Source organism: Dioscorea cayenensis, chromosome 5, assembly GCF_009730915.1.
Source record: "Dioscorea cayenensis subsp. rotundata cultivar TDr96_F1 chromosome 5, TDr96_F1_v2_PseudoChromosome.rev07_lg8_w22 25.fasta, whole genome shotgun sequence".
NCBI classification, from domain to species: domain Eukaryota; kingdom Viridiplantae; phylum Streptophyta; class Magnoliopsida; order Dioscoreales; family Dioscoreaceae; genus Dioscorea; species Dioscorea cayenensis.
Window position 1 is genome coordinate 12159396 of NC_052475.1, and position 72089 is coordinate 12231484.

General features: G+C 35.6%; 3 protein-coding genes, 1 non-coding gene and 1 pseudogene across 13 annotated transcripts; 1 reads left to right on the forward strand and 4 right to left on the reverse strand.

The window, feature by feature from the left end:
* Nucleotides 1-751: 751 nt before the first annotated feature.
* Nucleotides 752-1812, reverse strand: LOC120260354 (EG45-like domain containing protein). The gene is made up of 2 exons (XM_039267805.1): nt 1693-1812; nt 752-1040 (listed from the first exon to the last, which is right to left on the reverse strand). The coding sequence occupies exons 1-2, from the start codon at nt 1793-1795 to the stop codon at nt 754-756; spliced, it is 390 nt and encodes a 129-aa protein (XP_039123739.1). The 5' UTR covers nt 1796-1812; the 3' UTR covers nt 752-753.
* A 599-nt stretch (nt 1813-2411) lies between these two features.
* Nucleotides 2412-12943, reverse strand: LOC120261540 (tRNA-dihydrouridine(20) synthase [NAD(P)+]-like). 9 transcript variants are annotated; one of them, XM_039269466.1, is made up of 11 exons: nt 12749-12793; nt 10826-10931; nt 8749-8887; nt 8396-8504; nt 8171-8307; nt 6550-6686; nt 6089-6192; nt 5822-5949; nt 2995-3138; nt 2811-2827; nt 2412-2739 (listed from the first exon to the last, which is right to left on the reverse strand). In XM_039269466.1, exons 1-11 carry the CDS (start codon nt 12791-12793, stop codon nt 2699-2701), a joined length of 1107 nt encoding a protein of 368 aa, XP_039125400.1. In that variant the 3' UTR covers nt 2412-2698. The 9 variants fall into 9 exon arrangements, 7 of the variants coding, with proteins under 7 accessions (XP_039125400.1, XP_039125401.1, XP_039125399.1 ...); XM_039269467.1 differs by having other exon boundaries at nt 2811-2831; XR_005536618.1 differs by lacking the exon at nt 2412-2739 and adding an exon at nt 4639-4699 and having other exon boundaries at nt 2742-2831; nt 3094-3138.
* Nucleotides 12944-37121: 24178 nt separating this feature from the next.
* Nucleotides 37122-45480, forward strand: LOC120259987 (annotated as a pseudogene).
* A 6355-nt stretch (nt 45481-51835) lies between these two features.
* LOC120262596 lies at nt 51836-51942 on the reverse strand. The gene has a single exon (XR_005536861.1). It is a non-coding gene; the product is annotated as a small nucleolar RNA R71 (small nucleolar RNA).
* A 15501-nt stretch (nt 51943-67443) lies between these two features.
* LOC120262030 (NAC transcription factor 29-like) lies at nt 67444-69065 on the reverse strand. 2 transcript variants are annotated; one of them, XM_039270068.1, is made up of 3 exons: nt 68740-69065; nt 68224-68513; nt 67444-68095 (listed from the first exon to the last, which is right to left on the reverse strand). In XM_039270068.1, the coding sequence occupies exons 1-3, from the start codon at nt 68915-68917 to the stop codon at nt 67613-67615; spliced, it is 951 nt and encodes a 316-aa protein (XP_039126002.1). In that variant the 5' UTR covers nt 68918-69065; the 3' UTR covers nt 67444-67612. The 2 variants fall into 2 exon arrangements, with proteins under 2 accessions (XP_039126002.1, XP_039126001.1); XM_039270067.1 differs by having other exon boundaries at nt 68224-68582.
* Nucleotides 69066-72089: the final 3024 nt, after the last annotated feature.

The following is a 72089-nucleotide window of genomic DNA, read 5'->3' on the forward strand; positions in this document are numbered from 1 at the left end:
TGATCTAAGAGCTGTCACAGAAAGTAAGATGAGATTAGGGTAATGTTTTAGTGATCAAGAGCAAAGATTACGTTCAGCTTTTGAATAAGATATTAGAGTTTGCCTTGCAAACATCTCTTGTGGTCGTGGGCCCATGTACATCAACATGTAATCATAGTATTGATTTGACCTTTGCATTTTGGAGTCAACCATTTTGACAATTCCTTGTGATGTGCAGCAAACATCGACCAATCTCATGGAAACAAATTTCAAAGACAATGAAATGACTCATTGACATTCAAGAATTATGGCCGAGGGTCTAGTTTAAGAATTTAAAATGGATTGTTAAACTAAAACTTTTATAACATTGATGATTGGCTTCATGATAAAAAGTAGTGTTGGTGTAAAATTTCATTGTTAAATTCAAAATCTGTACAGTAATAATAACGAATTTTAGATTATGTGATACAGGTTTGCATTTCAAATCTAGTATCTGCGTGTTCAATTGCCAGTTTTGCGAGCACGCTCTTGACTGTATGTGTTTGTCCTATTTATAAAACAATTTATTAATTTATCTTAAGATTGTTAAAATAATATTTTAATATTAAACTTACATTTTTAATTAATTATAAAATATTTATTAATGTTAATGAGCTAAAATATTAATTAATTAGAATTAATGGACTGATTGATTTTTTTAAATATATATATATATATATATATATATTCTTTGCAAATTCAGATCAACATCATATATTACATGGAGTGGAAACATTATATTTGTGCATATTCAATGTTAATTTTGGTTCTTGGGAACTTAGAAACAAAGTTGAATGCGTTGTTAGACAAGAGGAGTGTGGCAGGGCAAGGGTTAGTCCTGCAGAGATCCACAACTTCAACAACAATGGAAGATTCTTTGCATGGTCTCTTGAGACCACTCAAACACCTGAGCCTGTATCGCCTCCCACACGCTGCTCCGTTGTCCCAAAGCCCACTACTCGCCGCCACAAAGAGACCACCTTCTGGGAGTTCATCCCTACTGTATCCTGGACATTTAGTTGCTGCAAATTATCGATAATTAAATACTATGTTAGAATTTAAATTTTCTAATAAAAAAATCATAAATCAAAAGAAAAGGTGATAACCATCCTCGAAACAAGAGAGTTAATATTTATTTTCTTCGGGGGCATGTTTTTATTTTTTAAAAATAAAAAAAAAATTATTGATTTAGAAGTATGTAAAAATTTAACAACTGAATATTAGCTAAAGATGATTCAAGTGGTAGAAGTTTGAATCTCTTAAGCAAATAATTTCAAATTTAAATTTTGTATATATAAAACATACTCATTGGAGGAGATCTATTCTTTTACAAGACTCTTAATATCTTCCACTAGATTGATTTAAGTCACTTTTTAACTCTTAAAATTCGATTGGTTTATATTTCATTTTAACTCCTAGACAACTCGTTGGTCATACATTAAAAAGAAAAACAAAAAATTACAATCAGTCCACTGTAGTTTATCCTAATTTTTCAGTTTTACTATGTTAGTTTTTAAAAGATTAAAAAAGAATTAACCTGTTTAATATAGTTTTATTCATTTAAAAAAATATTCTGAACATCAAGGATTTAAAAAATTAATAAAAGCCGATGATTTGAAAAAAAAAAAAAAAACTTTCCGTCAGTTACACAAGAAAGAAAGGAAAATAACTCACGGAGATATGGAGGATCATATGATGCTGCAGTGCCTACATCCCCATTAACTAAGATCAATGTAGTGGCGGACAACCAAATGAATAATAATGCTTCTACTTTCATTTTGGCAATATATATAAGGGGAGGAGGACTGCTGGGTTAGCATTGAAGGCCTTGTTACTAATTTATAGTAGTAAATGTGGCTGATAAATTACACCGCCACTTGTTAAATTTATTTCAGCAAGCACTCAAAATGCATATTTATTCTGCTGAATATTTTTTTATCTTATCAAATCAAGTGATCTCAGAGTTTTGGAGGTATACGGCAGTGTTATATGTGGATTTGGGAGTAGGATTTTATCTTTTTCCAAAAAGGAAAGATCCACCACTGCTTCACATCCAAATACTTGAAGTCGAAACCATAACTAGGAATGCTTCTCGTGGCCAGCTTTATGATTTGGTCAACTGCGCGTTTTCGTTTTCTTCATTTTGGTTTTTTTTTTTCTTTAATAAAAAGGTTTAACAACACATGCTAACAGGCAACCACATAATGTGAGTTTTAGATGGTTGATCCTAGTGTCCACATTTTGGATTAACGTGGTATTCAGAGCATGGCTAATATGGCCATTAGATAATCCACTTTATCTTTTAATTAATTAGTCTAGCACTTCACAGATATCGCATCACATGGCATACATCAATCATTTCAGCAAATTAGGAAGCACTAGAATCATTGATGTTGATACAAACTCTGTGAATTTCACACATGCACTTTGTGATTTAAGAAAATTAAGGGCAGATTCGGATGTACAAACAAAGTCCAATATTCCATATTTCCATCCAAAATCAGGACATGAGAAAGCCGCCCATTAAGTTTTCACACATAATACAAAAGCAGATGATTGAAAACCATCAATGCGGTGTAACTTGGAACACAACCACATAAACAATAACAGTATTGCGTCAACAGTATTTCGGAACAATAGCCTGAAGAATGATTCAACAACACACAGAAAGTGTGTACCACTAACACGATGTGATTAAAACACCAAAAAGCCGTCCAATGCCTGGAAAAGGAAGCCCATTGAAATAACCTCATCACGCATGATAATGCCCAACTGAGTTGTGAGAAACATACCATTGAAACTACGGGCTCTACCTGTCCATATAAGTAACAATAGCCATAAATATTGATTTTGTACAAACTCTGATCTGAGACGTATTTCTAATATTTATTATAATAAGCTAAAACTAGTATGCAGGTTGTTACGGTTGCTTAAAAAAAATTAAGGAAAACAAAAAGAAAGAAAATGATAGCTCACCTGCAGTCAAATATAGAACAGCGCAATGGCACATTAATTTGCTCAGTAGAAAAAATTATACAAATGGAGGAATGATACAAAAGGATTTGTGCCATATACAATGGAGGGCTATGAATTCTCAGTTGCTGGTCTGACTCGTCCAACCTGCAGTTAAAAAACATATCAGTAAAATTAGGGTTGCAATCGAGGCGAGCCAAGCTTTGTTATATCAAGCTCCGCTCTACATTATTTGACCTGAGCTTAAGATCGAGCTGAGCCTGTTTTGAGCTCTTTTCGAGCTCAAATCGCTAAGAAAATATCAAACTCAAGCTTAACTCGGTAGCTACAACATAAGGCTACAGTACATAATGTACAGTTGTTAGCTACAGTTATAGCTACATTAATTTTGTCACTGTGGCATAACTACAGTATCATGTGTTATATTATTGAGGATCTCACGAGCCTTAACGAGCCGAGCAATTTAAGACTTGAAGCTCGGATTGATTATCTACTCAAGCTTGAAAGTCGGGCGGAAAAAGGGGGAGAGCTCTCCGTTCCTGTTCTCCTGTAGCTGGATTCTCCGGAACCACAAGAATCCTTAGAATGGGATTCCAACTCAGCACCTTGATTGAGTATGTCGGGGCATTCAGCTAAAGACATTTGTCCAGCTTCAAATAGTAAACCTTTTTTGCTTTGTTTGATCGCAAAAGACCGCTGACCCTTACGACTATAAGCAAGAGGGGCTGGGCTGCTCGCCTTCATAGAAAGGCGACCGGAGCTTGAGAGAGAGTCCTCGAGCCAAGGGTTAGGAATGGGGTTCAAGGGGAAAGGTCATGCCCAATATACCTATAAAGATAAAGATTAAAAAAACTTCTTCCCCGGTCCACTCGGGAAGTTCGGACCGGAGGGGCAAAGTTCAGGCTCGGTTCGTTTGCTTAGGAAACGAGCTTTTTTTCGAATTGAGCTTCGAGCAGCTAGCAGGTGGCTTGGTTCATTTAGTAATATATCTGTTACTCCAAAATGTAATTAATAATTCTTCTTACATATAAAGTAAAGGTTTTCTAAAGCAAGTGCTTCTTAGGGTAAATTTTTTACTAGATCACTAAACTATGGCTTATTTTCACTTTGATCACCGAACTTCAATTTGTATCAATTTGGTCACTCAATTTTAATTTGATTTCACCGAGCAATAAATCAAGAATTTCAACTCCTAGTTGATTACATTGTTGTTTGAAAATCCGAATTAGTCCTCTCTATGACACATTATTAAGTCTATTGGAGGTGTCTATGTCATTGAAAAAGAACTACATCATTTATTTGGGGGCCGAAATCCTTTGATTTATTACCTATTGAAATCAAATTAAAGTTGAATAATCAAATTGATGCAAATTGAAGTTTGATGATCAAAATGAAAATGAGTCAAAGTTTAGTGACCTACTAAAAAATTTACCCGTGCTTCTTATGCCTCCTGTACGATCATATCATAGTGTACCCGAACAACCATCAAAGTAGATATTCATGCAATTTGTATATGAAGTAGCAATTAGGACATGAGTATGAAATCAAATAATATCAACACTATCAATTGGTTTAATGTACCTTGCCGGATTAATTTTCAAATGCAAAATGATTTATCAGATAAATCAATTTTTCTGAAAGGTTTACCTATTTTCAACTCCGGTTCATAGAGACCTGATGATAATAATCCTCTTCACCATATATTCGCCTAAAATTACAACATAAGTTAATTACTCAGACGGTCAACCAAAATGAGACTAATGGAAAGAATTAAACCAATATAACAAACCTGTAAAATTGCTATTAAGCACCACATGAAACCATATAATTCAGTAAAGGAAATAAAAAATTCGTAAGTCAGAACATAGAAAGGAAAATCAGGAAGTGCTCTCATGAGTTACCAGTCATTAATGATGTCGTAAAATGCATAGACCTCTCGCATCCAAACAAATAACCATGTGGAATTGCACACAACTAAAAAATATATTCAATGTAATAATACTAGCATCAAATCATTCATCATATATATATATATATATTTTTAATGTGATTTTAAAAAGTATTAAAATTTGCATTTGCTTTCCGATCATCTAATCAAATCTTCCTCATAACTTTCTTCAATGCCTAACCTAGAGCAACAGTAGCTACCCTCCTACAATTCCTCACTTGGAATTGTTAATATAGCCTTTTGCCTTCCCATATTTCTCAGCATATTGAAACAGCTCTTGGACAAAATTTTATGAGTTCTTAGTAAAAATAATCTTCCTAGTGGAAATCACAACTCAATATGATGTTTGAATGTCTTCTTAGTGTTTGAGATCCATTATAATCCAAGAGAATTTACACTAAGACTTCAGTTACTTCATGTTTATATCTCAGGCAGCTTCATGGTTCAAGATGGCAGAGATTTACTGCCACCGGTAATACATACCACCTTCCTCAGAAGATGATCACTTTTACCAATGCAGACAAAGTATGGCTGATGAACTTTGTCATTGTCTTGAAGTGTTTCATTCTCTTGTTCAATTTTCAGGACATGAAAGAGTTAGTCCACCTGCACCTAATGCATTACACCATGCTGTTTAAAAGAACAAGGTGGCAATAAAAATACATCTGAATCATCAACCTTAAAGTGCACTGTCAAGTGCACACATCCAAGGGTTGTGGTGCAAATGCACCAGGGAGAAGAAAGAATTTTCCCATGAAAACGCATACTTAAGAAGTAAAAACACTGACAATTAAATATCTAAAAAGAATTATTGTTAAATGAGATTAATTGATTATGCGCTGCACTCCAGGAATTGATATCAAAACCAAAGAAGAAACTTACGCCACATTTTCTGTATTCGCAGATTTAATCACTGCCTTTCCTTCTGGCAATTCTAGAGAAGAATAGTGTGCTATCATTTCCTTCAAAGTGTGTTTTGTGCTTTTCACATCATTGTCCCACAAGATGCACTATTAAATCACGGGTAAGCATAATTCCAATGGATGTTAGAAGCAATCAATAGTAGCAATGAAATAATAATATAGGAAAATTGATTGATATAGAAAGAAAAAACTGAAAAATACCAGAAAAAGGAAGTAGGGTACAGACCTGTCGTACATACTCTCTTTTGACATCCTCCCAGGATGACTTGCTAGGGGAAAAAATAGAAGCATTCCATAGCGCACCTCTAGCCACCATGACACATGTGGCTCCTGCGATATACTTCATTTAAACACCAGAACTACCTTTGCAAATAGGACAATAGTTGCAGACAAACTTATGGCATTCAGATTGTGTGGCCAAAGAGACTAGCAAAATGAAATATTGTGCAAAAAAACTACATTCATAGACCAAAGCCTACTTCAAGAACCATTGGCTATCAGGCAATTCAGCATGCCACTGAGAAGGATTAAGTGAACAGAAGATTAAATGCATTTCATAAATACAAATTATGGTATGCTTCACACAGCTGGTATGCTTGCATAATCTTTTATAATAAACATTTTATGATTGTTTTTGCATCATCAGGACAGAAGAACAAAGGTGAATAAGCAAGCACTTTTTACTACCTGTAGCACCTTTAATACGTTCAAAATCTTCATATTCAAAAACATCACCATTAGCTATAACAGGAATTGACAATGCTGCTACAACATCAGCAATCTCATCCCATTTTGCAGGATCTCTGGGCCTATCTGGAACCCTTCTGCAGTTTAAATAGCCACAATGACAAAAGATGTAAGTATTAACTACAAATATTAAAAGAAGAGATGGTCAACAAAATTGAAGCAGAAACTGGCTAAGCATGTTACAGAACATAGTAAACAAAATTAAGAAGGACAAGTGAAGAAAGTTTGTAAAGATCAGCAAATTTATATAGGTAATTGTTACTTGATGAAGCCATTGGAAGACTATTACGAGACCTAGGTAGCTCACAGATAAGAAAACTACCTTATTCATGCATGATTTAATTTGTAGGTACTTGTAGCAGTGCTGCAATATTTGCTGAATTTGAAATGACTTTCATGGGAAAAAAGACAAAAATGTAGTCAGAATGATGTCTGCAAGGCTTTTAATATGAGAAAGGTGACATACATTGGGCACAAAAGCTTCAGAAGCCAAGGATAATGGTTGAATTCCAATTAGATAAAGCAAGCAAAACTCGCCAAAAAATAAAATAAAAGATTAAAAAAAAAAAAATCTTCGCTGGGTTTAATAAAATGGATTTCTATCCTAGAAAGCAAGGTTGTCACAGGCGCAATGCGCATCTAGGCGCAAGGGGGTCCTGGGGCCTAGGCGCAAGGCGCAAGGTGCAGGCGCGCACCCGATTAACACTAGGCGCACTAGTTTCCACTAAAGAAAATTGAAAAATTAGAAATATTTGTACTAAGGATTAATTTGTATTAAAGTTTTAAAATGTTCTAAATATTAATATCATAAAAGACGAACAAACATTAGAAAAAAAAAATACATAATAACATGAAAAATAATCTTCAAATGTATAATACAAAATGCAATAATATGATATAATTCATGCATATAGTCCAAATCCTAACTTGTATAATAAAATCTAGATTTTAGTGACTATCATCAAAATCATCAAATCCATCATCATCCAACATCATCAATTTCCTCTTCAAATTTATCATTCTCTTCATCTAAATAGTGGATTGGCCCGAAGAGAAGAGATGAGGTCTTGATTCTACTTGGTTGGTTGTGTGTTAATCACCCTAATTTTAAACGGCTCTGATTGTATGTTGGCCTCTTTTATTTTTAATCATCAAAGATGTGTGGATAAGATTAAAAGTTAAACTAAATATTTTAAAATTAACTAAATAAATTTGTTGATGTTACAAAGGCGCGCCTAGGCCCACGCCTTGAGCCTTGTGCCTAGGCTCAAAGGCGCGCGCCTTTGTAACAGTGCCCACTTGACACCTATAAAGGCGCAATCTGTTGAGCCTTGAGCCTGAGGAGCCCGAGGCGCGCAACTATGCTAGAAAGTCCTTATTGAAAGAGTCATCATATAGCTGATATTATCCACTGTGACAACAGAAGCATCCTAAAAGCAATACAACCTAAACATCAGCTTAATGTTCTTGATTTGAGTTTATTTCTATTTGTTGTCTTAGCAAACTTCAAATGACAATGTTGCATCCATATCAATGAATAAGAAAAAAAATATTAGAATACCTTCCATGAACAGCCAGAGCAGAAACACCAGCCTTTTCAATTCGTCGAGCCAATTCAACTGTGACCTCTGACGACTTGAGTAGACGAATCTTGCATGTTATTGTGTTGTCTAGGTTCCGTTTCAATGTAGTGATTATCTGCAAAAAACGAATACATGCATAAAATAAATGAATCCAAAAATACCATCGTCAGAATTTATAAGTTCTAACAATAGATATGGTATACATCATGAATAAGTTCTGGTTTAGATAGCAAGGCAGCACCCATTCCTCCGCTAATCGAAAATGACTTCGGGCAGCCCATGTTAATATCTATGGCTGCTACATCTTTGGACCTAAAAGAAGACACATCTGAGCCCATGTTAGCACTTATAACACATCCCTTCATGTGCCTGAGAGGATTGTGTTTCAGGTAATTATGGTAAAACAATCTGCTTGATGACAAGTATGCTCTGATTAAAGTCCAGGTTGATCAACAAGCAAATTTGGTGATGCAAAGATATATAACTACATGACCAGCAAGGAATTTCTCTCATGGCACATCATATTTAATAGAATTATTTTTCACTATGAGCTTACACTAATTGTGCAGCAGTAAGTGCCCTCACAGCATTCGATGTACCCATTTGGAATACAACTCGATTCCTTTCTTCAGGGCATGTTCTAAAAACAACATTTTGTGTCCCTCTCTCAACAAAATCAGTGGTCCCAAGATATTCTGTAAGAAAACAAATTGAAACATTGATCTAAATGCAATATAACAAAATAAACTTAAAAGCTAAATTTACTAGAGAAAACATATGAATACATAAAATTACTCTAGTTGCAACTGTCACATGTTGAAGATTTTCAGAAAATTTAACAGCAGAATAAAGCCAATAATGCAGTAATGAAGGATGAAGGTCGCCAATTACTGCAGTACAGGTCCTATTAAAGAATGAGGATATGAAGTCAATAATGGTCTCAAAATACATGGACCAGAATATTATTAGATCACATTATCTTAGCACAATAAAATGAATACAAGACACCTGTACCAGAACTAACTTAAAGCTTGATGTTTATAATGTAGTTATTCTTGGTGGTTTGGGTCCATCCAAGTGAAGAAAAATCTATTCCAGAATTGTTGATGCATACCTATTGAGATTGGATAAGACTCAAACAGCTGTTCTGACAACAAGGGTGTTAATTTGATTGTATCAACAGCAGGGTAAAAAATGAGCTAAAATTTTAAGCTAAGAGTTTATATGAAAATAGTGAGTCTGAAACTGCTATGCTAAAAGTCCATTTTATTGGCTAAAAAACAGGGATGTGTTTCCACACAATAATAGAAAATTACACAAGTAGAATTGAGTTAAACTTGAGAAAAGAAAAGAACACATTTAAACAATGAGACTCTACCACCGAAATTCAGTACAACAAAACTCTGCAAATCATACAGGAAACAGTGTTATCATAATCCAAAAATTCAGATCTGTTACAATGACTAAAGACATTCCCAATTGGATGTGGTAAATAAATCGGACTCATGATAATCACAGTAAAAGGAATGTAGATTGAGATCAAGTAGAATCAAATCATGAACCATTCAAAGGATATAAATTAGGGGAAAGATATCCCTAACAATACACAGGAAGAGTAGTAATGCATTCACAAAACCTCAGAATAATATTTATAGCAGGGTACCAATACCCTCTAATCTCAGCCTACATTATAGATAACTTTAATTTAATATGAACCATCCAACTTATTAAAGACACATGACAAGCAATAAGCGCTAAGCAAAACATAAAACATAAACTGAATTAAATAACAAATTGACTAATTATACAAACTTCAATGATATTCCTGCATCTATTCCTGAGTTAGAAAACCTAACTCTCTTGGAATAACTTTTGCAATCTTGGTGTATGAGTTTCGGTCATCCTTTACCAGAAATCGCCTGTATGTGTTATCTCTCTGTGGGTTCACTCTTTTGGCATTTAAAGATACATCTTATAACTTATTTGGCTGAACCTTTGGTGTAGACTAAAATTAAGTACATAAAATAGAAGCATAATAATAGCAGCAAAGGAATAACAACCAATATCAGGTGAAATTGAATTCAGAACAAAATCAAAACTTTCACAGTTTGGGGAAAAAACCTCCAAAAAGAAAAGTAATAATATTTTCATAGACACTTCAAAGAAATTTACATTAGTGTCAATGCACCCTCTAAGCTCAGCCCTTTATTATCAATAACTCTAGTCTAATCTCAACCATCCAACTTATAAAAAAATGCATGACAATCACATTTCCACAAACAAGAGCTAAAACATAAACTGAATTAAAATAACTAATTGACTAATTAAACAATCAGTTATGATGCTCCTACGTCACCATTCCAAAAGATTGTGTTCAACTTTATAAATCACATACGGCATAACAGTGAAGCACAGTAAAACAAACAACTTATCTCTCTCACAAGCTACAAGCTATCTTCTTGCAATGCTAAATCAAAAGCATTGTCCTTGCAGAAATTGAAAATTATGAAACTGGATAGAGCAATGAAAATGCAAATTCATGATAAGTTTACATAGACCAAAAAGTAATGGAGTGCAAAATGGGGAATCAATATACAATACTTGATCTATGTACCAGCGTGCAAGTAAGGTACCATTAATGTGTCGATCACACTTGATCATTTTATGATCTATTATTTCTTCCCCATAAGTAATGTCTGCACCATATTGTGCAGCAAGTAATCTGAATGGTAAAGTGCCCTACATTCAGAAAGGAGGGAAAAACCTTTAGTCCCCAAAGCGGAAGGATTAAAACTAAAGTTTTAGGAAATGCAACCATAAAAGGGGGAAAAATGTGTTCTCTGAGGAGCACAAGGAATGCAAGGATTTAAATGAGGAAAACCCAAAATTTGCTTGTCGAATAATTTACCGTAGACATCTTTATAAAATTGTACATGGTTCCAACGAAAGATGTTCTTAAATAAAATGGCAAGAATATTAGCCAAAAATAAACCATATTATAATATTTATCATGGAAGGAAGATTGCATAAATACGTCATTAAGGGATAAGCAGTATTGAAATAAGAGAAGCAATCAAGCCATAGTTTCTTTGGTGATAGAAAAAAAAAAATCACCTAAGCAAAGTGATGAGTCAAACTTTCAGAATCCTACTATTTCTGAGCAATGTAAGATTGGTGAATTCAAGCTATAAATACTTTCCCTAACCCAACAAACTCAAGGACATAGGCAAAAAAACAAGTCACTAATTAAATGCTATCAGCACGTAACTCAAGTAATATGTTAATGCTAACTTCGGGCCTATTTTAACCATAATGGTTAAAAACCTCATCATATTTGATTTTTGTTACAAAAATAACTTCACCTAACATCCATGAAATGTCAACTCTTCCTTATCCACTGGCCACGGCTTCCAGATCAGTATAGTACATATGAGTAGGGTATTCAATTGGTCCATTCATTCAGTTTGGTTAAGATTCTTTGAAAAAAAATCGCTAACAAGGGATGGGAGGGAGGAAATGAGATTAGATAGAAGGTTAGAAGGTTGAACAATTGGCGTTTGGAGACGAAAATGGGTTATTGATTTAGATTTTCCTTTATTCACTTTCAGACTAAATTTAGGAATTCAGGAGACCATTTAAAGAGTAGACATATAGTAAAGAAGGCACTTAAATGGCCATGAGGTGAATAAGAGACCATATTTTTTTCCCATTTTTCCTTTTTACTTTGGAATCCACATGTGGGTTCAATAAGTTACATTATAAATCTATAAGTTATAAACCATAATTCTAATAGGTTCATTCAGTTAGTTCAGGTAGTAATCTTTCACAGACATACCTCAAAACCAAACCGAACAGAAATAAAATAATTAAGTGAATCAAATGGCCAAAGAAAAAAAATTGCCATCCACTCCAAACCCCTTCCCTTCCATGTTTTGTTCAATCACAACAAAATCACCTATCAACCATAAATTCTTTAAAATCATGATGGCAGCATAAATATAGGGGTGTATATGAAAAGAATCTAGAAGAAACCCTACACCAAGGAATGGTTCAAGGAGCTCGAAGTGCATCAAATAGTTAAAAAAAAAAACTTCAAAACAAGTGCGCTTGATAGATTAAAGCTAGAAAGATTACCAAGAAATTCTAATCAGAGGTTCTTACAAAAACAATTATAAATGTGAAAAAACATATATCAAAAAACTCAACAAATTTGGAAATAATTCTGGCAAAATAAAATGAGATAATCACAAATTCAAATTCCATACATATGTTCACTGACATCTGATCAACCATAATTTCATCCATGAAAATTTGAGAACCGCTATAAAATAACACTGTCAATTTACAATTCACAGACAGATTCCAAAATTATATCGAACATGAAGAGATGTTCTATAATTTCACTTTGAGACAAATTTCTCGTCAGATCAGAGAGGTATCTCCAAAATCAGTCATGCTCAAGATATATATCAGATTAGGAGAAAATTTACAAACAAGAAAGCTAAGCCCTAAGCCCTAAACGATTTCAACTGAGAAGAGGGGAGAATGTCACTGACCACTCGGACCATTGGGGCGAGGACGTGCTTATTCTTGTACTCCATGAGCTTCTCTCCTTTCTCCTCGGAATTGTGCTCAACGCCAATCGATTCTAACTATAACTATCGCTTCCGCCGGCGGTGGACGAGCTTAGGTTTCCGATAGTTTTGGTTTATTTTTCAAATAACAGATAATAGAATTAGAATTATTTTGAGGAAACCCCTAAAAAATTAATTAAACAAATAAAATAGAGGACCATATGATTTCGGTCAGCATCTCTGTAATATTTCAAATGACCAAGCGTTCAAAGGATGGGTAAAATGTCATGAATGCCCATTGGCCCCAACCGGCTGACTCCGGTTAAATGGTTAATGGGTTTTTATTTTATTTATTTATTTATTTATTTATTATTATTATTATTATTATTATTATTATTTAAACTTAAAAGGGCCACCTCCAGCAGGTGAGGGATGGTTGGATAAAAATCTTGTCCAAAGCAAACTCGCACTGTAACTAACCCACAAAGTCTTTTGCTCTGCAATAATTTTTTTTGGTTGAAAAATAAGTGTTCACCACATTATTCATCTTCATAACTAACTTGGTTCTCAACAAATAGACTCGCCACACTTGAAGGTAATGTATAAACAATAAGCATCTCCTTATCATGAGCAGAATATTTCTATTCCGCTTTCTTCAACTTCCAACTCTCGAAAGTGACGCGGTGTCGTTCCTACACCAACACCCACCCTACAACTATGTTTGATGCATCCATATGCACCTCAAACATTGTCGGATCATTCTTTGATGAGAACACTCCTTTTATACCCCTCTGTCAAAGGTGTGAAGATTTGATCAGTCGCATTAGCAAGCTTAGTCGTTCTTTCGAGTTGGTGATTCCCTAAATACAATTGTGGATGTGAATCTTCTTAAAGATGCTGGCTTTCATAGCGCAAGCATGGGGAGGAGCGCAACGAGTGTTAAGTTACCAGAAGCCTCATCTTTTGATGAAGTTCAGAATGCCAAGGCCTTAGAGAACTTTATATGGGACATAAACAATATTTTAAGGCAGCCAAGGTACCAGAAGGCGAGCAAGTCTCTTTGGTGGGCATGTATTTGACTGGTGATACTAAAACTTTGGTGGAGGACATACCAGGATGATGATGCTCGTGTTGGTCAAACTTGTTGGGATCTTATCACTCTAACAAGGGAATTATCATGCGAAAAATATATGTCAAAACGCAACGGATAACAAAACTTTTAATAGCAAGTAAACATGATAAAACCCTAGCGCATGCCAGAACTAGGATTAAATTCTAGATAAATAGATAATTAAAAGTTATACCTTTCTTTTGATGACGATTCTCAACGCACCCTTGTTTCCCCGAAATTGAAAGGAACTGCAAATCGCGACTTCCCTCTACTATCACATACACACGAACGCCTTTAGGAATCAAGCAAGTATGCTAGTACCTCAAGAAATAACACTTGTTTCTTGGTTCGAATAGCAAGCACCCGAGATTCAAGAGAAAAGGGCTTTAGGCGCGGCGGCGGCGGCGGCGGGTTCCAGCGGCGGGATTCGACGATGGTGGCCAAGGGAGAAGAGTGGGTGGCGGCTAGGGTCTCTCAATCACTCTATCTTTTTTTTTTCTCTCTTCTTTCTTAGTTCTCATATTAGGGTTAGACCATCTATTTATATTGGAAACCCAAAACCCTAATTTATGAAAAAACCCTTCACTCCTAATCAAATTAGAAATCTCTTCTTTACATGACCAATTAACCCATTTTAATTAACCAAATCGATTAGATTGGATCAAAACTTAATAAAACACAACCGGAATATGCTATTCGCTCCACCTAATTTAGGTTTTTCATCAAAACCCTAAATAGGTGGTCCAATAAGTAATAAATACTGAATCTTGATCCCGGTATTCTTAGGGTACGATCCTGTAGGTCCATTTAACATCAACAATGTGCTTAAAAAATTTTAACGCTCATAAATCATAATTATTCTCTAGCAAGATAATACAATTACCCAATATTAAATGAAGGTCAATTTTGAGAATTAACGAAACCTATTGCAACCTCATACAATCATTTGCCACTGAATATTTTAATTAGCATAAGGCATGGAGCTTGTCACCCTTATTTTAATGCTAATCAATTTCTTGATCTCTTAGTGAACTGACTAGATCAAGTAAATGATAACTCTTATAATTTCCTTTGGGCGTGGCCACGCACTACTCAATCTCACAAATCAAGTGGTCGGTGATATTCACTCTTTTTATAGAGAGGGACAATCCCTTCATTTCACTCATATCTCTCAGCATGAACCGCGACATGCCCAAACATACCCGTACTTGCCACTCAGTTACGAATGACGTTAGGCATAAGTTAAAGCATGTAAGGATCCATCCGAGATCCATAGTGATTTCAGGTTGAAGGATTCAAGTACAAGAATTGCTTGAGAAAAACACTTATGAATTTACAACCATGTAGTGTTCTCAAGAGCGGATCGATCCAGGTACACTATTCCTTAACATGTATCTATGTCCTTTGATTGATATTTCATATCCTATGACGTGTAAAACAAGGTCATTTCATGAAAGGCATACTAGTCTTAATTTATTTTCATTCCCATGAAAATAATCGACTAGAGACATTTAGAATATTGTTCTAGTTTATGCTTCAAAATTTTACTATCCAAATCACGCATTTGATAACTTGAGCAAAACCAATATTCAAGGATATTTTATCTTATTAATTATGTACAGAAATAATAATAGATAAAACGATGGCTCATAATAATTGTCCAATAATAAGAGTTCATAAAATGTATTGGGGCTAGGGCTTACACTAACAGAACTACCTCCAATTCTTAGGCAGAGTTGATGAAAGAATTGCACGAGCAATTTCTTCCTAGCAACACTTCATGGGAAGCACGAGTTACCTTGAAGAAATTAAAGCATACCGGAATTAGTCCAGGATTATATGAAGGAGTTCACTTCATTGTTGCTTAATGTCAAAGACATGTCCGATGAGGACAAGTTGTTTAACTTCATTTAAGGTGTCCAAACTAGGTCCAAATTGAAGTGAGAAGACAAAGAGCGAAGGTCTTGCTAATGACGATCACGACCATGGATGCCTTGGTGGACTTGCAGTCATCATCGACACAGGAAGGCGGCAAGTCCATGTCCCATCCGAAAAGAAAAGAAATTTGGGAAGAAGAAGACTTTCAAAAAAGAAGTCACTCAAAAATCCTATGTCGATAAGCTGCGTGAAAAAAAGACATGGGTGGAGACAAAACAGGCTAGGATAAGCACAAAGTCTACTGGGTGCTACGTTTGTGTCATACCTCACTTGGTCCAAGAATGTCCAAAGCAAGAGAAACTGGCTATTCTTGTCACTAAGGAAAGCAGTGATACGGAACCTTCATCCCGCATCAACCCTTTGTAATTGTTTGGGGCTTTTTCGAGCAGTGAAAAGTAGTTCTCCTATACCCCTTCTTTATGTTCATATTGTTGTGAATGCTAGGGAGATCGATGCAATGGTGGATACGAGAACCACAGATAACTTCGTTAGCGATGTGGCGATAGCGCGACTGGACTTAGTGTGGGAAAGCACACTAGCCTAGTAAAGACGATAAATTCTAAAGCGGAGCCAGTGGGTGGGTTGAAACAAGGTGCTACCATTAACTTGTGTGGCTAGGAAGGATAGATCAACCTATTGTTTGTGTCCCTCAATGATTTTGAACTCATCCTCAGAATCAACTTCCTCAAAACCACGAAGGCAGCCGTGATGCCGCACTTGGGTAGAATGCTACTCATGGAGTGCTTGTTCTTCATTGCTAGGATCCGGAAGGAAAAGAAGGGTAAGGAGGCATTGCTTTCGACCATGCAGGGTGAGCACAAACTGAAAAAAAAGGTGAGCCCACTTACTTGCCTGCTTTGTTGGAACTAAAACCAGACAAGGTGGTGGAAATTCCGGATGAGATAGCTTGCGTGCTGGATGCATTCAAGGATGCGATTACCCCTGAATTACCAAAGAGAGTTCCACTCATACTAGCCATTGACCATCAGATTGAGTTGATCCCCGTAGTGAAGCCACACTCCAAGGCTCCTTATCAGATGTGTCTATTGAATTTGCAGGAGTTGAGAATTCAACTTACCGAATTGTTGGTTGCTGGATACATTCAGCCTCCAAAGCCCCTTATGGTGCTTCATAGAGATGGCAACGGGTAGGGTATGTCAAAACCCTACTCGTACCCGTAACCCATAATCTATACCCGTACGCTCCAAGGTAAAAAAAAAGTCATATCCTTACCCTTACCCGCAGGGTACTCGCTTACCCGTTGTTCAAATTACAAAATTAAATTTAAAAATAATAATAATAATAATAATAATAATAATAATAATAATAATAATAATTCACCAGAAGCATTGCATAAAAGATTAATAGCCTTTGATCACTAGAAGCATCATGAATCAAATTACTGGGTATAGAAAGGTTTAGTAATGTTTTCTTTAGGACCACAATCTGAAGCAAACAAAATCTAGCTACAACAAATGAAATTATGTACTACACTTTTTTTTCTAGCACACTTTCAATTCAGGTCAAATATTAACAACTAAAGCTTTTATTACTGGAAATAGTTGTTTACCTTTTCCCATTGTTTGTTCAAGATGATATCACACACTAAAGCTGCTTCGGATACAATTAGTATCGACATCAACAATGCATATTGTGATTGGTCTCAGTTAAGAAAATCACATGAATATCTAATGAAACATTGTTGAACATATATATTATTGGTTATAAATCTAATTCAGAATATGATAAAGAATGGGATTTAGTTTCATTTATGAGTATGACACAATAATGCCATAAAAATAGCAATATAGAAAAAAAGACACTAGATAATAAAGGAAGAGAATTCAGTAGGTTAACATGTAAAGATCCATGAACTAGATTTAGTTATGGAATTGAAAATCTAAAGTAAATGTTTGGCTATTTACAATCATAGAAAAATACAAAATTCATACCACATATATTGAGATTGTAGCACAAAAGATGCAATAAAATCAGTAAAACGAAACACTAGATGAAGGAAATTCCATATCAAGTACAGTTATGAAATTAAAATGCTAGAGAAAGAGAGAGAGAAAGAGATATTATAGGATATAAATGTAGGAAAATCAGCAAGATATAGAACTCAAAATTATGAATATAGAGATTTCATTTTGTTTATCATGTTACTTACCATGAATCAAGTGCAGTTATGAAAATTGCAGTAAAAACATCAAACTAAAGCACAAAATGATAAAAACAAGAGAATTAACACAAGTTTATTGATAAGTGCTTGTGTATGCATGTTTTTGAGTATATTTTACTTAAAATGAGCATTACTTTTATCAGGTTTTATGGCTCATTCATGTGTTTTTGTGTTCTTTCGTGCATTTAGGTTTGTGGAGGCAGTTAAGAAGAAAGAAAGCAAATATAGGTCATGAATGAAGATTTTGAGGATTCTCTTGTGTGGAAGAAGTGTCAAGACAAGATCTGTGATCATATGTATGATGGTGTGTGCCAACTTCCAAAAGTGTGCAAGTCTAGTTACAAGTTGGAAGGGCACAACGACAGTCACACACTCATGCTCCAGCATGTGCAGAGTTTTTAAGAGCTTCATTAACACATTTGAAAGAGAAGAAGTGACATGACCTACCACACGGGTGTGTGCCCAACCGTGTGGCCTCAGTGCAAGAAGAGGAATTCGAGATCACTGTAGTAAAGTACTGTTTATAGGTACTGTATCTATTACTGTTCATGTAGTGTGAAAATAAAAAAAAAACAGAGAATCCACACACCCGTATGGAAATTCCACATAGGTGTGTGAAATCCTGATTTTTATGTTTTAAAAGGCCAACTAAAGTGAGTTTTGTGAGAGCTTTTTCTATCTTTGGGAAAGAGTGCGGCTAGGGTTTGGAGGAGGTTTTTGTTACGTTTTGGAGCGTTTATGGCACGTTCAACATTGACTTCCTTCAAAGGAGAGTTATTGGGGGAGCTTTCGACGGCATCATTTCGGCGAGGTGTGCCCTAGGCTCAACGGAGGAGTCCTTGGAGAAAAAGAAGCGGCTCTTGGAGATCATAATCATGGACAATAAGGGGTTATCTTTATAGATAGTTTGTATTTATCTTTGATTTCATCTTTGATTTTGTATTGCTCCATGGAGAGCTAAACCCCTAGTGGGTGCTTGGGCTTGTAAACCCTAGGATGATTTTTTTCCATTGACTCTTATTATGTTTCCTTTAGTTGAGTTTTTAATTGAGTTTCAATCTTGTATGCTTATGGTTTGATTTTCCCTTAGAGCGACACTAGAATTAAGAATCCATCTAGTCACCCTTTTGACGAGTGACCATCACCATTAGGGTTAGATATAGCAATATTGAAGAGGGTTGAGAAGGTGAGTCGAGAGGTAGCGGAGCGCCCCCTTTTTCTTCTGATATGATTTATCCTACCTCCACATTCCAAGAGTTCTTTGCAATCACAATAGAGTGAAGTGTTGATAGATCATTTCCCTTGGGGCCTAGTTGTGCAGGCACAACAGAGTGCAGTGTTGAGAGATCCTTTCCGTTAGGGCTAGCTTGTGATTAGGGATCATTCGCCTAGACCAAAGGGGTTGATCTAGATTTGGGAATAGGATTTATCACTTGGAGTCCCTAGAACCCCAAGTAGTCCCACGTAGTGAGAGGTATCGAGAGTTTTCCTTTCCACCGGGGCATACGTAAAGGGCTAGTCACAGTTGACCTTAGATTTGGGACTGTGTGCTTTTGGATTTCCACAACTCTTTAAATCTTAATTAGGGAAGCATAATGTTAGTTTTGTACTTGAAACAATAGTCCTAGGGGAAGCATTGTCCAAGTACCCCACTTTATCATTTATTGTTTCTTCCTTTTACCCTTGGCTTATTTTCTTGTCATTTTATTTCATTAACATCTTAAATACAATCACCAATTGATTATCACTTTAGCTAATTAACAATACTACTTGTTTCTAGAGTCTATTCCCTGTGAATTCGATTACCCACCCCTTGGATACTTTATTTTTTCGACACCAATGCACTTGCGGTACACACGCAAGGCTGTGTCATTTATCATCTCTTTTCAGTAAAATCTTTAAAAAACTCAAATGAATCGGGATACAAAACAGAGACACCAACCATTAGTCACCTCTGTAGAAATATACCCAATGAAGCCTATCAAACAAACATAAACACCGACTCCAAAAGCAAACCACACAAACCTACAACAATAAGAACAAAAATCCACATTAGTTGAAAATCATCAAAATGTTGTTAAAAAAAATAATAATGTTTGTTCATCTCCATGATGCTCCTTCATTTTGCTAAGTTCCCCAGCATGTCAGAATCCACAAAAGAGTAGATCAAAAATTAAATGATGTTATAAAGTAAAAAATTCAACCTCCTTCTAAAGATATTTCTGCATTTCACAAAAGAAATATATATTCTAATTCTTATGAGCCCACTTCATGCTAGGAACTATGACAAAAATATGCTTATCACAATAAATCACAAGAGTTGGCTTCATCCCAATATATGCCCCTATAATAAGTCTCCTAATAACAAAGAGATCACCATCCTCATTGCTAAGAATTTTCTAAAATCATAACAACAACATTGTAACTCAGATTATAAACTCAACAAAAAACTAGATAATCATAGTCTGTTATAAAATCCTCAAAAAAAGAACACATATTGAAAGCACATATTATCATATTCAACATTTGAGGCTCATGGTTTTACGAGCATGGTTACAATACAAAAAGTAATCAAAATGACATTAGAATGTCCTTGATAAGATTGACTATCTGAAGAAAGCAAGTACCTACAAAAACATAAGAAAATATATTAAGTGATATGATCAAACTATCATTAATTTCAAAGAAAAATATTAGTTACACACTTACTAATTATATGTGAAAAATCTTCAAGAACAAAATCCATCAATGCTTACATCATTAGTATCCAATGATTCTAACAAAAGAACAAGTGAAATAAATAAACAATTTAATTGGTATGGAAAATAATGTACATAAATTAAAAAAGATACAATACCTATAGTATCTAGATCTTCAATATCGTCCAAATTATCGGCTAGATCATCTAGAGTTTTAGCTCCTACAATAATAATAAATGTTAACTACAAGATCAACAACAATTTATATACAAATGAAATAACAAATAATATACCTGGAGGATATCCTAATAACCAACTTTGTGTACACATCAATGCCTCAATAGTATTTGGCTAAAGACGACTTCGATGAGGAGTCAACATTTTTCCACTCATGCTAAAAGCAGACTCTGAAGCAACTGTGGATATAGGAATGGCAAAAATATCTCTTGCAATAGCCTGCTGGGTCGGAAACTTCACCCCATTTACCTTCCACCATACCAAAACATCAAAGTCTATTTTTGAATCAATCACCACATCACCTTCAAGATAATGATCTAACTCTTTCATCATCGTTACTTTAAATTTTTTCCTTCTTTGCCTAAATGCTAAAAACTCTTCCTCATCAAGATTAGCATTAGCTTCTTTTGAAGAAACATTACTCATTATAGTACTCTTATCCTTAGAAGTATCATAAGCCTTCAACAAGTCTAGTAGAATATCTTGAATTTTCTCAACTTTCTCATCATATTCCGAACCAAATATCTTGGAGAAAAAAAATCCAAGTGTATCAAACTTGTGACAAGGATCTAAAACTAAAGCAATTGTCATCATTTCATGTACTACACCCTAATACTTGTCATACTTCTCCATCATCAACATAGGCATTTTACTAATCATAACATCATCATCATCCAAGTACCATTGGTTCAAAGCTATCTTTATTTGTCAAACTTTTCTAAAGAACAAATTTGCAGTTGGATATTTTGTGCCAGAAAAGATTTCAATGGTTGTGTAAAACATTTCTAGCTTCTCACATATTTTCTTTATCTCCCAATTAGACATTTGGCAAATATTTGTGTTGAGATTCACGTTGTCTTAAATGGGAAAAAAAATATCCTTATAGACAATAGCAGTTTCTAACATCATATATGTGGAGTTCCATCTTATTGGGCAATCTAAAATCAATTTTTTGGTATTTGAGAACTTCAACTGTTTTGTCATTTTTTTCAAATTTCTCAACCCTTTTAGGTGTATCAAACCAATAAACAACACTATCTCTAATCTTCTCAATCCCATCCTTAATAACATCAAGACCATGTTTAACAATTATATTCAGAATGTGTGCACAACAATGCATATGCAAGAAACAACCAGACAACATCAAATGATTTTCTTCCAACTTATTTTTAACCTCAACAATCATAGCATCATTAGTAGAACAATCGTCAATCATAATAGATGAACTTTTCAGTCAATATTCTAATCAGAAACACATTGAACCAATGCTTGAGCTAACACTTGACTAGTATGAGGATATGACACATACATAAACCTATTTACAAAAGCAAGTAACATTATATGAGGACATGGCACATAAATAAACATATTTACAAAAGCAAGTAACATTGTAAGTAAAAATTGATTTGATATAATTAATTATTTAATAAGTTATAAAACATACCTCAAAAGTTGACTTTGTAATATCCACGAGTTATCAATGAAATGTGAGATAACCATCATCGATCCTTTTTTTTTATTTCTTAAAGTCCATATATCAGTTAGGACAATTCTACTCTCATTTTTCTCTAGGAATTTGATTGCCTTTGCTCTTTCAAGCTTATATAGATTCAAAATGTCACTTTTGATAGTATTGTGTGTTGGACACTTGAACAAAGGTTATAGAGAACTACAAAACTCCTGAAAAAGCATGATGATCGACCATAGAGAGGATAATTATGAATTGTGATCATTGAAGCCAACCTATTTCTTGCCACATCTTGATTAAAGGCTTGACTTTTGAGATCTTTAGTGATAACATCTTTTGTCAATATCCTTTGTCTTATGTCTATGTTGTATCTCCTACTACATGTTTTTGAATGATGGCGTAAATGATTTGTTCCCATCATTGTACTGGCCACCAACAACTTCTTACAATACATACATTCAGCCTTTATAACCCCATTCACTGTCTTCTTGGTAAAAGTTTGCCAAACATTGCTGACTTTTCGATTAGAGTTTCCTTCATTAGCAATTTAATATCAGAAGCTTCAATAGGTGCTGCAACTGCACTATGTCTATGTGAGTTTTCAGTCTTCAATGGAGTAGGAGCTGACTCTTGCGATTCTAATTCTACTAGAGAGAGAGGGGTACTTTCACTTGTTGACATATTGACAAACTGATAAAAAAATTTAACATCAATATTTAGAGGAGAAAACCAACTATATGCACTGAATATTAAGAAAAATAACATCAGAGCAAATAATAACAAATAATGTATGAAACCAAAAATCCAATGAAGAAATTAAGACTAAATGTATGAATTTAGAGCAAAGACTGGAAATTAATCAAAGAAAATTTAGTGAATTAAGAAGCAGAATGTGAATTCATACCCCAAACCTTTGGTTCTAGCCTTGCTGAGGAGGTTCCAAAATTGATTGAATGAAAATGAGAAGGATCGGGGGACGACCAAGGGCTCTCAAGCTCCGATGAACTCCAATCCCTTTGGCAGCGGAGAGGTGGATGTAGAGGAGGAGGAAGAGGAGAAAAGAGAGGTTTAAGGCAATGGTGGCAACTCTAGAGAGTCCTAAACGGAGATGGAGCTTGAGGCGAGGGTGAGTTTGTGAGTGGCTGATGGAAAGATGGAAAGCCAGGAGTGACAGAGTGAGAGGAGTCAAGGACTTAGGTATTTGCCGATTTTTGGTTTTTATTTTTTTATTTTTGGGGGTGGGGTGGGGGTTTGTATTTATTTAATTATTCAAAGGATTTTGTTTAATCTTCAAAAATTTTGGGAGATAAACTGTTATAATTTTTTTAAACTAAATCATGGAATTTATATTATTATTTGATATGCATAATAATTATAAATATTACAATTACAATAATTTTATTTATTTATTTATTTATAACAAATCTCAAATAAAAATATTTTAAAAATAATTAAAATAAATATTTATTGCCCAAAAAGATAAACACATATTCATTTTTTTATAATGCTAATACTTAATATTAATGATTTAAAAAAAATTAGTTTAATGAAAAATTGTTTATCTTAAATTATATAATCACGTAAAAATTATATGTAAAAAATTGATTCATATAAGATGACAAGTTGATTGATTTTCATTGGCATCTATTTATAATTATATGTACCAAAACTTTAAAAGCAAATTATAATTTCAAAAATATTTATAAATCAAAAAAATATTGATAATTTCAAAGATTGATAAAAATTTGATATAAAATTATTGTTGAAATATAAATTTTAATTAATTGTAGATTATTAGAGGGGTTGTATTGCAACAACATAAAAATATTTGTAATTTAGTTCTAAATTAATTACAAATTATTAAAAGGACTGCCTTGCTAAACCACAAAGTTATTTATAATTTAATCCTATAATTAATCACAATTGTTTGAAAAGAGAAATTTATAAATAATATGTAGTATGAATTCATCTTTTATATATGATTTTATTATAGTGTTTTTTTATTAATTTATGAAGGATAAATAAATTTTTATCACTTTAACTCCATTTGACTAAAAATAAAATTAGAGAATCATCATAACAATGAGAGAATTTATAAATAATTTTTAAAATTTAGTTTTAATTTGTTGTTTTTAAAAGTTTGAGTAACAATATACTTGGTTAATTTCAATTTTCAAACATTATTATTATAATCATGACAATTATGTCAGTGTGAATATTATTTTTAACATATTTTATCTCTCCAGTACATAGATCTGGCATAACACTAGTAAATTATTATGACATTATTTTTTTAAATTTGTTTTATAATGTTTAATTTTTTTTAATTTAATTATGATTCTTAATATAATTCCAAAATTCAATTTTGATAATATTATGCTCTATCAAATATACATATAAAAATAAAATAAAATCCAAAATAATATATTAAGAGAAAATTTAAAGTATTATTTTCAAATTAATCATCATGAAAATGGGTCTTAGGTAAATTGTTGGGTAAATGTTTAGCTTAATAAAATATATATATATATATATATATATATATATGAGAATATGGGTACAGGTAGGGTAGAATCCTTTCGAGACCCATACCGGCTAAAAAACATAATGGGTAATACCCTTACCCTTACCCGTACCCAGTGTGATCGGGTACGGGTACGGGTATACCGATCGGGTAGGGTACAGATTGCCATACCTAGTGCTTATATTCTTTTCCAAATGAAGTAGGATGGCTCAATGAGACTATGTATTGATTACCGGGCTTTGAACAAGGTGACGATGAAAAACAAACACCCAATTCCCCTTATTCAAGACTTATTTGATTGGTTGTCCAAAGGGATTTATTTCACCAAGTTGGACATGCACTCCGGGTGTTGGCAAATCGGCATTGCGGAAGGCGATGTGTCTAAAACCACCTACTTTTCAACCCAAAACAAGTTAATCTCCCCAAACTGACCTTTCTTATCAAAAGCTAAAAAAGAATCCATTGAGCTGAAACATGTAACACAGATAAGTAGCTCAGTTGACACTTCATTAAAAGTTTATTGAGTTCTTGAAGTTGTAAATCTATAAAAGAATAAAAGAGATTAACCCAATAATGATGCATATTTGTCACTTTTTCTACATTGCGTTGTAATCGTCCATGAGCAATACACCCATCATCCATGCCAATGACATTTATGTAATGTTTTACACAAAATTAAAAAATCTCATCTAACAAAGAACTGCAACCATCCTCTCAAATAGACTATAATGGCTTCTTAGCAATTTTTACAGAATTCATTACATTCACAATGTCTTGAGCTTTTCTTTGCAATACTAGTGATAGATCATTAGTATTTCCTTATATGTTCATTAAAATAATACAAAACACCCTATTAAAATATTGCAATGATTCTTGCAAATGACTTCTCCTTATATATATATATATACACTTTGGATTCTCTATGATTTAATCAAGTACTTCAATAATAGAACACCACAATTTCACCAAGCTAATTAAGAAATTATAGTGAGAACACCAACATATTTTACCCGGTTATCTAAAAGCACTCTATTGATTTTGGCTTAGCCCATTTTAAAGCTCACTAGTTTCAAGTGCTTCAAAAACTTTAATAGCTTTACTTTCAATGAGAATATTATGAAACTTGCAAGACCCTCCAAAACAATAGATGTAAAATGCATGTTTGTTTTCTTTCAAGATTAGAGTTTTGAGACCATTGTATTCAACTTATATATTACTAGCACCATCATGTCCTTGACCATGGAATTGAGAAAGGCTCAAGTTATGCTTGAAAAATAAGTCTTCACTTGCTATCTTTAGTGATAAAAGCAGTGGTATTAGTAATATAACAATACTCAAAATGTGTTTAATAACTTGTTCATAATTGTTTATATACCATAATACTATAGTTATTTGCTCTTTAATTGATGCATCTTGTGCTTCATCAACTAAAATTGAAAATAATGAGTCTTTAAGATCTTGAACAATGGTCTTAATGGTCTCACTTGCAAGAGCATGAACAATATCTTTCTAAATATCTGGTAAAATCAACTTGAGATTTTCAAGACATTTATCTAATAAAAACATTTTAATATATTCATTATGATCACAAGAAGTTTTCATGATTTTTCAAATCTTCAGATTCGTCATGATTACGAAAAGCCAAGCTTTGTTGTAAAAAAAAGTGAATACAATCAATTGAGACAATCAAATGGTTATAGTAGTCACTTGAAGCTTAATCATTTTGCTTGTTCATAATTGTTCGAATATGTTGTTGTTGATTCATTAAGACTTGACAGTTATTCCAAATTTTACTATGTGTACTATTGCGGCTGCCTACATGCTCTTGTGATTTTTCTTTTTCTTTTAATTCTAATTACTGAAGCTTTCTGTAACAAAAACATCCAAGCTTATTGGTTTCTTGCTATCCATTTTAAACAAATAATGACAAAAAAAATATGCCGCTTCTTTATCAATGCTATAATCTAACAAAGTAGGAAATTTATCAAACCATGATGGATTAAATTGTCACATCATATTATCTTGCATGGTTTGCTTATAAGTATGGCTTCCAGGTTGACATAGCCCTTTTTAAAAATATCCTCTTCAAACTTGATTCCTTAAATTAGGAGCATATTTAGTAATAAGCTTTCACAATCCTGTATATGAAGGAAGATTGGCTAAATCAAACTCTATGTGACTATTTTTTGAGCAATGAGACTTAGGACACATAGTATAGTCTTCCTTTTCTTTTGCTTAAGGCATTTATGTTTTTATTGTTGTTTTTGGAAATACCTCTCAATAAAGTCCGTACACAAAAGAATCATAGGTTAGAATACAAATTAAATGCTCCATCTATCTATAAATTTCCTTGCCTTAACAAATTTTCCTCATTAGAGGCAATGATAAACCTTTTTCCCTTATCATTAATGGATAAAGCAAATGTGCTCATGCTAGATCAATCTCAGAAAGAATGTTACAACTTGATATGGATAATTACATACTAGTTATCTCCATTACCTACACAAAATAAAAAAAAATGCTAATTACCTCAAGTGTAAACAACAAGTCAAAGGCGGCATAATAACACTAGCTAATGGCTCAACACAAACAAATATATTTTTCTACTTCAATAATATTAATTCTATTAAATTTTTTTTTTATTATGTTAATTTGCCCAATTTTTATTATATTTTTGGGCAAACTAATCCTATATAATCCTTCTACCCAAATTAATGCTAGTGGATGACGAAAATAAAGATGAAGAATAAAATCTAAAGAATAGATGTAATTATTAATTTAATTATTATATAAATGAAGCCAAAAAAATAAAATAAAATATATGTAAATAAGAAGTTGTCCAAGTGGCTTGACTACTATGCCAAAATGGCATAAAAAAAGAATAAAGCGCACTAATTAAAAAACAAAACATATGTAATTCTTTCTCTCTTTCAATCTTTGCATAAATAAATATTACATTGTGTGAAAAGAATATTCAATTAGCTAATTACGATATTAAACAAAAGCATTGAAAATGAAAATGAATTATGAGTAACAGATCATAACTCATATGAAGAGCATGGTGGAGGAAATGAGTTTTCCAACCAAGCGTTAGTACAGATTTTTATCAATAGGTACTTGATTTAGATAACCTTAGAGGTTATGATTTTGAACAGTTTGTGTATTTGTAGATATACACTGTAACAGTCTTATCTCCAATGACAGATCTAGGACATATTTTTGTTGAGATAAGAAGATGGCATCTTTTAATTTAGTAATCTTAGTCCCCAAGAAATATTTTAGCCAACCTAGATTCTTTTTTTTTTTTTCTTTTCAAATTTAGTAGCTAGCATCTTTTTTGGCCTCGTTACTTCTTCAAAATCATTTCCAGTAATACATGAGTATTGTATACTTTAGTGGCTTGTAGATAATAATTTATGCAGAAGTGATGGCACAAAAAAATAATTGGATAATTTTATAATATAAAAGAATGTAACAATGCTGGCCCTTATAACTAAACCAAGTGTTAGAGCTAGGCTCTATAGTTGGCATCATTTGACACCAAGTCAAGATGACATGACAATGATGATGACATGATAAGTCTAGTGATATGGCAAGATGACTTGGCAAAGGATGATAGTGTAGCTTGAAGACTAGAAAATTATGGTTGGTGTTATATTTGGAGGATCTCTCAAGAAACCATATGGAACTATCTTTGGTAGAGACTTATATTTGGAGGATTTCTCTCGAGTGAACCAAGTGGAAAAAATCTATTGAAGCTATCTTTGGTAAGTGCATCAACCTTGGAAGATCTTTGAAAAGGAGATCTATTTGAAGACACAATGATATCTATGGTCACAACTAATTGATGAGATCAAAGCTATATTTAGAGAAGCTATATAAGGCAAGCAGGTTGCAACTTCAAGAGCAAACAAGAAAGATACTAACATTCTGAAGTCAAAGACTAAATGAAGACACTTGTATATTTGGCAAGTGAATCTATCAAGCAACTGATGTGTTCTCTGCAAGTGCATGGGTCACACACAAGTAGTAAAATGGTACCTCATGAGAGGTAGGGTTGTCGAACCTCAGCGACTGGACTTAAAGTACTAATCTATCCTCTGATGTTCAGTTAAATAAAGATTGTAATAAGGTTGAAAAAATAACTACTAATGAAAGAGTGAGTGATGGGAGTGATCGGGGGATTAGGATTGTGTTTTCAACAACAAAAGAGTAATGCCCCGAGATGCTTCCTATGAGTTATAGCATGCTGACTTGATTCTAATGTTTGCCAGGTACATTCTGTTGTTCAAATGTGTGCTCTAAAGTAATATTGCATCTATAGTTCTCAAATACACCAAGTTATGCCAAGATAACTAGATTACCTAAACAGCTATGCAATTCAAACCAACAAGTTATGTAAGCACAAGATTTAACACAAGAAACCAAAAGAACTCCGTAATCATTAAAAATTAAGTAGTCAAACCATACAAAACAACATAGTTCACTTATCAGGGCACCGTGGATGGTTAGCCCCTCATGGATGGGTACAAAGAGGAAAACAAAGATGAAGCACTAAAGAAAGAAGACATGACTCCCTTCTCATCAAGATGATCTTCCTTGCCGATCTCCAAATGCTTAACTCCACTTTTTTTGTGCCTCCAACTCTTCCTTGATCCCTTAGGATGTGTGGTGAAGCTTGATCTTCGCCCACTTCAAAGTCCTCCCGGTGGAGAGTCGAATCCCCAAACAAAGATAAGGGAAAACCCTAGAATCTGGAGTTAAAAAAGGCTGTCTTCGAGCTCGACACGGTCTAAGCACAATCATGCTCAAACTGTATTTCTATGGAATGATTGGAGTGATTCGGCTAACTGATCACCTGGAATTTCCAGTGGAAGGAAATGCGATCGTGCTTCACGCATGCTTCATTGAACATGATCGTGCTAGGAGCCTCCGGCATATGTTTCCACAATTGAGTAGAAAACAATTCCAGACTCAGACTTTCAGGAGGAGGGACACGAACGTGGTTTAACCGTGTTCACCTTAGTTCCACTCCCCTATGAGTTTCTTCTCTTGATCCGCACAAGGCTGGAAGATTCAGGGGGATAGAGCACAACTGTGCTCTGTCCGTGCTGAGCTTGAATACTTAGCATTTCTTCTATTTTCTCTCGTTTGACAACTAGATTCACTCCTAATTGATTTGAGCTCCTTAATTCCTGCATCATTAACAAACATACTCAGAATAGCACTGCATGTATATAAGGATGTACCAAAAGGCAAGCAAAAGCATGAAATGAGGGTAAGAAAACATGATATGAATTGCACTCATCAAATACCCCCAAACTTGAATCATTGCTTATCCTCAAGCAATCTCACATCACTCAAAGAAAGGAAAGATAATAAGTGCATCACCTCTGATCTCAGGAGAATGCGAACTTCTTAACCAAAGGGGAAGCAATAAGGGTTAGAAACAACAAGAATACTCAATAAATGGCTACACTCTTACTTCAAAGAACTTGTGTGTGTGCGAACTCTAAATTGAGTGCCCCACAATTTTCAGGATTCAACCTATCAAAATTAAACCTAAAATTGACTATTCACAATGGGTAGTAGTTTCATATACTCTAGAGGTAGCCTTCTCTCCCTGTAGGTCATCAAATGTACACTTGTAATGCTCAAAATTCGACTACTCAAGAGTGGCTTTCACTTTTATAGGGTGATAGCTCTTTCTACCATCTTATCACAAAGTATTTACAAAGAACTGGTAGGGCATCCCATAGGGAATCCGACTCTGCTTTTTTTTTTTTTAACAGAGCAAGCAGTTTTCATGTGGCTCCTACAATTAGGGTTGAGTGATAGACTTAAGACTTTGAAATAAGAGTGAGACTACAATATGGATCTCAATAATTAACTAACACACGTGTTTCCCTAAGTTTAAGAAGCTCAAAGTGTAATCAATCATAGATCATCATCGGTTAAACACTCATCTCTAACAAAACAAGCATGCAACCCTCCCCCACATTTAAATGGTACATTGTCCTCAATGTAAAAATGATTGACATGGAAAACAAAAATTGAGACAATAAAGGATAGAGGGGGTTGAAGGGCTTTACAGAACATAGAGAGTGATGTTGTTGCTCTCAACGTGTGTGCTATTTAACTCCAAACATCCACATAATCCTTAAAAGTAATGGAAGACACACGTGTGGGGGGAAAAATGAATAGACGGGCAGAACACGCCTAAAACACGTCCGTGCACTAGGCACAAAAATCGGAGGGATAGACCCTAGGAAGGTACGATCGTGTGCTCAGCACGGGTTGCCCCCTAAAAATCTCAGGAAAAAGACTGGAACTAATGAGGAGGGGAGCACGAGCGTGGTAAGGTGATACTCATTGTGTTGAGGCCTGTGGCATGCTCGTGCTTGGCCCATGCTAGTCCTGTAGAGTCCTAGGACAAGGTGTTCCTCTCAAAAGCAAGTTGGTGAGCAACCATGAAAAGAGATCAGAGAAATCTTAGCAAACCAAAACAAGGCAAGAACACCCCAATACGCTTAGGAGTAGTGAAAGACAACCACAGCAAGAAACAAAAACAAACAAAGAAAATGAAAACAAACAAAGAAAACGAAAATGAAAGAAATGAACATTAATGAAAAAGAAAACTACGACTTGGGTTACCTCCCAAGAATCGCTTGTTTAACGTCACTAGCTTGACATACCTACCTAACCGGGTGGTTCATGCAGTAATAAAGCACCACAGCTTAATAATTGAGGCATGTCTTCTCTGATGGCGTAATGTTTCAGTCTGTGGCCATTGACCTTGAATGTTCCCTTCGTGGGGTGAGAAATTTCAACTACTCCGTGGGGAAATGCTTGAGTAATTGTGTAGGGTCCCAACCAATGTAATTTGAGTTTTCCAGGGAAAAGCTTTAGCCTAGAGTTGAAGAGAAGAACCTGCTCCCCAACCTGAAATTGTTTCTTCTTCCGGAGGTGGGTGTCATGGATTCTTCTCACTTTTTCCTTATACATGAACACATTTTCATATGCATTCAGCCTATGCTCCACTAGTTCATTCAACTGGTATTTCCTTTTTTTTGTGCATCCTTTGTATCCAAATTCAATAGCTTGATTGCCCAATATGCTTGATGCTCAAGCTCTACAGGGAGGTGGCATGCCTTCCCATAGACTAGACGATAAGGAATATGTCTAGTTCATGTCTTATATGCTGTTCAGTAAGCCCAGAGAGCATCATCCAATCATTATGACCAATCGCCCTGGTTGTGATGAACTGTCTTCTCAAGAATGTGCTTTAATTCCCAGTTGGTGACTTCAACTTGGCCATTGGTTTGAGGGTGATAAGCAATGGTAACATGATGGGTTACTCCATATTTCTTCATCACCTTTTCAAACTGAGTGTTACAAAAATGAGTACCCCTATCACTGATGATTGTCCTCGGAGTGCTGAAATAGGAAAATAACTTCTTTAAAAAGTTGAAGACCACCCATGCATCATTTGTTGGAAGAGCCTGAGCTTCAACCCATTTAGACACATAATCAACTACAACCAACACAAATCTTTTCCCATTGGAGTTCGGGAATGGACTCATGAAATCAATGCCCCAAACATCAAAAACTTCGCTTTGCTGAATAAGAGTTTGCCTCATTTCATCGAGTTTGGACAAGTTCCCATATCTTTGGCATTGGTCACATGTTGTAACAAATCTCTGAGCGTCATTGAAAAGTGAAGGCCAAAAGAACCCTACTTCTAAGACCTTTTTGGCAGTGCGATTCACACTGAAATGACCCCCTATTGTGCCTGAGTGACAGTGCTCTAAGATCTTCCATCCCTCAGCATGCGAGACACAACGTCGCACAACCAAATCTGTGCAGACTTTGTACAAGAATAGGTCCTCCTAGAAGTAATGTTTAACATCAGATAAGAATTTCTTCCGTTGCTAATAGGAAAGCTGTGAAGGGATAATTTGTCCCACCAAATAATTCACAAAGTCAGCAAACCAGGGGAACCTACTATCTTCGGTAGATCCCTTCTAGACCTAATAAAGGTGTTCCTTTGGATAAACATCATTTATCATTTGGGGTCTGAAGCTGTCTTCTTCAGTATGCACCAAGCATGACAAATGAGCAACCACCACATTTTCTGATCCTTTCTTGTCTTGAATTTCAAGATTAAATTCTTGTAAGAGAAGAACCCATCTAATCAGTCTTGGTTTGGCATCTGTCTTCGAGAGGAGGTACTTGATCGCAACGTGATTAGTGTACACGATTACCTTGGAAAGAACAAGGTAGGGTCTGAATTTGTCAAAGGCATAAACAATTGCCAAAAGCTCTTTCTTTGTTATGGTGTAATTCCCCTGGGCAAGATTCAAAGTTTTGCTGGCATAGTAAATAGGGTAAAATTGTTTATCATGTCTCTACCCTAATACTGCACCTACTACCCAGTCACTGGCATCACATATAAGCTCAAAAGGTCGCTCCTAATTTGGGGCTTTCACAATTGGTGCACAGACTAGCTTCTCCTTTAAAGTCAAGAAGGCACTGAGATAGTTCTAATCGAATTCAAAAGGTGAATCTTTTTCCAACAACTTTGTCATAGGTTTAGAGATTTTGGAAAAATCTTGAATAAATCTTCCGTAAAACATGACATGACCTAGAAAATTCCGAACATATTTCATAGAAGTGGGTGGGGGATGATTTTCAATTGTGTCTAGTTTGGCCTTATCAATTTCAATTCCCTCACTGGAAATTTTGTGACCCCTGTGACCATGAAGTGACACTTCGCCCAATTTAATTCTAGGTTCGTTTCTTCACACCTGGAGGAAACTCACCCTAGATTTACCAAACATAGATCAAATGAATCCCTGAAAACCAAGAAGTCATTCCTGAACACCTCCATGAAGTCTTGGATAAACTCATAAAAAATGGACATCATGCATCATTGAAAAGTTGTTGGAGCATTGCATAGGCCAAAAGGCATCCTTCTACATGCGAATGTACCATATGGGTTTGTGAAGGTAGTTTTTTTCTTGATCTTCTGGGGCAACTGGGATTTGTAGATATCCAGACATTCCATTAATGAAACAATAAAAACTATGACCAAATAACTGTTCTAGCATTTGATCAATGAATGGCAGCAGAAAATGGTTTTTGCGAGTCACATCATTTAGTTTTCTGTAATCTATGCACACACGCCAACCAGTGACTGTACGAGTGGGGATAAGTTCATTTTTCTCATTGGTGATAACTGGCATTCCTTCTTTTTTTGGGACAAACTGAACCGGACTAACCTAAGGGCTATTAGAGATTAGATAAATTATTCCGGCATCTAGGAGTTACTTCACCTACTTCTTTACCACCTCCATCATGTTAGCATTCAATCTACATTGTGGTTGAACTTTGGGTCGAATATTATCTTCCATTAGAATTTTGTGCGTGTGGAAGGATGGATTAATTCTTTAATGTCCAAAATGCTCCAAGCGATGGCCCCTCTATGACTAGGTAGCAGATCTAACAATTTTTTGTTCTACTCTACATCAAGCTTGGATGAAATAATGAATGGTATCTGAGAACACCCCTAAGAATGCGTATTCTAGATGTGTCAGTAACTCCTTGAGCTCTAGTGTTGGAGAACCAGGAAGCATTGAATCAGTGAGAACATCAACCGTATTTTTGACTTCCAGTTCAGTAGTTTTCACTAAAAATCATCAACGATTGTGACCCGACTTGCAGTGTCATCCTTACGGGCTACACAACTAATATTCCCTTCCTCATGAGCATCATTGGTAACACCAGCTGAGATGGACATTGCTTGTGTCACTCTCGCCTCTTGCAACTGGTCATCATTGATGGAACCCATTTCCATGCACATTTCTTCTTCCAACTGGGATGTTTACACATAAAAATTAGAAACAAGTTTTGCCAAACTTTTTATATCACAAGGGCCACTAGCATCCATTTCATGATAACCTTGCTTGCACAAGTGACTCCGCAGTGTGGCTAGAAGTTCCTCCATGACAAACAATGCGGAAGATAAATTAGTGAAAACTCAAGAGGTTGCAAGAATGAAAACAAGAAATTGGCAGGGAAAAATTGCAAGTATTCAAAATATAAACAATATCAACAAACTAAATCAACAGAATCCAAATTTTCCTAAAAGTTGCTAGTCCCCTGCAACGGTACCAAAAACTAGATGTGTTCTCCGCAAGTACACGGGTCACACATAAGTAGTAAATGGTATCCCCATGAGGGGTAGGGTTGTCGAACCTCAGGGACTGGACTTAAAGTACTAATCTATTCTCTGATGTTTAGTTAAATAAAGATTGTAATAAGATTGAAAAAATAACTACTAATGAAAGAGTGAGTGATGGGAGTGATCGGGGGATTAGGATTGTGTTTTCAACAACAAAAAAATAATGCCCCGAGATGATTCCTATGAGTTATAGCATGCTGACTTGATTCTAATGTTTGCCAGGTACATTCTGTTGTTCAAGTGTGTGCTCTAAAGTAATGTTGCATCTATGGTTCTCAAATACACCAAGTTATGCCAAGATAACTAGATTACCTAAGCAGCTGTGCAATTCAAACCAACAAGTTATGTAAGCACAAGATTTAACACAAGAAACCAAAAGAACTCCGTAATCATTAAAAATTAAGTAGTCAAACCATAGTTTACTTATCGGGGCACCGTGGATGGTTAGCCCCTCATGGATGGGTACAAGGAGGAAAACAAAGATGAAGCACTAAAGAAAGAACACATGACTCCCTTCTCCTTAAGATGATCTTCCTCGCCGATCTCCAAATGCTTAACTCCACTTCTCTTGTGCCTCCAACTATTCCTTGATCCCCTTAGGATATGTGGTGAAGCTTGATCTTCGCCCACTTCAAAGTCCTCCCGGTGGAGAGTCGAATCCCCAAACAAAGATAAGGGCAAACCCTAGAATCTGGAGTTAAAAAGGGTTGTCTTCGAGCTCGACACGGTCTAAGCACGATCGTGCTCAAATCGTGTTTCCATGGAATGATTTGAGTGAATCGGCTAACTGATCGCCTGGTTTCTAGTGGAAGGAAATGCGATCGTGCTTCAACTTGGTTTCCACAATTGAGTAGAGAACAATTCCAGACTCAGACTTTCAGGAGGAGGGACACGAGCGTGCTTCAACCATTTTCACCTTGGTGCCACTCCCTTGTGAGTTTCTTCTCTTGATCTGCACAAGGCTGGGAGATTCTGGGGAACAGAGCACAACTGTGCTCTGTCCATGCTGAGCTTGAACACTTAGCATTTCTTCTATTTTCTCTCGTTTGACAACTAGATTCACTCCTAATTGGTTCGGCTCCTCAATTCCTGCATCATTAACAAACATACCTAGAATAGCACCGCATGTATATAAGGATGTGCCAAAAGGCAAGCAAAAGCATGAATTGAGGGTAAGAAAACATGATATGAATTGCACATCAGCAACCACTTTAAGACAAAATCTCATCAAGACCATATTTTGATACAACTAAAGATTTGTTCAGATTTGGAGAGAATCTAAATATAGAGGTAAAGCTAAATAAAATCACATCTATTGTTGGCAAGGAGCATCAAGGTGAAAGAATCTTTCTTGAATAGGTTTAGCTTAGTTATGATTTAATCTATCTTTAGTAAGATCCAAGATGATTGAATCTATTTTTTGTAAACTTCTTTCATGAGAGATTTATTAAAGACCATGTGAGAGACATTCTAAAGAGAGGAATAATCTATTATTGGTAAGTACAACGATCATCTCTTATAGACCAAGGATTGCATGGAGCTTAGTTTGGTGTGAAGCTATTTGAAGACACAAACTAAGAAAGGCAAGGGGTAGGAAACATGATTCTCAAGGCCATAATTAGCAATGCAATTTGAAGAAAAGATCAAAAGCTAATTATGGACAGAGCTATTTGAAGACATAATCTATTCAAAGGATACAAGATATCTATGGCAAGATTTGATAGAAGATTGAAAACCCAAGCTTGGATGAATGAAGATCAAATTTGAAGATTTTGTAAAGACCAAACTTGGAGCAAGTTTGGAAAAAAGATTGTGAGATCTTTGGAAACCATCTTTATTGAGATGGATTCATGCCTAGATGGGTGAGACCCTTGGGAGAGGGACCTGCTGATATGACGTGAGGAAGGATGCGAGTTGTTGGTAGCAAGAGCTTGGGAGGAGTGAACTGCGTAGATGCAAACTGGAGTAACTGGGAGGGTTGGAGGTGTTACAAGTCGTGTTACAACAGGAGCTGGAACGTCTAACTTTGGAAAGTGTCCAAGTTAGGAAGCCGCAAAGAAGTCTAAAAATGGAAGTTATTTTGGGACGGAGGGACATCCATATAAGATACCCTGCTTTAAGATTTAGGATGAGCCACAAGGGAGAGACCCTAATGAGTGGGTTGAGGATAGTGGGCATTGGGCAATCTAGAGAGGGTAATTCTTTGTTGTGTGTGTGTGTGTGTGTGTGTGAGAGAGAGAGAGAGAGAGAGAGAGAGAGAGAGAGAGAGAGAGAGAGTGAGGTTGTAACTTTTCTTTCCTTTTCATCTATTAGTGGATTGTTTTCTTCAGGTTCGGCCCCCCCAGACATAGGCAAGGTTGTACCAAACTAGGTGACCAATTAGTGTGTCTCCTTTCTCTTGCATGATTAATTGTGTGTGAGTTCATTACTTGTAAGGTTGAGAGAAAAATTATCACACCACTACCCCTCTAGAACTAATAGCAAGAAACCTATTAGCAATAGCAATTACTTGTTTCTTCATAAAGTAGTGTTGGAAAATTCTATTGGACTAAGGATTATATGGTCAGTAGCTCTAGACTATAAGAGTTATATGTCATAATTTCATGCCCATTGAGGACAAAAAGACTCTTTCAATAATACCTACACTTTTAACTTTTCCTCTCTCATAGTTTTCACTTTGAACTTTATTATATTGACAAGTCATGTTAGGAAATAAAGATGGGTTGGTATTATAACTGCCTTGATATAATTTTCTTCTATATTGTCATACAATCTAATATTACTGTTGCTGAAGTTTGCTTTCCTACCATCGATAGTATCATTTTTTTTCTTACCTATAATTTAGCCCATCAATCATGATATAAAGTGTTAGGAAAGTTTCTTTTGTTTGTTTGAAGCTTCCACAGTGTATGCATTTTGAGGCAGTAGATATGTCATATTTAGATTTAAAATTTGAGTTGTATTGGCTATTATCTAAGGCTAGTTAGTTATTTAATGAAGACACCACACCATTTTGAAGTTGTTAGTGATTATACCACACCCAAAGATGGATCCACGATTTTTCTTTAAGGGGGAACTAATATTAAATATAAAAAAAATACAATAAAATATAAGTGCATCAAAAGTTTTTGTAATATGAAAGTAACATATTACAATTGCTCTCTATGTGTTTTCATAGTTTCAAAATGATGCAGGATTTTTTCATTCTCAATACTACAAAATATTTCTTTTTCTATATACGTAATCAAACAGTCATTCATGCAAGAATCTCCCACTCGGTTGCGCAAACAATTTTTTTTATAATCCGAGATCCGAAGGAAGATCATTTATATTTAATTCAACAAAACTTTCTTTACATGAGGTTGAGTGTCACTAGTATTGATACTAGATGGTTCCTCCACAATTGTTTTCCTCTTGATAAGATATTTGTCCATATCTAATTCCAATAAATAATTTAATTTAGCTTATATAACTTCTAAATAACAAGAACATATATCCAAACATAAATATACAATCATTTGATTTAAACTCCAATTAACATTTAATTGTTTCATTTAAGTTTAAGAAATTTTAATTACAATATAAGAAGGCTAGATTGTATTCGTATATCCACCTCACCATACAATGAACATGCTAGAAAATATAGTATTGGTAACTCAACCCTATATGGCTATATCTAGGGGTATAAATGATACATGTGCAAGCTACTCGGGCTCGATTCGGAAAATACTCGAACTCGACTTGATCATAGTGGAGTGAGCCGAGTTTGAGTAACTTACTACTTGATTCGAGTAGTTATATATATATATATACATATTAATTTATATTGAAATTATAATTTTATCCTCCAATAATATTAAAAATTTTTAAATACTTTTTCTTTCATTAAGATTAACAAACTGTAACTTAATTTTAAATAAAAAAAAAATCCTAACTATACTTAAAAAAAAGAAAAGAAAAAGAAAAGCTAACCCTAACGATCTCTCTTTCCCATCCGCCTCCACGGTCCTCCGCGGCTCCGCCTCCACCTTCGCAACTCTCAAGTTCACCTGTCAGTTACTATTCATCAGCACACTCAACTCTCCAACTCCCACTCACTCTCTCTCTCCACTTACCCACCAGCCACCACCGTTTCACCATCCATCACTAGCCCAAGTTCCATCATCTCATTCTTTTCCATTATTTTTTTAATTTCTTTTGAAAAATTTTCATGGATGTGTTCTTGCTGGCATTTGGATGTGTTCTTTCTTTTTATTGTTAAAGAAAATTCTAACAAAGATATTATTGATGCACATGTTTTGATGTTTACCATTAGAACTATATAATGTTTGATGGTTGATCATTAGGTTAGAAAATAGGTGATAACAGAGTAATACTAGATCTTTGACCCTGAGGAATACTATCCTTGTGTTTATGTATGAGGTATTACTTGACGGTCTAGTACACTTGCGGGCAACCATCAGATATTGTATTGTTTGTCGTAAGTAAATGTATTTGCCCTTTCTTATATCCCCATTCTGTGCTCCTTTCTTCACCATTTTGTCAATCTTATTATAGGACGACCTTATTTTGTTCAAGTACCTAATGTTCTTATAAGGTAATCTTTGTGAATTGTGATGTTCAGTCTCAAGATCTGGTGTTTTTAACACCACTTGTATGGAAGAAGTTCTTTGTTATTTTGCCATACTCATTGTATTTATCGGTTATGGATAATATATACAATACAAACTTGACTAAAATGCTTTCAAGTGCTTCATGTAGATTAATCTGATCATTTTGTTTTCAAGCCGTGCTATATGAATTGCTTCCTTGGGGGTATGAATTTTTACAGAATAAGTGAATTTGGTTACATGGGAATATGTTACTCTTGTCTATGTTATGTAATATTCTTCTGCATACAATTGGATCACAAAAGTTGATCCTAGGAAATAGTGTCATCAATTGTGAACCTGATAAGAAACATTAGCATACAGTTTATCAAAGACAAAGTAAAGCACTTGGAACATTTTGGGGATAATGGCACAGGAGATTTATCATCTGTTGCTAGATCTATTCATCTTGAAAGTGGCATTATAATTGAATATAACGGGTATAATTTGTGTGTATAATTGACACATGTGGTTTACATACTTCATTGCCTTAGTTATGCACATAGGCTTGCATGCATAGAAAACATGTTTGTTAGGAACAAGTGATGCATACATGCATACATTACAGTATCTTTCCTGTCCCTCTTAATTAGGAACATGAGTGATGTATGGATAAGAAACATTGCTACATTTGGGTTTCTTTTTATCTTAAATAACATGCTAAAAATATATAAAAAAATCATAAATACTCTTTTTGTTGGGTTAATCCTTAAATTCAAAAATTACAAAATATAATAAAAAAATTAATAAATATACTAATAAATTTAATAACTAATTTAATAATAAAATTAATAGTTAAATTAGTTAATACGATACTTAAAATCATTAAAATGACATTAAGATATTTGTAATGTAACAAGTTTTTTATTATATGTTTACAAATTTCTCTGACCAAATACAAAATCTTATAATACAACATCTTCAATTACATCTAACCAAACAATAGATTTGACCACACTATATTTTAAAATTCATGTGATTAATAATGGTGTATTGATATATTGAATTGTTATTTGTGTTGTAGTTTTATTTATTTAGCCATAGAGCTAAAAGATTTGTGACACACCTCTTGCGTGTGTGTACTGCAAGTGCACGGGTCGTCGAAGTAATAAATTACTCCGATGAGTGGGTAGTTGAATCCATAGGGAATAGTTGGTCAGAGGCACAAAGTATTGCTATCTAGCTAGAGTGAAAACCAATTTGTGATGTTGCTTCAAAATATCAATGCAAATAAAAGTAAAAGAGAAAAGAGAAAGCAAGAAGAATAGAGAGAGGTAATGAATGGTAAAATGAGGTACTTGGACAATACTCACCCTAAGACTATTGTTTCAAGTGCAAGACTAATATTATGTCTCCTAATTGAAGTTTAATAAATCGTGGAGATCTAAAGACACAGTCCCAAACCCAAGGTCAACCGTGACTAGTCCTTTACACTATGCCCCAGCGGAAAGGGATACTCTTGACGCCTCACACTGTGTAGGACTACTTGAAGCTCTAGGGATTCCAAGTGATAAACCCTAATCTCTAATATAGATCTAAGCCTTTGGTTTAGGTGAAAGATCGCTAATCACGATTAAGCCCAAGCACTAAGGATTACTTCAATACTTCACTCTGTTGCTCATGCAACTAAGCCCCAGTGGAGTTTGTCTCTTAGCACTTCACTCTATCGCGACCGTAAAGAACTCTTAGAACATGGAGGTAGGATAAATCACGTCGGAAAGGAAAGGGGCATTCCGCTACCTCTTGACTCACCGTCTCAACCCTCTTCAATCTCACTAAGTCTAACCCTAATGAAGTTATCACCCCTTCAAAGGATTACCTAGATAGATTCTCAACCCTAGTGTCACTCTAAGGGAAAATCAAAGAAATAAGCATACAAGATTGAAACTCAATTAAAATATCAATTAGAGGAAACATAATGTTAGTTAATAAAACAAAATCATATTAGGGTTTACAAGTCCAAGCACCCACTAGAGGTTTAGCTCTCCATGGAGCAATACAAAATCAACAGTGAAGTCAAAAGTAAGTGCAACCAATCCATAGAGATAACCCCCTTTTTGTCTGTGTCGATGGTCTTGAGGAGCGGCCTCGTTTTCTCCAAGGATTCCCTTATCAAGCCTAGGGTACACCTCGCCTAGTCAATGCCGATGAAAGCTCCCCCAATAGCTCTCCTCCAAAAGAAATCGATGTTGAATGCCGTAGAACCACTCCTAAATCTCAGCAAAAGCCTTTCCAAACCCTATCCGCACTCTCCCCAAAAGATAGGCCAAAGATAGGAAGACGATCCCCAAATAAAACTCTCTAAGTGGTATTTATAGGGCTGAAATTGGGCATCCACACGGGCTTGTGGAATTTTCACACGGTCGCGTGGATTTCCAGGCATCATTTTTCTACGCTCTATAAATACTAACTGCTACAGTGCTTTACCAAAATACTCCCGAATTCATTTTTTTCATTTAGGCTGCATGATTGGGCACACATCCATTTGGTAGATCGTGTCGCATCTTCAATTAAACCACATTGATGAAGCTCTTGGAAATGTTACACAAGTTGGAACACATGAGTGTGACTGCCTTTGTGCCCCTCCACTTTATATATTCACTTGAGCATTTAGGAGGTTGGTACACACCCACATGTCTATGATCATAACTTGTGCCTTGACCCTTATTCGATACAAGAATTCCATCAAAAATCGCATCCACGATCTACGTTTGCTTCTTTGCTTCCAAATTTGTCTCCACAACCTTAAATGCACAAAAGAACACAAATACACAAGAATGAGCTATAAAAACTGATAAAAGTGATGCTCAATGTATGAAAAATATACTTCGTATTACTTATACATAAGCACTTATCAATTTGAGTTTTAATATTATCAGCTTTACTATGTTTTATCCCTTGATTATATCCTACTGAAGTTGCTTTCCCTTTATATAGGCAGCCAAGTTGGTTCTTACTTTGGGAGCTGAAACTAAGCTAAATATAGTGCTAGATTCTGCTGAATATGCGATTCCATTCTCAACTTTGAAGGATGCATGTGTAAGTAACAGAGGGATTTTTTTATTTTTTTGGTAAATATAGTTCAATTCCATATGTCTTCTTTCCATTCTGCAATTTTTGTTTCTCAATTCAAGATGCTGGATGTCAAGGTGTTTCATGCATGTTGGAATGATTTTTTGTTCTCTTGATGTTTATAATTCAAAATTTCCATGGGTTTCCTTAGTTATGGAAGTTATTTTGCTTTTTGAGGTTGATAAGTGCTTGAAAACGCATATTTTAGATATCATTTATACTATATTTAGTATGAGATTTTGCTTGTTTAGTACCAAATTAGTACATAATTTCATTTTTTTAGTTCACCATGGGCTTTTATTTCATTTTAGGGCCAAAGAAGTGAATATGGAGGCGTTTTGAAGTAAAACAGATAAACTTGCTAAATCAAAGCACCATTATGACTCACAATGGCCGTGGTCAGTTATTACCATGGTCATTGATCACTTCCATCATTGTAATGACCCATCCGTGCTAGTGTGGAGCCACAGAAGACATTACATAAGTTACAATGGCCTCCACAATGGTCATTATGAATTATAACACTCATGGCCAATTCACACAACACATGAGCCAGACCGTGCCAGGACTCGACTTGCAGCCCAAATTTACTCACCACGGTCTTCACATCGAGCGTGGTGAGGCCGTGGCAGACTTGGGTTATAGATACTCCTAGGTTTTACAATTCGAGGAGGATTCTTTTGCCAAAATTGATTAGAAGCGACCGGATTTCTAGAGACCTATATGGCTAGAGATAAGATTCATCATTATTTCAGTGAGTTTCTTAGGGAGGATTCAACGTGGATTGATAGTTGAGAGCGCGTGAAGAAATTCTATGTTTTCTTAAATCTTGAGATCTTCTCAACCTCAACCATCGGTGACCTATTAGAGGGAGTTAATTTAGGAACTCGTTTGCTATTTTTTTTTTGTGGATTATTGTTATTCATAGGTAGTTTTCTTGAATTCATTGCATGATTGTTTAATGTCATTTTGTTGATGTTGTGAGGAAGAGATTTTCACGCATTAGAACACCCATGCATAGTTAGATCTATGCATGTTCTAAGAGATTAGGTTTTGAATAACTCTTTTAGTGGAGTTCTTGAACTTAAGGAGGATAGAGGAGACTAGGGTGGAAGAGATTCCATCTTATGTTCCTAGTGATTTAGACCTGGTTGCCAAGAGATTAGGACCAGTAGGCCCTTGAATTCTCTCTGTCCAACACTAGATCAAATTGTCACCTCTTAACATTATATCACAAGTAATTGTTGAGGGAATCATCATATGATTACCCAACTCCTTCCAATTGCAATTCATGATCCTCAATTGCATTTTATTAATTAGTTTGTAGGAATAGATTTAAGAACCAATATAGATGTCTGGCTATTAATTAAGTGAAAAGGAAGTGATAGGAATCTCTCACCGTTCACTGAAGAATATGACCCTCGTGCTTACCCACAAGATATTACTTGACGATCCATGCACTTGTGGTAATTACACACGTAAAGCATGCGCAGAGGTAAACATTAGTTTAATATAATTGTTTGTCCATGTTTGTGGGTTGTGACAATTTTTTAATTTTTCAAATGTCATACTTTGATAGCTATTGAAAACTAATAGTAGGCTAAAACTTTTGGGAAGAGAGCGATTTTGTAATGATTGAAGGCCCATATGTGTCACTATTGTTGGTTATGGTTACTATGTAGTTGAGTTAGCCGCTACAATCTCAGAGAGGTTAAAAGATAAATGGATAGTTCAAGCAATAAATGTTGATGATACTATTTGTCCATTTGCGACTCCTGGAAATAGAGAAGTTGCTTTAAAGGTAAGCATTGATATATGCAATCAACATTTTATTATTTTATTTTGAATACCCTATTATGTAATCACAATTGTCCAAAACTAGATCTATGACCCTGGTCATTAGTAGGAAAGCTTTCCATAACAATCTAAAGTTATCTGACATGTGATTTCTTTGATTTGTTCTACAAGTTTATTGCAACTCTCGATAACAATGAATTCTCAAGTTGTTGTTTTAGATGGCTCTTTTTGTCTACACTTTTATGAATTTTTTATTAAATTTAATTTATTTTTATTATTGTTATCATGTTCTTTCATCTTAGAACAATCCGTTATACTTGGGTTACTTTGTCAGCTGCATAAAGGAAGTGGCCAATTCCAATGCTTTAAAAGAATGGGGGACAAAATCTATTCATTTTGGAACTACAAATTGCAAAAAGAGGAATGGAGAGTCAAACATTGGAAGCAGACTTTGTGTTCTGGATAGTGGGTCCCAAGCCACTTGTATCTCAGCTTGAACCTTGTGATCAATACCCTATATTACCACTGAATGCTAGAGGGCAAGTGGAGACTGATGAAACTCTTCTTGTAAGAGGTCATCCTCCGGTATTTGCCATAGGTAACTAAGCCGCTTTAAGGGACTCTAATGGAAAGTTGCTCCCTGCTAATGCTCAAGTATGATAGACTTGTGCAACCATTAGATTTAATTAATTAAAGTTGTACTTATTAAATTTTACAGTTACTATAATTATCTTTAGGTTGCTTTTCATCAAGAAGATTTTGCTGGTTGGAACTTTTGGGCTGTCATCAATTAGAGTTCATGGATTGTTCAGAGATTTCATAGGAAGACTTCATCAATATCAGGAATGGACAACTCTAGTACCTAGAAAAGATAACAAATATTCTACTGCATTATTGCATAAAATTGCACTCTTAATCTCATCTCAAGAAGGAGTATGATAACAGTCCTTTTATTAGCTTTTAGTTGTTTTTTGTCCAATGTTAAACCAACATATAAAAATGCGCATTAATAAATTGCTAGGCCTTGATGTTTAGTTGAACTCATTAAAGCTTAGATTATTTGTTAGCCTTGATGAAGAGGATATGTAATAAAGTTTTGTCGAGTTTTGTCTTCTTGAAGTTATTGGTAAATTTGTGATTTTAATAACATTTTTGTTCATTTTTCCTATAAATCAATACAAAATATAGAATATATTTTTAATAAAATTAATTTCATATAAATTTATTTGTTCACAGAATAAACAAAAGCTAGTCGTAAGTCGTAACAAAAAAGCCTTGCCAAAAACTGTGCCTAATACTGTGAAAATAATAAGTATACAAAATCATGCTAAAAATGGTGCCAAATGACAAAAAAATAAAACCATGCCAAAATCATAGAAAATATAGAACCAAAGTCCATACCAATGGCAATGTTTGGCATGGTAGTAAAAAAACCGTGCCAAAAAATAGTGACAAAGTTTGGCACAATATTAAAAAAACTGTGCCAAGATATATTTGTCACCATTGCTGTGATATTTTGGTCTTTTCTTGTGTGAGTTAATTTGATGTTTTGGTCGAGTTCTTCTCGAATTTACCTCGATAATGCATACCAAGTGGTTTGGAGCATGTTAGAGCCATCTTCGTGTCATTTTTGGCTTAAGCTAGTGAGTGTACGCCTGCACGAGTGCTGGCACAACATGGCCAACAGGTCGTGCTGATACACAGTTGACCAAACAGACCTGCATGGGGGCTGTGCGGCCATGTGTGCAGCCCGCACACTCAGCCACATAGCTTGGCTTGGGGGGCTTTGTGGCTATATGTGCGGCTCGTATAGCCGGGCGCACAGGCTGGCCTGGGGACTGTCTAACCACGCACGCGCCCACATACGAGGCCATACGACACTTGATTTGAGAGCATTTTGTGTCTTTTTCTCTAGCCCTAAACCCCTTTTATGCCCATATTCTCTCTTTTTCCCTCATTTTTTTGGCCATCTCTTGGAGGAGGAAAGAACCTTGGATGATCCTCCACTTCCCCTTGGTGAATTGAAGCTCCAACCTTAATTCTTTCTTTTTCCCTTAATATTAGCAAGGTAAATACTTCTATAATTCTTGTTCACTCCCTATTTCTCCATTGTGGTTTGATGAGAATGTTGGATCTTGGGTTCTTATAATGAGCTTGATTCTTGCCCTCTTTCTTGTATGTTTATTGTTTGAATGCTTGAGAGAAGTGTAGGTGTTTCCATTCCTCCATGATTGTTGTAACCTTGAAGATCCATCATTCCTTGCTCTTTAAACCAAGAGGTAAGAATTTTCATTCTTTCTTTCTTGTTGTTGGATGAATGGTGGATCTAGGGTTAGGATTGTGAGTTTGATTCTTGTTCTTCATCTTATTTCTTGTTGTTGTTAGAACTTGAGAGGTTGGTTTGCATTGTTGTTCTTCCATGATTGATTATAGCCTTGGACTAGTTCTTGCTGAAGTTTGATTATAGAATTACTGTAGAACCCTTAGGAATTTCTTGGAAACTTTGAACCCCAGTTTTGAGACAACCCTAGGACTTGTTTAGGGTTGCAAGGCATTTTTAGACTACGGGTTTCACTTGTGATTCTTTTCCTTAATTTCTTGCTTAGTTGTGAGCGTGTGAGTTTGGTTAGGTGGTGAGAGCTCGGCTCGAGGCAAGGAGCCGATAGAGAAGTAGCACGCACGGGCTTCTTCACCTAAGTTGTGAGTGGGTTATGTGATTGTACATTTATAGTAGAATACAATCTAAATATCTTTATGGTTTTATTTAAAAGTAATCCTTGGTTTAATCATAATAAATTGATGATTTGATATGTTTAGAAAGAGTTTCTATGCTTTCTATCTTATAAATGAAAGTGTAATGATATATAGCACTACTCATTTACATAAAATGGTTGCACTACTCACGTGGCACACTTTCATCTCTCTCCTACTCAGCACTCTAACACTATTGAAAAGAAAAAATATGCCCTAATTCCTCTTCCTCTTCTCTACTTCATCATCAATCCTCATCTTCACACCATTGTCAAACCCATCACCGGTCGCCTACCTGCCACCGCCCTCCAGCCACCTTCATCCTCACACCCGATCGTCATCGCATTCTCTGGCCATCGTCATTGCACCTTCCACCCAACAAGTCTTGTTCATCCTAAATCTAGGGCTCTTCTCCCTTCACGGGCCACCTTAGCCCTAATTTCAGTTGCCTCGTCTCCCACTCCCGGCGTCTCCTTTGTCCCTTGTCTTTCCTCTTCGCACACTATCTCCTTTGCACTTCGTCTTCCCTCTTCGAGCGTTGCCTTAGCCCTAACTCTCCTCCTTTCCTTATCTCCCTTTCCCTTTGGCCAATATAGCATTACTCTGTAATCTCTTTGGCTCGTATAGCCTTTCTTTTCTCATCATTTTTCTCTGTTGATGGTGCCTTCACGGTCAAAGGTATCGATTCTTATGCCTCAAGTCTTCTTCATTTTGGGCTTCTCTGTTCTCTCATTGAGAATGAGGGCTTTTGTTTGATGTGTGAAAAATCATCTATCAATGTTATTTGAATGTGATTTTGTGGCCTTAAACTTCACATTGTGTTTTTATGCACTTTTTTGGGTAATGATTGTATTATTGCAAGTTCTTATGGTGAAATGCTGTGAATGGAAATGATATTCTTGGCCTAGTATGGATTGTGGATTGAAAGCAAGATCTGGTGGTATGTTGGTTTGTTTGTTGTTCAATTGATGTTGATAATCCGTTTAGGAATTTACCTTCTCTTATAAAATTTGGATTTAGTACTTATTTTATGATTGTTGGTATAGTTTTTGGTCTGTAGAAGATTTTGCACTCATAGATTTTATTTTATTATGTAGTTCTATAACATATAACACTTTACATGTTCATATAATTACTGAATTCCCAGGTTGTTATATGACCCTTTCTCTTATACAATTTGGATTTAGTACTAGTTTAGTAATTGATGTTGTAATAACTGATTTAGTACTAGTGGTATATAAATGCTTTTCATTTTTGCATCATGAATGCATGTTGTCAGGTCTTAAAATTCATATTATCAATATACTTGATGCATATGTTTGTATGAGACATCATCCCTCTTAGTTCAATAAGAAGATTTTGAATGAACTTCTCCTCGGTAGGCAACCAGTGCAATTATGCTGCTGCAGGGAGCTGGTGTTGTGGGAGAGATTATGCAAATTTGAGCCATGTTAATTTTTATATGCTTTAGGTGTGTTCTTTTTCTTTCGAGTCTGTAATATTGAATTGAATATGTAATTGGGTTATTGAGTCTATATTATTGAAATTGTATCAAAATATAGATTATATTTAAACTAATGAATCTATATTTAAGCTACACAATTCTAAATAGCACACTTTAAATCAGTAGCTGTACACTTCCAAACATAAATAAGCACAATTCAAAACATTAACTACACACTTTAAATCAACAACTGCACACTTTTAAACATAAATAAGCACAATTTAAAACATCAACTTTAGATCCGCAGCTGCACACTTCAAAACATAAATAAGCACAATTCAAAAAATCAACTGCACATTTTTAAGCAGCAGTTGCACACTTCAAAGCATCATCTATACATTTTAACTAAGCCATACTGATAAGTGCTTGTGTGATAAGAATTCGAAGTGTTCTTTCCTTATGATAAGCATTACTTTAATCGGGTTTTAACACTAATATGTGTGCATTTATGTTACTTTCATGCATATAGGGTTGTGAAGTCAAAGGTTAGAGAAAGAAGCCAATGTAGATCGTGAATGCACCATTTGGAGGAAATCTTGAGAAGGTTCAAATGTGAAGACATAAGTCGGGTTTAAGATGCGAGAATATGTGCCAACCTCCTTGTATTCAAGTTAGAACAACGATTTGGAGGGGCACAAGGGCAGTCACATTCAAGCATTCTGGCTTGTGCATGTATAGCAAGATCTCCACCAACGTGTCCGTTTATTGAAGAAGAAAAGCGATCTACGGCGTAAATGTGTGCCCGTTTATGTTATCTCGATGAAAACATGGATTCGGGAGTGTTTCAGGCTGGTACTGTAGAAGGGTACTGTAGAAAACACTGTATCAGGTACTGTTCACAGCCGGCCAAAGAAGGAGTAAAATAGAGAATCCACACGGGCGTGTGGAAATTCGATACGCCCGTGTGACAAATCCACAAGGGCACCCACATAGGCGTGTGGATTCCCGATTCCAGCCCTATTTAAGGCCGATTTCATCCCCAATTTCAGCATTCTTTTCTCCATCGTTTCCCCAATTTGAGAGAGGGCTGCGGCTAGGGTTTTGAGAGATATTGGCTAGAGATTTGGAGAGGTTCTACAGCTCCGACATCGTTCTCCATTTGGAAGAAGGTTAGTGGGAGAGCTTTCGTCGGCACCGATCCGGCAAGGTGTATCCTAGGCCGAACAAAAGGGACCCTTGGACAAGTAGAGGACTCTCCACAAGACCATCACCACGACTATTGAGGGGGTTTTCTATGGATTCTTTGCTTTTACATTTGATATCATTGATTGTAATTAGCTCCATGGAGAGCTAAACCCCCTAGTAGGTACTTGGATATTTGTGAACCCTAGGATGCATTCATTTCATTGAACCTTTTTATTATGCTTTCAATTAATTAATGTTTTATTTGAGTTCCAATCTTGTATACTTGATTGTGTAAATACTCCCTTGGAGTGACACTAGAGTTGAGAGTTCTTGTTGGTAACTCTTGTGAGTGAGTGGCACACCACGAGAGTTAGACAAAGCTAAATTGGAGAGGGTTGAGGGGGTGAGTCGAGAGGTAGCGGAGTGTCCCCTTTCCCTTCCGGTGTAATTTATTCTACCTCCATTTCCTCGAGCTCTTTGCGGTCATAGTAGAGTGAATGGGCTAAGAGATGACCTTCCGCTGGGGCTTAGTTGCAGGGGCAACGACGTGAAGCGTTGAAGTGATTTTAGCACCTAGGGCTTAATTATGGCTAGGGACCTTCCACCTGGACTAAAGGGTTAGGTCTACATTTAGGAAGAGGATTTATCACTTGGAATCCCTAGAACTCATTGCGATTCTATACGAGTGTGAGGTTGAGAGGTTATTCAATTTCTCCTCCGGGACATGTACAGAGTTAGGCATGGTTGACTTTAGATTTGGGACCATGTATTTAAGGATCTCCACGACTCATTAATGCATTAGTTAGAAAGCATAATAGAAGGTTTTTTCACTTGAAACGATTATCCTAGGCGGAACAATATAAGGGTACCCCACTTATATCGATTGCCTTACCTCCCCTTTACTTGCACTCTTTCTCTTGTTTCTTTTACTTTTGTTACATCACATTTTGTCACACAAATCACTATACTTTTTCGTTTAGTTAAGAAAAAATTCAAGTGTTTTTATTCCCTACTCCCTGTGGATACGATACCCACTCATCTAGGATTTATTACTTCGACAAACCCGTGCACTTGCGGGACATACGCAAGGGGCGTTGTCAAGTATTTGGCGCCGTTGCCGGGGAGTAGGCGTTTAGAGATACTTTGCACTTTGTTTTCTTAGCTATTTATTCATTCATTCTATTTCAGATCTTCTTTTCTATCATCGTTCTTATTTTGTTTTCTTTCTTTTAGTGCAGCTCCAAGTTATGACCCGAGGGAACCCTTCGATATTGATTGAAGGAGATCCTGAACTTGAACGTATACTCAGAAGAAGGGGAAAGGAACCTGTACAAGAACTGTCTAATCAAGCTGAGATAGAAGTGGAAGGGTTAGATAATATGACTGAACAGAATGAGCAACAGAGGACACTTTCTGATTATTCTAGACCCTCAGTTTTGGGCACACAATCGAGTATTGTGCGACCCCCGATTATAGCCCCGAACTTCAAGCTAAAGCCGGCATTCATCCAAATGATTCAGTAAACATCGCAGTTCAATGGTTTGGCTGATGAGGATCCAAACAACCATATAGAGAACTTCTTGGAAGTTTGTGATATGCTAAAGATTAATGGCGTATCGGATGATGCTATCAGATTGAGGGCTTTCCCATTCTCTCTCAAGGGAAGAGCCAAGCAGTGGCTACATTCTTTGTCCAAGGCCTCCATCACGACGTGGAATGAGATGGTTGAAGCTTTTCTTGCTTGATACTTTCCTCCGGGGAAGTCAGCCAAGCTTCGCAATGAGATTTCATCGTTTGTACAGATGGAGTTGGAGTCATTGTTTGAGATATGGGAGCACTTCAAGGATCTTCTGCAGAGGTGCCCACAGCATGGATTTCCTGAATGGATGATTATTCAAACTTTCTACAATAGGTTGAATCCGAGTACAAGGCAATTGTTAGATGCCGCCGCAAGAGGCACAATGGGGAGTAAAACCTCGGACGAAGCCCGAAGGTTAGTAGAAGACATGGCCATGAACAGTTATCAGTGGAATGCATGGGAAAGGAAAAAGGTGCTCGAGCTCAATGAAATAGATGCAATAACTTCATTGGCAGCTCAAGTGAAATCGTTAAGTAAGAAGTTAGATCTTCTAACTTCGAATAGAGTGGCGGCCGTGACTACTTGCACCGGGTGTGGTGGAGGACATGCTCCCTCCGATTGCCCGATTTCCATTGGTGATGCATCTTCGGTTGAGAAGGTTGATTTTGTGGGTAATGCAATGAGGAACCAAGGGAATCCGTATAGCAACACCTACAATCCGGGTTGGAAGAGTTATCCCAATTTCTCATGGAGCAACCAAGGTCCACAAAAGGCCATGGCACCACCGGGTTTCCAACAACAACAAGCCCCAAATATGGAGAACCGAGTTTCAAGCTTGGAGACCCGAATAACCAATTTAGAGAAGGCCTTGACTAGGTTTGTGCAATTGTCGGATACAAGATTTCAATCAGTTGAGGCTACACTTCGACCGCTTCTTTGCACAATCTTGAAAATCAAGTGGGACAAATTGTGAAGTCTCTACCAGAGAGACCACAAGGGAGCTTGCCGAGTAATACTGAGACCAAATCCTAGAGAGCATGTGAAGGCGATCACTTTGAGAAGTGGTTGTGAGGTTGAAGGCAGGCTTCCGAGTAAGAAGCCCAATGAACACGCACCCGAGGTCATAGAGGTCGAGGAGGGAACAAGGAAAGAGAAGGAGGTGGCAGCCCCATCTTTCAAGCCAAGAATCCCTTATCCCTCTTGCTTGAAGAATGACCAAGGGGATGAACAATAAAAGAAGTTCCTGAGTTTTTTCAAGCAAGTCCACATCAACATTCCTTTTGTTGAGGCATTGACTCAAATGCCTAAGTGTGCAAAATTCTTGAAGGACTTGTTGACTAATAAGAGGAAGTTGGAGGAGAGTGCTTCAGTGATCTTAGATGCTTCTTGCTCGGCGGTGTTGCAAAAGAATATGCCGAACAAGAAGAAAGACCCGGTAAGCTTCATCATTCCGTGTAACATTGGAAATTTGGGTGAAGAAATGGCATTGGTGGACTCAGGGGCCGGTATCAACGTCATGCCATACATCTTCTTTCAGAAGCTAGGCTTGGGAGAGCCTAGGCCCACTCGGATGACTTTGCAATTAGTGGACCGAACGGTGAGACATCCGAGGGCATCATTGAAAATGTGCTTGTCAAGGTGGACAAGTATATTTTTCCGGTTGACTTTGTAGTGTTGGATGCTGATGAGGATGTGGATGTACCTTTGATACTTGGGAGGCCATTCTTGCGCACTTCTAAGGCATTAATTGACATGGATGGCGGGGAGCTGACACTGAGGATTGGAGATGATAAGCTCACATACCGCCTCACAGAAGCCATGCGACATTCTCTCGATTTCGATGATACTTTGTATTTTCTAGACACTATTGATGAGATTGTTGATGAATACATGCAGGGAATGTTCAACCCAGATCCATACGAGGGTTTGTTCGACCAAGAGGTGGACAATGAAGAAGTAATGATGCTTGGTCCAACAGAAGAAGTACCATCTACTCTGGAGATCATGCAGAAGGTGCTCCGAAAGATGAAGAGGGCTAGGAAACGCCACCGGAAACGCTCCAAGGCTGTTGGAGATGGGCGTGAATCGAACAAATTGGATGAACATTTGCTAGGTGGTCCCAAGCCCGATAATTCACCCTCTACCTTCAAGAGACTTTGCTCATCATACTTTCAAGTCATGGGTAAGAGGGCAACCTTCATCTATGAACCCCCGTGAGGTAAGACAAGGTACATCAAGCTTAGTGACGTTAAACAAGTGCTTCTTGGGAGGCAACCCAAGTGTTTACTGTTTTCTTAGTTGAGTAGTTTAGCGTTTGCATGAGTAAAGTGTTGAGTGTTGGTGTCTTGATTTTTAGATGCTTTTGCTGTGGTTTTTAATGTCACCGTGTGTTTTCATGTGGATTTGGCGAAATTTTGGTCGCTTGAACTAGTTTCTCATGTTTTTCACTGGTATAGTTTGTATAATAGGGCAAGCTCTTAGTGTGTAAACATGTTCAGGAATCTTCTATAGAGCCTACAGAGTTTTTAAGGCATCCAGAGAAAACACACGGGCGTGTGGAATTTCTGCACGCCCGTGGATTTGTATTGTGAGCTCATCCAGAGAAGACAGAGGGGCGTGGACGCGCCCCTGTGAGCGACCTTGTGATTTCCACACGCCCGTGGGTAATTTCCACACAGGCGTGCGTTTTCCTGCAGAGACTTAGCAAACTATCCCGAGAGCAAACAGGGACGTGGACTCGCCCCTGTGGGCGACCCTGTGACAAACGCACGGGCATGGGTATTTTCTGTACGCCCGTGTGGATCTCTGTAGAAGACCTCTCTCCATCCCAAGAAGACACAGAGGCGTGCGTCCTCCCCTGTGAGTTGGGCCTGTGAAAGTCCAATCCCGTGCGTAATTTTCACACGGGCGTGCGAAATACTTAGATGATTCTCTCGCCTGGACCAAAGGGTTATATCTACATATAAGAATAGGGTTTATCACTTGGAATCCCTAGAACTCCATGCAACTTTGCACAATGTGAGGTGTTGAGACTGAGAGATTTCTCTGCTGGGACATAGTCTAGAGTTAGTCACGATTGACCTTAGGTTTGGGACCATGTGCTTTAGGATTTAGACGACTCATTAAGCATTAGTTAGGAAGCATAATAGTAGGTCTTGCACTTAAAACATTAGTCCTAGGGTGAGCATTGTCCGATTACCCCACTTCTATCGATTGCCTTTCCTCTCACTTACTTGGGCCTCTCGTTCTTGTTTCTTTTGTTTCTACTTACATTACACTTTATGAACACAATCATTATTCATCTTCGCTTGGTAAAGTAGCAATTTTAGTATTTTTATTCCCTACTCCTTGTGGATACGATACCCCACTCACTTGGGATTTATTACTTCGATAAACCTGTGCACTTGCTGGTCACATGCAAGTGGCGTTGTCACATAATAATATGCATTGTCCATCAACTTTTCTATTGCTTCGTCCACATATTTCATCAAAAAATTATATCTCTCCACAGAGTCGGCCCCAATTTCAGCAGTTTTAGAAAAATGAGAAAGTAATTTATTGTATCACACATTTTCCACACTAGTTTGTGGGTCATTATAGCAATTCACCACACATGTATGCCTTCATTTTATATCCTTTCTCCATAGGGGTAAGATATATCGGTGTGAGATTTCTTTTACATTCTTCTCAATCAAAACCTTGTAAATGTGTCTACAGAGAATTCCTCTAAACTCAAATAAATTACATGAGAATTTAATAATAAGTTTGGCTTCATTGTGACACACATTGAATACCCCAAAAAAATTTTGTCACTTGGAATGTTCTTATTTTCCCATCTGATATGATATCTGTAAGATTACAATACAACATTCCCGGCAACTCATCTTGAAATAACTTAAAGATTTCATTTGTATAGGCTTCTTGTAGTTGCTTCTCAAAATAACAATCAATTAGCAATAGAAAACTTGAGTTAAAAGATGCAAAATTAGCCTTCATTTCTTTTTCAATCTTACTTTTCAACGCATTCTCATATTGCTCTACAAATTGTTTCAATGTTGTTGGACTAACATAGCCATCAAAAAAAGCATTGATGCTTCACTTCTTTAAGTTGTGGATATCCTCACCCAAAAAATGCCTCACACATATATGGGAGCCCATCGATGCCGAATTTTATACGAAGAATCTAGCCATTCATTTTTTTCAACATTATAATCCTTCACCATCATCAACCAAATGTCTTCAAATTCTTGAATATCAACTGCTTCGTAATTCTTGAATATCAACTCATCTTGAAACAACTTAAAGATTTCATTTGTATAGGCTTCTTGTAGTTGCTTCTCAAAATAACAATTAGTTAGCATTAGAAAACTTGAGTTAAAAGATGCAAAATTAGCCTTCATTTCTTTTTCTATCTTACTTTTCAACGCATTATCATATTGCTCTACAAATTGTTTCAATGTTGTTGGACTAACATAGCCATCAAAAAAAGCATTAATGCTTCACTTCTTTAAGTTGTGGATATTCTCACCCAAAAAATGCCTCACACATATATGGGAGCCCATCGATGCCGAATTTTATACGAAGAATCTAGCCATTCATTTTTTTCATCATTATAATCCTTCACCATCATCAACCAAATGTCTTCAAATTCTTGAATATCAACTGCTTCGTAAATGATACTTTAAAAATTTTTTTATTGCTTTGTATTCAATCAGTCCACTAAGCTTCTCAGGAACCTTTTTCATAATGTGCCAAAAACAGAGATGATGATGAGAATTTGGAAAGACCACTCTAATTGCTTCTTGGATGGCCATGCATTGATCTGTAATGATTGCTTTGGGGGCTTTTTACTCGACATGCATTCTAGCCAAGTTTTGAGTAACCATATGTAAGTTTCAGTATCTTCCTTCAATAATAAACCGCATCCAAATAAGATCATTTACTTGTGATGATTTACAACAACAAATGGAGCAGAAGACATATCATACTTATTTGTTAAGTATGTCATGTCAAAATAGATAACATCACTAAAGGCTTCATAAGATGCTCTAGACCTTGCATCTGCCCAAAATACGTTTCTCAAATGGCCTTCCTCATCCATATCAATGAGATGAAAAAAATGAAAACTTTTCCTTAAAGTTATGCCTGCTTGATCATTTACTTCAAGCCTTCTCCTAACATGTGCATCTATTTTTTTATTGCACTTTTGGAAATGAGATTTATGTGGACTAAGCGCATGATTATGCTCCAAAACGACACTAGAAATACTAATGCATCCATTAGTGCCAACAATCACATTAATATTTTAAGCATGGATTGAAATATTTTTTTTGTTGTTGATATCCTTCATCACCCAACCTTGTACGACTTTTTGTAATACCAAACCCCTTCGTGCCGAGCATACTCAATATAGAAATTGTAAACTTCTTCTTCAGAATTAAGAACCATGCCGGCTGTTAGCACAACCTTCTTAGGTAATGAATCCTCTGGTTGTGTTAATTGCTCTTTCTCTTTGTTCAGTATTTTTGCACCAAAAGATCCAACCATGGTCTCGTTCGTGACCCTTTCATAATAACCAACTCCTAAATCTTCCATATTTTCCTTGTGTTGAATCTATAATGATAGATAAATAATAAAATCTTGATAAAAGTTTGATAGCATGAAACTAATATATAATAACATGAAATTAAAACTAAATTTTAACTATGCATGTAAGAATTGTAGATATTGGGCATGCTCGATACTCACTGAAAGATATAAAGCTTTTACTGGTAGAATGGGTAAGTGCTAATAGTCACATCATTTGAACTATCAAGGTGGAAAATTAGTACTTAAAGACAATAGTCCAATATTCATTGATTAAAACCTAAATGAAATTTACAATAATACACATAAAAAAGGAAATATGTTAACAATTTATTTTTTGCTCAGAAAGGAAACTTTAATTTGAATGATTTTTATTGCTTTCTGGGACTTAAGTATTCGTTTATGGGCGACGTCGGCTGGGTAGAAGAGTAAAGAGAGGAAATACTTGGTGATGAGGTGAGGATGAAAAGGAATTATCTGGTAGAGGATGCAATGATGGAGGATGGAAAATGCTCCGATGAAAGGCTGCAATTGATGTCGATGAGGAAGAGGAGAAGAAGAGAGCGAGTTCTCGGTGAAAGTAACTCGGCAGGTGATGAGGTGAGGATGAACAAGAATTGTCAGGTTGAAGGTGCGATAACGGTGGCTAGAGAATGCGACGATGATCTGTTATGAAGATGAAGGCAGTGGACGGCAGATGGCGGGTGAGCGACCAATGACGGGTTCAACGATGGTGGGAAGATGAGGATCGGTGATGAAGTAGAGAAAAGGAAGAGGAATTAGGCATAATTTTTTCTTCAATAGTGTTAGAGTGCTGAGTAGGAGAGAGATGAAAGTATGCCACGTGAGTAGTGAAACCATTTCATGTAAATGAGTAGTGCTATATAGCATTATGGAACTCTTGATGTTTGATGAAAATGCTATGGCTATGTTGGTATATCAGGGTTGAAATGAGTCATAAAATTTATAAATATATTACACTTTTGGCATTGGTTTATATAGAAATGATGTTTATTCCGATATGTGAATACTTGTCATGGCAAGGACCCTGTGTTATGATTTATGTGGATTGTATTATTGATGGACTTACAGGGTGGTTTGGATGGTGGTGTCCTGCTGTAGTAGATGGTCTTTGTTGTCAGCTTGTTGAGGTGGGTTGGAAGATTGCTTAATTTATTGGTCCAATTTAGTTGGGAATGTAGAACCCTGATTAAATATTCATCGGGAAGCTAGAGTCACCACACGGTCGACCGATGGGTCAACGTCAAGGGCATGAGGACCTTGATGGCTTTGAACTTAGTCATGGTCATGGCTAGAGTTTAGAGAGATTTCTAGACCATTGTTCATTTGATTGAGATGCAAACTTCATATTTTAAGAAATTATGTCTTTATGCAAAGCTAACCTTTGAGTCGTGATTATTTGTAAACTCTTTGGATTGGATTTGATGATAAGTATCATGTTATATTGTTTTAAAACTCGTATTATGCCATTCATGAGTTATGAATGTTGAGACCCTCAGTTGAGCAACAATGTTTCTTGTATGCTTTAAATATATGGTTTCTAGATACATATGTATGTTGATACATATATGCTGAAATGTTCAAGGTCTAATTGTTTTATTGCAAAAGCTCTGCTTTGTGGATTTTATCGATTTGTTCGAATATTCTTTTAAAATTATGCTAACCCATTCACTGAGTGACTCTGGTTGCTCACTTTCTCTCTCCCCTCCATTCTTTAGCATCTAGTGCAGTTGCAGTGGGACAAATTACTACGCATTCTTTTAGCTTTATTTCTTAATTCTAGTCTTATATATATTTCTTTTTTAACATGTCACATTATATAAAGACATGAATCCACTAATGTATTTATTACTCGATTTACATGATTTGTATGTTGTCTATTGCTTCTTGAAAACCATGCTTCTTTCAACTCTTTTATCAGGTTTTAGTATTGTTGCTTCCATCACACTATTATTGTACTTCCTGTTAGAATAGTTAGTTATATTATATCATATATATATATATATATATATATATGAAAGAAGTATGATTAAATTTTTATTAAAAACAATAATTTGGGTTTTGGATAATCTTCTCTTTTAAATTATATGTTATTAATAATATCTATTTGATTTATTTTTTTTTAAAAAAGATTTTATTTATCAGTTATCGTTATTGATAATGGTTAGTTTTATATTTCAAATGTTACAACATTTGAAGAGCAACAATTCAGAAAAATTTGCAACTTTTGAGAAACAACGATTCTTAAACGTTGCGCCAATTCCAAAAGGAAAAATCGCAACTCTTGGAGAAGCAACAATTCAATATCTATAAATATTGGCTAACATTATAAAAATCAAATATAATTTCTTTCTCTCTGTTATAACTTCCTTGAAACGTTTTTGGGTGGGTTTCTAGAATTACTATCTAGAAATTCTTTTTGGTTTTGTATACCCTGAAGGAATTTGCAGCAAACTCATCAGTAACATTGTGGGGGAATAATTCCTTAAAGACAGTGAATACACATACAAAGCCTAGCATGTTTTTTCTCAATAATCTTAAGGAATTATTCGCAATGTAGAGGTCAAATTCGGATTCTGTATTCAACAAGATGTTTAATCCTAATGTGTTCAAACTGAAGCGTTTTGATGGCACGAATTTCACTCGCTGGAAAGATAAGTTATTGTTCCTACTTACAGAGTTGGGTATTGCATATCTGTTAGCTGCAAACTTGCCTTCGATACCTAAACCATATGATGCTGACACTGAGACAATAATTGTTGCACGCAAGAAACATGAAGAAAATGAAGTACGTTGTAGAGGTTTTATTCTGAACTCCTTATCTGACCGCTTATATGATCTTTTTCATTCTATAAAATCTCCACATGAGATTTGGAAGGCCTTGGAAAATAAATACACATCTGAAAAACAAGGCACTAACAGATTTCTGGGCATGAAGTTCTTTGAGTTTAGAATGGTTGATAATAAATCTATCATGAATTAAGTAGATGAATTACTTGTTTTAGTATCCAGACTCAAGGATTCAAAGGTTGATGTTTCTGAAGCACTACAAGTGGCTGCTATAATTGCAAAATTGCCTACCACTTGGAATAATTATAGAAAGAAACTTTTACATACTTCAGAGGACTTCACAATCGATCAACTCATGAAGCATATACAAATTGAAGAAGAAACTCGCATTCGTGAGAATAAATTATCTTTGGAGTTTGATTCTACTTCGAAGGCAAATTACATTGAGTCAAAAGGTTGGAAACAAGGCAGGAAAATTCAATAATAAGAGGAAACATACTAATATTTCTTATGACAATTCTGCCATTAATGGTAAAAAGATAAATCATGTTTCTTTTGTTGTAAGAAAGGCCATTTTGAAAGGAATGCAGATTTCATAAGAAGCTGAAGTTGGAGGAAAGTGCAAGGCAAAAGAAAGCAAATGTTGTGGAAAGCAAATATGTACAAACTGGTCTTACAGATATAATTGCCATGATTGATAATCTCACTATTTCAATGATAACATAATGCAACATAGCCAGTGAAAAATCTGCAGACTGGTGGTATGATTCTGGTGCTACTGTGCATGTTTGCAATAACAGAAATTTGTTCAAAAATTATGAAGTTGGTGCAAATAATGAGAACGTTTTGATGGGAAATGATGATACTGCCAAAGTGCTTGGAAGAGGGACTGTCGATCTACAATTAACTTTTGGAAAGATTGATTCTAACGGATGTTTTTTATGTACTTGATGTGAGAAAAAATCTAGTTTCTGCAAATCTACTCTGCAAGAAAAGATTGAAGGCTGTCATAGAAGCAGAAAAATTAATTTTATCAAAAAATAGTGTATTTGTTGGACAAGGATATTCATGTGATCGAATGTTCAAATAAAGTATTAATAAAGTTGATATTTCTATTTACATGCTTGAGTTATCATTTAATTTATGGCATAAATGTTTATCACATGTTAATTATGGATCAATTAAATTTATGTCTAAACAAGGTTTGATTTCTTGTGAAATTGTGAAACCTGAAAAATGTGAAATTTGCTTAAGCTAAGATGACTAAGAAACCTTTCCAAAGAATGAAAGAACATCTCATTTTCTTGAAATTGTACATTATGATATATGTGAGTTAAATGGTCATTTAACTAGAGGAGGAAATAGATATTTTATAACTTTCATAGATGATTATTCTAGATTTACTCATGTTTATTTGATGAGAATGAAAGATCAAGGGTTTGATATGTTTAAAATTTATAAATCTTTGGGTGAAAATCAATTGGAGAAGAATATTAAAATCATATGAAGTGATCGAGGCGGTGAATATTTTCCAATTGAATTCACTATATTTTGTGAAAAAAATGGTATAATCCATCAAACGAGTGCTCCTTATACTCCACAACAAAATGGCTTAGCAGAAAGGAAAAATAGAACATTGGTAGATATGATAAACTCTATGCTTTAACACTCTAAAATACCAATGAAATTGTAGGGAGAAGCTTTATTGATAGCCTACCATGTACACAATAGAATACCCTCAAAGAAAACTAAAACTTCTCCATATGAATTATTGAAAAGAAGAAAACCAAACATAAATTATTTGAGGGTATGGGGCTGCTTAGCTTATCATAGAGTTCCAGATCCTAAGAAAACAAAATTAGGACCAAGAGCTCTCAAAAGTGTCTTTGTGGGATACACTGAAAATTCTAAAGCATATGGATTATTAGATTTGGAATCTAATGTGATTGTGGAATCTAGAGATGTTGAATTTCTAGAAACTAATTGACAAGCTCCCCTTGCGTATATCCCCCAAGTGCACGGGTTTGTCGAAGTAATAATCCCGGATGAGCGGGTATCGAATCCACAGGGAATATGGAATAAAAACACTTAATCCGTTTCTTAGCTATGTGAAAGATCAGTAGTAATAAGTGTGACAATGATTCAATTCTTAAAAGTAAAAACAACAAGTAAGAGAGTACGAGTAAAGAGGGAGGTAAGGCAATCGATAAAGATGGGGTACTCGGATAATGCTCCGCCTAGGACAATCGTTTCAAGTGCAAGAACTCTATATTATGCTTCCTAATCAATGCAATGGTGAGTCATGGAAATCCTTAAATACATAGTCCCAAATCTAAGGTCAACTATGCCTAACTCTATACATGTCCCGGAGGAGAGATTAAATAACTTCTCAACCTCGCACTCGAATAGAGTTGCAATGAGCTCTAGGGATTCCAAGTGATAAATCTCTTCCTAATCATAGACCTAACCCTTTGGTCCAGGTGGAAGATCCCTAACCACAATTAAGCCCTAGATACTAAGATTACCTCAACGCTTCACTCCGTTGCACGTGCAAATAAGCACCAGCGGAGGGTCATCCCTTAGACCATTCACTCTATTATGGCCGCAAAGAACTCGAGGAACGGAGGTAGAATCTATCACATCGGAGAGGAAAGGGGACGCTCCTGTATCTCTCGACTCATCCTCTCAACCCTCTCCAACCTAGCTTTGTCTAACGCTCGTGGTGTGTCACTCACTCACAAGGTTACCAACAAGAACTCTCAACCCTAGTGTCACTCTAGGGGAAATGTTCATACAATCAAGCATTCAAGGTTGGAACTCACAATAAACATCAATTAATTGAAAGCATAATAAAGAGATTCAATGAAACAAATACATCCTAGGGTTCACAAATACCCAAGTACCCACTAGGGTTTAGCTCTCCATGGAGCTAAGTACAATCAAAGAAATAAAATGTAAAAGCAATGAATCCATAGAGAAACCCCCTCGATAGTCGTGTCGATGGTCTTGTGGAAAGTCCTCTACTCGTCATCCAAAGATTCCCTTGTCCGGTATAGGATACGCCTCGGTGAAAGCTCCCCTACCAACCTTCTTCCTAAGGAATGACGATGTTGGAGCCGTAGAACCTCTCCAAAACCCTAGCCAATACCTCTCAAAACTCTAGTCGAAACCCTCTCTCGAGTTGGGGAAAAGATAGAGAAAAGAATGCTGAAATCGGGGCTGAATCGGCTTTCAATAGGGCTGGAATCGGGCAACCACACAGGCCTGTGGATTTTTCACACGCCCATGTGGAATTTCCACACTGCCGTGTATAATTTCCACACGCTCGTGTGGATTCTCTGAATTCATGTTTTCTCTGCCGGCTATGAACAGTGCTGCTACACTACTTTCGCTACAGTATTCCTCAACAGTACCTGGCCTAAAATACTTCCCGAGTCCATACTTTCATCGAGGTGACACAAACGGGCACACGTTCACGTCGTGGATCGCTTTGCTTCTTTAATGACGGACAAGTTGGTGGAGATCTTGTTCTTTGTGCATAAGTCGGAATGGTTGAGTGTGACTGCCCTTGTGCCCCTCCAAATGGTTGTGCTAACTCAAATACGAGGAGGTTGGCACACACTCTAGCATCTCGCACCCGACCTATGTCTTCGTGTTTGAACCTTAGCAAAATTTCCTCCAAAATCGGTGTATTATGATCCACATTGGCTTCTTTTCTTCATACTCGACCTCACAACCCTGCCTGCACAAAAGTAACATAAAAAACACACATGTTAGTGTAAAAACCTGAGAAAAGTAATGCTCAACATAAGGAAAGAATGCTTCGCATTCATATCACACAAGCACTTATCACTAATTTTATAAGTGATTCAAATAATAATCCACAATCAAATAGAGAAAATTCTTACTATATGCCACAAGAATTTAATAAGAATACTGGTTATTCTTCTAACCATAAACGAAAGCTAGTTGAGACTTCTTTAGAACCTAGAAGAAGTCAAAGAGTTTGAAAAGAACAAACTCTAGGTTCCGATTTTATTTCTTCACAAGCTCTAGTCTTCTTAGTTGAAGGAACAAGAAATCTAGTATTAAAGAAAATACCTATCATTTTAAGTATAGAAGAGGATCCAAAAACTTACAATGAAGCAATAGCTTCAAGAGACTCGGCCTTTTGGAAAGAAGCAATAAATGATGAAATGGATTCTCTACTATCAAATGGTACATGGGTATTAGTAGATCCACCTCCTAGAAGTACACCTATAGGTTGCAAATGGATTTTTAGGAAGAAATACCATACTGATGGATCACTACAAACTGTTAAGGCAAGACTTGTAGTAAAAATATTTCGTCAAAAGGAGGGAGTTGATTACTTTTATACTTTTGCCCTGTTCCAAGAATCATTTCAATAAGAGTGTTATTTGCATTAGAATCAATTTATAATTTACATATTCATCAAATGGATGTTAAACAACATTATTAAATGCTGATCTTCATGAAGAAGTATATATGGAGCAACCCGAAGGTTTTGTACTCCCTGGTAATGAATATAAAGTTTGTAAGTTGATTAAATCATTGTATGGTTTAAAACAAGCTCCTAAACAATGGCATGAAAAATTTGACAGAGTGATATTATCACATGGATTTAAATATAATGAAGCTGATAAATGTATTTATTCCAAGTTTACAAATGACTATGGTAATATGTATTTATGTTGATGACATGCTGATTACAATTACCAACTTGCAAGAGATAAATGATACTAAGAAGTATTTAACTTCTTAATTTAAAATGAAAGATTTAGGAGAAGTTGACACAATTTTAGGAATTAAAGTTAAGAAACATAGTAGGGGTTTTGCCTTGTGCCGGTATCACTATGTGGATAGAATTCTATCCAAATTCAATCATTTACATATCAAAGAAGCAAATACGCCATATGATGTACCTAACAAATTAATTGAAAATCCAAGAAGATCTGTTAGTCAATTAGATTATGCTAGTGCAATTGGTAGTTTGATGTATGTCATGCATTGTACTAGGCCAGACATTGCTTTTTCTGTTTGTAAATTATCAAGGTATACTCATAATCCTAGCCATGATCATTGGAGAGCTATTGGAAGAATACTTGGTTATCTTAAAAGGACAAAGTCATTTGCCTTGTTTTATAACAAGTATCCTCCTGTACTAGAAGGTTATAGTGATGCTAGTTGGATAACTAGTGTTTACGATAATAAATTGACATCTAGTTGGATTTTCACTTTAGGTGGAGGAGCAATTTCATGGGCTTTTAAGAAACAACCCTGTATTACACATTCCACCGTGGAATAAGAATTTATTGCTTTATCAGCAGCATGCAAAGAGGCTGAATGGTTAAGAAATTTGTTATTGGGTATAAAGTTGTGGCCACAACCAATGCCAGCAATCTGTTTGTACTGTGATAGTGAAGCTACCATGTCTCTAGCTTTTAATAAGATTTACAATGTTAAATCTAGACATATTGCTTTAAGACATGAATTTATTAGACAACAAATATCTGATGGTATCATAACAGTTGTTTATGTTAGATTAAAAAATAATTTAGCTGACCCATTAACCAAAGGACTCTCGAGGGATGCAATCAAAGGAACTACAACCACAATGGGTCCTAAACCATTTTAAATTTGTCACTATTAATGGGAACCCCACCTTTCTTATTACTTAGTAATACTAATGGTTTAAAGGGTAATAACAAGTTATAGTTGTGACATGCATCAAGCGCAAGTTAGTGATTAAGAAAAAGAGGTTGGGTATTCATTACTCTTAATGAAGTTTTGTGTTCAGAATAAGAACAAGGAAGTCCAAATGAAGGACTTAAAAGAGCTTCACCTATATAAACACAAGAAGTGGTGCCGCTTCTATCAAAATTTTGAAATATCTATATATAATAAATTTTGCAAGTGTTTATGAATCAGGAGGTAGCACAAGGCCATAATATGGTGCTAAAGCTCACGGTGAACGTGTTAAGGAAGAGAATTAGTTTAATGTGTATAAGATTTCCAATCTTGTCACTATAAGAAATTATGGTTTAATATTTTATTTTCTTTTAATTTCAAAAAGATTTAGAAATGTTTATACTAATAGTATGTTTAAGTTGAAAGACACCTTCTAAAGGCATTAAACTAAATATGTTTTATTAAAATATCACTAACTAAGTGGGGGATTGTAAGAATAGTTAGTTATCTTATATAGGATAAATATATGAAAGAAGTATAATTAAATTTTTATTCAAAACAATAACTTGGATTTTGGATAATCTTCTCTTTTAAATTATATGTTATTAATAATATCTATTTGATTTTATTTTTAAAAAGATTTTATTTATCAGTTATCGTTATTGATAATGATTAGTTTTATATTTCAAATGTTGCAACATTTGAAGAGCAACAATTCAGAAAAAGTTGCAACTTTTGAGAAACAACGATTCTGAAACGTTGCACCAATTCCAAAAGTAAAAATCGCAACTTTTGGAAAAGCAACAATTCAATATCTATAAATATTGGCTAACATTCTAAAAATCATATATAACTTCTTTCTCTCTGTTTTAACTTCCTTGAAACGTTTTTGGGTGGGTTTCTTGAATCACTATCTAGAAATCCTTTTTGGCTTTGTATATCCCAAAGGAATCTGCCGCAAACTCATCAGTAACATTGTGGGGGCATAATTCCTTAAGGACAGTGAATACATGCACAAAGCCTAGTAAGTTTTTTCTCAACACTTCTTGCCTTGAATATTTTTCATAGGTGATTTTTGGTTTAGAATTGTAAAAATCTAGGGTTTTTGTTAGCCTTGTGGCGACTTGAGGACGTTTGAGTGGCGTGGGTGTCACTCCTTGGGTTGTCGCGGTGATATAGTTGTGTGCCAGTCCTTCAGGACGGGGCGTGACAATTGCTATGGGTATGCCTATTTTCCCGTGCTAAATACAATGCTAAAATTAGTTTGACATAGTTGTTAAGTTTATTTTCGTGTTAATTTTACCGTGCTAATTTAGCATTTCTTTTAGTGATAACTCATGAAGTTTTATGGAGCAAATTGTAAGTTTCTTTTTTTTTTTTTTTCTTGAAGCTTTTCTTTTATTGCTAAATAAGTTACGATGGAAGACTCTAATGCAAGGGCAACTTTTTGTAAGTTATTAAAAGAAAAAACTCAAATAGTGTAACAAATAACCAAAACGGCTTTTCCATGTGGAGATTGATGTAAATATATATATATATATATATTTTTTTTGAAATAGATTGATGTAAATATAAGAAACGGTTTTCGCAGAGAATAAATATAATTATAACTTATATCAAATTGCATCAGCATTTAATAAAAAAAAATGCACCAGCATTAGTTTAACATGTGGTAAGATGAGAAAAGGCAGATATTAAAAACTTAATCCAAACTCTTATAATTTACATTCCACAAGAGCACTCAAACCATTATCTGGTTGACATTATTTATAACTAGAATATGTGTCACTATGTTCTTAAATAATAGCTAAACAGTAAATATGAGCGTAATATATGAAGAATTACTTATATAATGCCAAAATCAGATCAAGAAGTTCGGAAATTCTTGATCAACAGAATCCGACTGAGCCGGTGAGAACTGGTCTGATTCACTACTATAATTGTTGAATCGCTTATTTGGTGTTAACATCAAGAACTCATCCAAAGCACCAAAAGAAAGCTTTCTTTTGATGGAGTCAAGAACCTGAGTAAGAGGCTGACCCTCCTCAGCTCCATAACTGGTATTTTCTTGTTGATAAATTTGAGTGGAACCCACATCTGAGCTTACGCAGTTGCTATTGCTGCCTGTCAATTCATCATTGGACCCTACTCCTAAAAGGTGCGCAAGTAATTGGTAATCAGTCTCTTCAAGCAAGCCACTCCTCACCCTTTTCATTCCTTGCTTCTCTAGATGATGGTTTGGTATCTTATTACAACAAGTTTTCGAGATTATATTTTCTTCTTCCACTTGCAATGGCATGGCTGCATTCTTGTGTCTAACTCGGCAAAGAACCCAATCATCCAACTGATCGATCAGGCATAAAGAAGCACATGGTTGTTGACATAATTAGTTGATAATCAATCTTAAACAAGTCTAATGTATAAAAATAGTATCATTTAATCTGATGAAAGGCTAGATCATCTTGTGCTTACTCTCATGGAAGTCTTGTTTTTCTGAATGCTAGTTGAAGTTGTGTCAAGAAGTCTGTACTCATGCATCACCCAGTCTGTCTTAATGCCCTTTGGTGGCCTGCCTTTGTAGAAGACAAGGGCTTTCTTCACACCGAGGCACTGTGAACTTCCTGTAGCAAGGATCGGCTTGTCCGTCCCGGTTGCTTTCCAGTAGCCAGCTCCAGCAGCCCTATTTGGACGAGCTCCGTTTGGATATTTTCTATCCCTCGGGCTGAAGAAAAACCATTCCCCTTCACCGAAGAAAGCTTTGCCTGGTTGACAGGCAAGATAAAAAACTCCACATGCATCAGGAAACAACTTTAGGCGATGAACATTAGAAGCTACAGCAGGTAGAAGGACCACATAAATATATATATATATATATATATATAATTAACGTTCTGTTCAGTTCTCTTGTAAGAAAATACAGAGGAAATTATAATTAATCATCATGAGAAAATCTAATAGAACTGATTATGAAAAAGAACTGAAATTCACCAGGCAGATCCCATGGGTTGAATTTGTAGAGGTCGATGTCAGCAATTATTGATGCAGATGGTGCAAGAGAAGAGGTGACTTTTCTCTTCAGATAATGAATAATGAGTTCCTGATCAGTAGGGTGGAATCGGAACCCAGGAGGCAGTTGATGTCCAAGAAAAGAAGCCCTTAATTCCATTGATGTTTCTCTGCACTCAAGCTTACGGTGGTATTAATAGTTCGTTCCTTAGGAGTGGAATGACAAGGCTGCAATCATGATCATTTTATAGTGGGGAGCCGGTGCTGTCTAGGGGGGAGCAGGTTTGAGAAAACAGCCCATTTTGATATCCTTGCTGGGCAAAATGGTGACAATCTCAATTTCTCTTGGAATGAACAACATTTGGACAGCATGGCTTGCAAAAGAACAAGTGCTACGTGTTTATCTTGTTTTATCCGCTGAGACTTATATTACGCTGTATCTGTTTCATGACTACACTTCCCGGAGACTAGTTCATTTATTATTTATTCCAATAGTATGATTTGAATTTGATCAAGGACAAAAACAAATGTTGAAACAGGAAACTTCAAATTGATTAATGCAATGATCAGATGAAAATTACATTTCCGATAAAATATGTTGAACAAGATAAACAATTTTGATAGGATCATAATGAATACTGTGGCAATTGAAGGAATCTTGGCGGAGATAGCTAGGAAGGGTGTTGGTTTAAAGATAACCAATAAAATCTCTTCACTCGTTTTTAAACCAGTTGTCTTATGTTTAGTGTGTTTTGCAACTTTGTTATTCTCAGGTTGACAGCTTCAAAGTGTATTAGCCCTTAATTGGTAGGAATGCGACGTGAAACAGATTTTCAATTTACCTTCTTGGATGTAAATGGCCTGAGAACATCATGCATGTGGTGTAAGCTAAAGACATACAGATAGATCCAAAGGTTTTAGTTCAGCATCACTCCAACGAATTTTTAACAGTTTTGTTTGAATAAAGAGCGACAAAGATATATGATCCCCCCACCATGCATGAAAAAATCAGTTCTCAGAAGTTAATGAAAACCAACTCAAAATCGGACTTGCTGGGAATCAAATGCTTAAGACCCATCAGAATTAAACTTGTGTTTGGTGGGTTAATTATAACTGCTCATCTCGGTTTTTAAATTTGATAATTAAAACAAAAATGTTATGTTTGCTTGGGACAAAATAATTTTTAAAATTGTAATTTCCAGTTATTCCTACAATAGCAGACATTTCCGTTTGGTTTTACACCATCAACTTGAATAATATTTAATTCTCTTTTCGGATATAATAATAATCTATTAATAAAAATGAAATCTCTAAAACCAAATTTTAAAATCTTTTGAACTAGGTATAAATTCTTCTTAATGGAAGTTTAAAATCTAAGGAATGATCATGCCCAAAACCTGGCTCACTAAGGAAGGGAAATAGTATTAATTCTCTTTTCGTTTTCTTTCCCAAATATTGTTTTCTGGTTTATGTTGATAGTGAACCCTAGGAATGGGGGTGGGGCGGGGAATCCTCGTTCCCCGCGGGCCCCTCCCCGACGGGGTGGGGATTCCCCGAAACATCCCCCCGCGGGGCGGGGAGCGGGGAAAAATTTCTCCCCGCCTAGCGGGGCGGGGAATGGTCTCCTCGCCCCACGGGGATCCCCGCCCCGCTCCCCGCGGGGAACCCTTGTGCCCCGCGGTGATTCCCCAAAAAAATATATTATATATTTTTAATATATTTATTAAAGATTATTTCAACATTAACATAATATTATATATATAATCAATAAATATTTATTTGTTAATATTTTTAGTTATTATTATGGAACTCACAATTATTTCATACAACTTATTAACTATTTAAATTTATATATTTCATTAAAACATATATGGTATTTCTTTTTAAATTTATATTTTTTTAGTTATTATTATGTATTTCTTTATTTTTTTGAAGATTCTTGTTTATGGTCAACAATTCAAGCTATTTGTTCTACATTTGATGAAGAGGAGGATGAGAATGATGAGGTAAATATGATTTTTTATAAAATTTTATCTTTAATCTTGATATTATTTATAATCTTATTATATATTTACAATTTTGTTTATTATTGAAGGAGGAGTTATCATGAAAAGATGCTAGTGGTAGTGGAATTGGATTCTCAATATAAATGACTTGGAGAAAGAAGAAACAAATTGACGGAAGCATGAAATTATTGTGCTAGTTTTTGCATTATGAATTTTTATTTAATGGATTTGTAATTTTAATTTAGTTTTTAAACTTTATGTTATTTGTACCTTTAATGTTGTTGTTTCATCAAACATTATATTATGACTTGTTAGGAGAAATATTTTTTGTGAATTTTTTTATTTTTATATATGATGTGTATGTTGTAAAAAAACTTTGGTTGAGAATTTTTTTATTTTTATTTCATCATACATTATATTTTTTTATTTTTCAATTGTATATAGCATCTTTTAGCATATGTGTAACATAAATGCATTAGAAATATTATAGTTATTTATAGAAAATTTTTATATTAATGTTTTGGGCGGGCGGGATCCCCATGGGGAGTGAGCGGGATCCCCATGGGAGTGAGCGGGGGAGGATTTTTTCCCCGTGGGGAATTTTAACCGGGGAATCCCCGCCCCGTGGAGAGCGGGGATGGGGACGGGGATCCCATTCCCCGCCCCGCCCCGCCCCACCCCCATTCCTAGTGAACCCACCATGAAAAAAAAGTAAACATAAAAATAAAAAGTTCAAATAATGAAGCTATGCCATTATTTGGATCTATATCTTAGTGTATGGTTTTAGTTATTTATTTATTTGGTAGAAATAAATGAAATTCATGTATGATTTAAAAAAATATTGGTACAAATGAAAATTTCAAGCACGCAAAGAAGAGACACATGAATAACAATGACTTAATCAAAGAAACATGCATAACCTAACAGTATATGAAAGCATTAATCCCTTTTGATTTGATGTTATTGGCTCCATATATGATTTCTTAATATTAATACAATCCTAATTTATTTTAATCAACTGAAGTGAACATAATTTGAATATATACTTTAGTTTCTTATTTTCTTTCAACATTCCATAAATATTGGTTGGAAATTATGGATTTTGGACTCAAAATTTAGGTTATTGATGTTGTTTATTTATTTATTTATTTATTAAGTTTTTAAAGTAGAAATCATCCTTTTAATTTTTTACACATTTTCTATCATTTTTTCTTTTGGACAATTTATTACTTTTTTAATTACCAGCATAAATTATTTGTTTCTATTAAACAAAATACACATCCGGAATCAAATGACTATGGGTATGATTTTTTTATCAAATGACTC

Excerpts from the sequence above, each read along its gene's own strand:
- LOC120260354 (XM_039267805.1), bottom strand. The coding sequence starts at position 1,795 with ATGAAAGTAGAAGCATTATTATTCATTTGGTTGTCCGCCACTACATTG. Across the intron at positions 1,041-1,692 it reads ATATGATCCTCCATATCTCC|CAACTAAATGTCCAGGATAC; the intron begins GTGAGTTATTTT and ends GATAATTTGCAG.
- LOC120261540 (XM_039269464.1), bottom strand. The coding sequence starts at position 12,793 with ATGGAGTACAAGAATAAGCACGTCCTCGCCCCAATGGTCCGAGTG. Across the intron at positions 6,687-8,170 it reads GCTCTGGCTGTTCATGGAAG|AAGGGTTCCAGATAGGCCCA; the intron begins GTATTCTAATAT and ends TTTAAACTGCAG. Across the intron at positions 2,828-2,994 it reads TGTTCTATATTTGACTGCAG|AGCCCGTAGTTTCAATGGTA; the intron begins GTGAGCTATCAT and ends ATGGACAGGTAG.
- LOC120262030 (XM_039270067.1), bottom strand. The coding sequence starts at position 68,917 with ATGGAATTAAGGGCTTCTTTTCTTGGACATCAACTGCCTCCTGGGTTC. Across the intron at positions 68,583-68,739 it reads CAACCCATGGGATCTGCCTG|CTTCTAATGTTCATCGCCTA; the intron begins GTGAATTTCAGT and ends TACCTGCTGTAG. Across the intron at positions 68,096-68,223 it reads AAAACAAGACTTCCATGAGA|TTGGATGATTGGGTTCTTTG; the intron begins GTAAGCACAAGA and ends CTGATCGATCAG.